This window comes from Lonchura striata, chromosome 7, assembly GCF_046129695.1.
Source record: "Lonchura striata isolate bLonStr1 chromosome 7, bLonStr1.mat, whole genome shotgun sequence".
NCBI lineage: Eukaryota > Metazoa > Chordata > Aves > Passeriformes > Estrildidae > Lonchura > Lonchura striata.
Window position 1 is genome coordinate 15520222 of NC_134609.1, and position 72089 is coordinate 15592310.

The 72089-nt window shown below is 42.6% G+C and overlaps 1 long non-coding RNA gene across 1 annotated transcript; it reads left to right on the plus strand.

The window, feature by feature from the left end:
• Positions 1-3788: 3788 nt before the first annotated feature.
• LOC116183786 (uncharacterized) lies at positions 3789-57899 on the plus strand. Its single transcript, XR_004148479.2, has 2 exons — positions 3789-3886; positions 57625-57899. It is a non-coding gene; the product is annotated as an uncharacterized LOC116183786 (long non-coding RNA).
• The last annotated feature ends 14190 nt before the right edge of the window (positions 57900-72089 follow it).

The window sequence follows — 72089 nt, forward strand, 5'->3', positions numbered from 1 at the left end:
AGAGTAACTCACTGACTGCAGGTTAACAAAACTTTGCCTGTAGCAGCAGCTTGTGGACATGTGCTCTGTTTGCCACGTTAGAAGGTAATTTGAGTGAAATTTCTGTTTTAGGAGTGAAACTAATTTCAGTTGCCTGTATCTGCAGGGGAATCTGAGGTTTGTGACAGCTCTGCACATGGAAACACATTGGCACAGAGGACAAACTGTTCTGCACCAGCCTCTGGGGACATCCTGCAGCTCAATTTTCTGTGTCGCAGTGCCAGGCATTTGCCATAACCCATTTCTTCTGCAGGGAACAATGAGCAGGCAAATATTAAAACAAGTTATTTCCTGATCATGCAAATTGATGCAGCCTGTTTTTCTATGGGATCTCTGGATGTCATAAGCATAATGACAACCAATGCAAGCATTTCCCATGACCTCACTTTTCCATGCACTGCCTGAAATACGTCACAGACTCTCATCTCTTCTCCAGTGATCCTCTGACTCCGGGGAAACCAAAAGCAACATGTGCCACTGCCTGTTTTGAGTCATGTGGTACTGCCTGGCTCTCAAATATGTTTGCTCCTTCCCAGCAGGCAATCAAATAGGATAGGTTCAAATTTCTCTCACCTTGCAGTCCTTCCCTCACTCACAATGCTCACTGGGGTCTCCATCCTCTATCCAAATCCTGGTTTTCACTGCTTTTTAGGAACATCTTATCTTTGATAGCTCTTCTGTTTTGTCCAGTGTGCCTGAAAGTGGCCACTGGATTCAGAAACTGTTGGGAAGTTTGCAAGTGAGGCAGGAAGGAACTAACAGCACATACACTGTGACAGCTGTGCGACACAATTGGCTGCAGAATTTAACTTCTTCAGAAAAATACTACCCAAACATGTTGGCTTTGTGTGCACGACTTTCACCAGAAAGAGGATGTGAAGGAAGATAACCTCACATGGAATGGATGTGCTGCACAAATTCATGGCCAACTGAAAGATGCTAGGTTCCAATACCATGAAGATAAGAGGAATTTGTGGAAAAATTTGGGCTTGTCATATGGCACTTGTCATCAGCCCTAAATGAACTTGAAAGTAAGCACATCCATTCAAGAAATGAACAAGATATCAAAGTTGCATGTGACATTTGAGTGAAACCTTTTGTTTCTGAGCTTTTAATGCACAGAATGTGCAGCAGGATCTGCTTGGAATTGCTTAGCTCTCAAATGCTGTTTATTGGATATTGACAGACACAAAAAGGTAAATCAGTACCATTACCATCTGTAAGACAATAAGAACATGTATAAGGCTTGGACAATCATCAGAGCTTTGAGAATAGTCCCAGGACCCTGTGGAAAATTCTAACTAAAAAAAAAAAAAAAAAAAAAGAAAAAAAATATAATTGTTTTCTTCCTTCTGATTCCTGTTGGTTGTAGTCTCCTGACCATCTTTTGTTAAGACATGAGGATCACAGCCTGGCTGCTGGCATTTTTGCCTGCAAGTGTCCAAGGCATGGGTCAGCCACCATAATGTGTCTCTACATTTGCATAGAATTCACCTCAGTAAGAGAAACTTGCTTAAGAAACTCTACAAATATGGAAAAAAAAGGATGTTGGAAAAAATGGAAAAGAATTTTTTTTCTTCTGTCTAGAAGAACCTGTAGTATTCAAACCATGTGCTGATGGTATAAATTCCTGGAGGGCTTTATGTTGTCTGTATTGTGCTGGTTAAAGAACTACTACTTTCTTTTCAGTGTTTCTGTTCAGCACATCCGTTTAAGAACAGGATTGAATATCTGAGCTTTGGAATAATTAAAATTAACAAATGATGGCACTGCTATTTTTATTGCTGTAATTTCTAGGAGCCAAGTTCATACTAAAGCCCATTGTGACTATCTCTTTTCATGACAGTCAGGCAGAACAGAGCCAAGTTCTGCTTTCACTTACAGCCATATAAATCTAAACTACCTACATATTCCTTGCCAGTAATACTTGTGTATGCTGGAGTGACTGTTCTATAGTATTATTTTCCCATAGAAAGCAAAGCAATAATTCATCCATCTGACTTAAGAGGGCAGGTTCCAAGTAAATTGCAAGCACAGCTAAAAATGGAACATTAAATGAGTGGGGGAAAATACAAGGAAATAAAACAATTTTAATATTTCCAGTCTTGAACATAAGTATGCATTCACATGTATGCATACCAAAAATATCTGTTTGCAATCAACTTCTTTGTCACTTACTGCTGGAGTGCTAGATTCAGAGAGCCTGCTACTATGAGATGATGTGTGAGAAGCAGCACAAAATGAGAAAGTGGACACAGCAGCCAAGGCAGCCCCAGGGAGGAGACTTTTCAGGAAATTTTTGGTTTGTGAGGTGCTTGGGCAGCTTAACTGGGGAAACCAGAGCAGGGCCGATAAAGAAAGAGGGAGAGATAGACAAGATGAGTCTGTTTTGAGTGCTGAAGCAGCATCCCAACACAGGCAGAGCTGTTCTGGGCTTGGATGTGAGAATACCTTGCAGATGGGAGGTGATGGGGGTTTGGGAGCTCAGCTGTGGTGAAAAGGAGCCTGTGGCACAGGAAGGCTTTGCCAATGGGCTGCACACATGGCTCTGCTTTCACAGCACAGGGAGGTTCAAGGGACAAGGATACAAAAGTCAGTGCTCCCTCCCTGCTATGCAGCTGCCAAGTGTGCTTTGACAGGGTCCTGAGGGTCTCTTGCTGTTGTTAACACAGGTGCCACAGAAGCTTTCAAGGAAAAGTAGTTATTTGAAGTGGAAGCAATCCCTGCAGCCTGGAGGGATGCCATGTGAGAAGTCTCCAGGCCCTGGCTTAGCCAAGAGTTCATATGCCAATTTGGCATTTTACACATATAAATATATGCTTATATTAGTAACAAATATTATAGAGTTGAAAATATATGGCTTGATACCAAAATGGAGGATAGCTTTATGTAACTGCATTGGAATTATCTGCACCCAGAAATACAAGCCAGACAACAAGAATGAATATAGCAAACTAATGGCGATATTTGAGAGGAGAAGTTTCCCACGGATTTGCAAGAGCTGCAGCTGGAAAAGACATGATGTTCCTGGCTCTGCTGCCAATGCTGAGCAGCTCTGCAGTGTTACACACCTTCAGCCCGTGCTCTGGGCTGTGCAGGGCTGCCTGACAGGGCCACACTGCTCAGTGAGAGCTCTGACCAAGCACTCACAGTGTTTCTATCATCAGGTGTGTGGCCACAGATGGAAGTGGCAGCACAGTCTGAGGCCTGGCATTTGGTATAAATGTGACCATTTCCTTTCTGTCCTTTTGCTGTTTGTGAGCTGACCCTGCTTGCTGCCAGCACACTGCAATTCTCATGGAGCTGTGCTGGACTAACCCATAAAGTCCTCCTTGACTACTGAGGATGGTGGTTGTCTGAGTCACACACTGCTGTTTCTATCTAGATTGGAGGGCTGTAGCATACCAGGTCTCCAGAGGACTACTGATTTCTTCCTGAAATTCTAGTCATGGCTTTTACCACTTTTCCCCCTTACACACGGTACAGGTATTTGAGAAGGTCACCTGCAACATCTCCCTCCAAAAATATCTAAAAGAAGTGACACAAAGTGTGGGGATTTAGGTTAAATTCTAGTTCTCCCAGTCCCCTGGCTCAGACCAGGAATACATGGAGGCAGGAAAGGGGGTGAAGTAATAAGCATTAATTTTATTTCTCCCATTGTTTTCACCAAGAGAATGAATTTTTTCCTGTTTCTACTGTTAAAAAAAAAAAAAAATCTAAGCAGACCTCCCTCTTTTTTGTGTCATGTAGGTTGAGTAGGACCAGCACTGCCATACAGACTCTCCTGAGAGGCTCCTGATGGAAGGAGTCTGGCACAGGCCTGCTGGTCTCTGAAATGACCTTCTAGGTAAATGAAGAAGATAGCCGTATCTTTTGGAAACTGGATTTTAGGAAAGGTAAATGGGGTGGTAAAGTGCATTAGAGTGCCTTAGTTGCTAGTCCTTGCAACACCTTGGTAACCTGGGTGCTCAGCATCTGAATAAGCAGGAACAGAGAGCAATTTCTGCTCCACAGAAGCTGGCACCACTGCCAGAGAGCTACAGGGAGGCAGTGCCTCTCCTCAGCACACAGGTCACGGGGGGATACTTTTTCCATAGCTTCTGTGTTTCCACCACAGAGCCTTGACCCCCATGGGAGCATCCAAGGTGACACATCAGCAGAAATGGGGAGTGCTGCAGAGGTGTCTCAGGCTTGGGCTGCAAGTCATGCACTCTTGGGATAAAGAAGTTGTCTGTACATGACAGAATCTCCTGCTTTCAGCACACAGGAAGGCATATCCTTTACTCAGTGGCACTTTCCATGCAGCACAGATACTCACTGAGAGTCCACAAATCCCAGATCATGTCCCCAGGCTGCCACCCTGGGCTTGGCTTCCCCAGTTCCCTGTGAATACAGCTCCTCAGAGACACAGCTGATTCCTGGTACATGAGTCCTTTGAAAGGAAACCATGAAATCTCTCTGGTTTGTTTCAAGTCCTCTAGTGGTGCTTGATTATGAAGACCTCCCAAAACGAAACAGCTCAGTCCAAACTGGCAGTAAAAGACTCCTTTGGGAAGTGGACAGAAAGCCACTGTGCTTGGTCCAACATGAGGGAGAGAATGGCAGGAAATTGGGGAGCAGTGGTGAATAAAGTCTGGCTCCTTTCCTATTGCCCCAGAGTGACTGACAGGTGCTCAGTGCAGGCAAAACCTCTGGGGAAAGGATGTAACATTAGGGAAGTTAAAATTAGCTTGCCCAATATAGGCAAAAGCCTCCTGAGAGCACCCAAAGGTGTTTCGCAGTATCTTCAGTGAGCAGACAGCCCAGTTTCAAGACCTTGCCTCCAAACAGGGTGATGCTGAGTGACAAAATTGTCGTCTGGTATGAGTGTATAAACCATCCATTTTCCCCCTTTCCTCATATTTTAATAATTAGATAGTGTCAGATTTTAGTCCCTCTATTAGTTAAAAAAAAAAAACAACAAAAAAAAGAAACTCCATCCTGATCTGATATTTATCTCCTCATCATGAAGAATATCAGCTGCATGGTTCAAGCACAGAAGAGTAATTTTAGTCAGACTAAGGTCATATGAAAGGACAGCCCAGACTTCTTTAAGTATGTAGAGCATTTCTGGCACGGTGTGTGTGACAGAGACTCTCAGTCACACAGTGATGGAGGCTCAGCATAGAACAGACCATCAGCATGCCTGGGTGGGGGCTGAGATTTGTAGGCGAGGCCTGTGAAACAAAGCTCTGAAGGTGAGACGTTGGGAAATGTACTTGGAAACATATTTTGAAGGCTCCCTTGACTGTAGCAAAAGCAACAGTGGCAATAACTGTATGTTGGTTTATTTTATTCCAAGGATTGTGGTTTTCACTACTTGGCTGTGGATGGCTGAGTCTCTCATGCAGTGATAAAGCTCATCCATAAGTCATGGTTGCAACAAGTGACACAGCAGGGCTGGAGACAGGGAGCAGCTTTTCCATGACCAGAGCAGTCCCATATGGGGACAGTCTGGGGAAATTTCGCACCAGACATATGGGAGCGGGGGGCAGATACTGTGAGATACTGAAGATGTTACACTTCAGTGGAAATGACAAGGTGCTAAGAAAACTCAGTGCCTTGAAGGTTGAGACTGACTGGTGTTTCTACAATGTCCTCCATATTATGGGAAATATCACAGATTCCAGAATCATGACCTGAAATAATTTGTTTCTGCATTTTATGTTTATTGCCTGTTTATTCTCTATTTGTACCCTTCCTTTATCAGTTATATTCTCCTACTATTGGAATATTAACTTTATGATGCAACTTTTTGTGAGTATTTAATTCCAGTAAAACATTTCAGTAAATCAAAATTCAACTTTTTAATTCAGTGTTGCTCAACAAGTCTTTGATTGGATTTAACTTTTCAGTATTTGAATTGGTGAATTTTCAGTATCATTTCATCAATCTCTTAACTACTTGTAATAAAAAGAGGGAAAACAAAACAAACAAGAATAAATAAAAGAAAGAAACCTTTGCTCCTTCCTAATTTCATATATTGCCTCCACTTTTTCTCTTACTATAGTCCCCAGCCAGAAAAGTGGGAGAAATAAAGTATCTGAGGAGATATGGAGAAAGACTGAACACAAGCATTTTTCTTCCATTCTCTCCTCTCCCTTTCCTTTGTCTGTGGAAAAAAAGGATAGAAATATGAGCCTTAGTCCCTCCACCTCCCCTTCACAAAGATCAGAGAAGTTTAAAAACAAAGTGAAAATCAAAACCTGGGATTAAAAATCAACAGAATTACTTGGATTATTTTGTTCCAAATATATTTGGCACAAAAATGTGTTACTTGGCAGGAGAAAACTCTGCCCTGTTTCATTTATTTGTCAGGTCTGTTCATTAGCCATATGTCAGGAGTTAGTCACTGCTTGTGTAGACCACATTATGTCCATGCTGCCTAATTAGTCCCATCCCACTGAACCCCAAGGGATTTTCTGATTTTAACCTAAACCAATAGGTTTTTATATTAAAAAAAGGAGAAACAGGGATTCAAAGATCTGTCAAGGCTGAAGCCTGTGGTCAAGCTGGAGGCATTAGCTGTCAGGAGGAGTGCCTGCAGTGCTTGCACAAGGACTGGGCTCTTCTTCCTCACAAAGTTCCTGCCAGAAGAAATTTAGAAGCTTCCTCTCTGCTGGGAGCAAGCTATTCATTATTATTCAAATTTCTTGCTGGATGCTATTCAGAGGCTCACATGGCAGACAAATATTTATTTTGCACTGAGGACTGGAGGGGTTCCCACTGCCCTCACTGCCATGAGCTCCACAGGGCTATGGGCACCTCTGCCCAAGGCTAATGCTCTTATTCATTGTCACAGAAGAGCCCAAAATTCAGGCACTAGAATCTCACAGCAACATGTCATTTTTTTTCTCCTTGCTTCTCACACATTAGAAAAGATAATTTCTAAATCTTTGAGTAATAGTATATTTATAATTTTATTAAATTAGAGTAAGAATTTATAAATCTTTCTCACTGCATCTATTCTCACTTCTGCATCCATCTTTGCACACAGAAATACCCAGAGGCACATGGAGAAGAATTTCATTGTGCTATGACCCCTTCTGTCCAAGGACTCCTGTAAGTGTTAAAACTGATGTTCAGAGGCAGAAGAGATCACAGAAGATCCCTTCCACCTCTCTGCTGCAGAGAACACCAAATGCAGAGTTCCTGGCTCCCAGGAGCATGTGCCATAGCCATGGGACCACATCAGCTCCAGTTTCTAACTCTTATTATAGCATCACGAACCTCTAGGCCCTGGGCAGCTCATTGACCTCCCTCTTCCAGTTCCTTGCAGTCTAAAAGGGTGACAAAAATTCTTGCCAGGCCCACAGTTGGCTCAGGATTAAACGTGTGCAAAGTTTGATGAAAAGACAAGGTGTGAATGCTAGCTGCTGTCAGCGAAGGAAATGGGGCGGTTTAGCAGGTTAGGATACCACCTACAACTACTGTATTTATTGCACCAGAGAACAGGGAATTGGGCTTTCAGGTTTTGGCTATTTTCTATTCATTGGAGTACATTAAGTATAAGAGTAATTTTGAAATACAACAGAGAGATATTACTGGTAATGATGGACACAACAAATATTGAAGACAGTAACAGTGTGGTGCTAGCCATGTCAAATTCCATCTTGCTTCAGCTGCTTTCCAGGAAAATAGATTTCTGGCTTTAAATATGAGGATTAGCAGCAGCAGATTTAGGGCTTAAAATAAAGTATGTATTTTAGATTTATTTAAGGGCCTTTGACTCCAAACACTTTGCTTTTAATATATCGCTTACTGGGCTGACATGGTTTTCATTTTTCATCACTACTTTACATTCCAGTGTTTGAATGGTTTGTGAAGGGGAAGCCTGAGTTTTTCAAAAGTTGGAATTCTGCGGCTGCTATTTAAGCAGTGGTTGCTTTTATTTTCTGCCTGTAGCAGGTTCTTAGCAGAGAGAACTGTAATTCAGAACAATTCAATTTTCCATCATTTAAGAAGCAAGACATGTAATGGCTTAATCCTGATTATACACAACCATTTTTGAGGGACGACTTCCAGATGTTCATGTTATTTTATTTATTTTTCTTTCTTTTTTTTTTAATGTGAGTGCTATCCATTTCTTTGGACTTGGTGCTAGGAAAGAAATCTCTGAAATCCCCAGGATAGAAACCTTGATCAAACTTCAGTCAAACTGAAGTCAGAAAGCTTCCTTGAATTCTTAAATATTCACTGATCAAGTCCAACTCAGGCTGCAGCAATGGAAAATTTTCTCTTAAATCCTACCCTGGAGGGAATTTCTATTTGGAGAAGAGCATGTTTGCTCTTCAATTTTTCTTGGACTGTCTTTAGAGATTGTTAAATATGACGAGGTCAGAGCTCTAGGATCTGGTTTTTATCCAACCAACTTTGACCTTGTGGAGGCATTGTCTGTACTACCAGCCAATATTTCATGGTTAAAGGTCAATTACGATGACTCCTTTAGTTCCAAAGAATTTCAGGGGGGAAGTGTGGAAGAAGGCAATGAAAGTGTTGGAAAATCAAAAACTAGTTTGGTAGCAAATGTTCTGTGTATACCAGATTTTAGAGCCCATATCTCCCAGTGTCAAATGTCCAAGTCATGCACTGTCCTTAACATGCCTTTCCTGTAAACCATGCTTTCTGGCTCAGTGATACAAGCTGGCTTTTGAGATGTGAAATGATCTCCCAAGTCTGTTTCCAACAAAAATTGCCAGTTTTAATTGAATTTTGGTGCTGTCTTTGCACACATTATTCTAATCATCCTGCTGGGAGGGTTCTCTATGTAGAAAAACTAAGAGGTTCATGCTGAGGCTCTGCTGTACAGATCCAAGGGACAAATTGGAGTTCGTGTAGCTGACTTGCAGGCAAGCTTGTTAATAAAATTTAACTCTTAAAGAAGACAGCTTAGTCCTGACAACTCTGATTGCCTTGGCACACTGTGGTGGAAACACAATTACAAGACTGGACTGCTCTCAATTTGCTCCATATAGGGATAAGGAAGGAAAAAAAGAGCATCCTGATTATTGCTTAGCTCAGCATTATCTTTTCATCTGCATCTTGGTAATCCTGCACAGGTAGATCAATAAATTTCCTCCTCTTCAGCGAGTACAGCGACCTCAGGCATGAGCTGGCTGGTTGGATTCCCACGAGTCCAGCCCTGAGGCTGTTCCGTGGGCAGCCAAAGCTCCCCGAGCGCTGTGCGCTGGTGCTCAGCAGTGGGTTTTGGCACGGTAGTTTATAAGAGCATTATGAGAACCCACTGCTGATTATAACCTAGTTACACAGTAAAAACAGGGGCCTTTGATCCTGCCTGATGTAAGCCCCTGCGTGTCAGTGTTCCCCTGCGGGGCAGCTCCTGTGCTCAGGAATGGCAGGAGGGCAGTGCCGGGCAGCACAGGCACAGCTCCCAGCTCTGCCCAAAGCAGCCCCGGCCTCCATCCTATGGCCCAGTCCCCTCACAGCCTTACCCACTGTCCTGCACCACCCTCAAGGATCACTTCCTGCCCTGTGGAAACATTTCTTCAGCCCCTGTGCCTGTGACTGGCCTGACTTCCCCAGCAAAGCCAGGGAACTCCAGGCAGAGGTTGTGATTGTGGGGAGGTTATGATTGTAGGGAGCAAAATAAAACAAAGCTGAGTAAAACAGGAGGTGCATTAAGGCAGATGAATAAAAACACACAACAAACCTCCCTGATAAAGTACTGTTGAACTAAAGCAACCCGATCCCTGAGTTAGCTATGGTGATGCATCTTATTCATCACCCAGGAGAAAGGGGCCGGCAGGGAGCTGGGGGAACAGCATGGGCAGTGTGGATAATTGTGGAGGCCTGCTGGTAGATGGAAAACATCTGGTTTGTGTTTGAGTTAAGAAGGGATATTTAACTCTATTACCCAGATTTGTATCTGTCTATTACTTATTCAGATTTATTAGAACAGGCTCACAACATCAAGGTTACGTGAGGCTGAGACATCTTTGTGTGTCAGGAGCCACAGAAAACTGATGTTTAAGGCAGCAAAGTTACAACAAACACCTGCACCTTGGTGCCTGTGGATGGAATCATGGGTGATGTGTGCAGGGCATGTGTGGGATGCCTCAATAGGGAGGTACCTGTGCACGTGCCTAGTGGTGGGCACAGATAAGGTGATGTGAAAGGACAAAGAAATGTAAATTTGAGACACTAACATTCTCCAGCCTGAATACAAGACCAGCAGCTCACAAAATCAGTGAAAAGGTGGATCTTCAGTGACTTTCTTCAACACCAAGCTATCCTCTACCTTTCTGCTGCAATGTTTTACCCCCACACACCACCTACCTTCAGTAGCATCCTCCATGTCCCCCACCTTTTCCTGCCACACAGCCCATACTGCCCTATCTAGGTCCTCTAGTGCTTTTCCTTTGCTTTTCCATGTCTCTTTTCCTCTTTCTTAATGTGAAATCCTTTCTCAAGGTATTCGATCTCTCCTTTTGCCCTTCTCAGTCTGTGAAACTGATGTGTGTAGGGACTCAGTCCCCTTGAAAGCAGTCTCCAAAGTGTCTTAAACCAAGTGTCTGAGCTGAAGGGAATTTCAGAAATGGGGTGACCCAAGTTAATGGCCTTGGGACCCATATTGCAAATTCAGGGCACCAAACTGCGCTGCTCTGAGACTGACAGCAACTATGGTTCTCCTCTCCCACCTCCCTCCAGCTCCTAGCCTGAAAGTATTCACTTTGGGAGCAAGGTCTCTGCCAGGTTTCTTAGGCAATCATCCACACTGTAGGAATAGCAAGGAGTGAAAGCAAATAAGTCACAAGGCACCCCTAGGCTGAAATTGTTACCCAGCACTGTCCCATGGATCCCCGTGAACACACAAACATGAGTGCCACTGTTTTGTGGGACAGTGTCCACTCTGATTAGTCAGTGATGGTTTCAGAGATTTTTAGTCAGCCAGTTGCTGGCAGGTGTAAGCCTATATTTAACATTACCCAGTCCCAATTGTTATTTAAATGAAAATAGGGACTTTCTTTCCTTTAATTTCCATTTAATCCCTCCAAGATATTGGCTATAATTTGTCACATTTATAACTTCTGAAATTAACTTCCCTCCCATAGAGTTCAATAAATAACACTTTTCCTGAATAGCTCATTCACAGTGCAAAAACACCTTTTTCCTCATATTTTTCACTTCATAGAATGAAACCATATGAGGTGGTTAAATTTTACATGGTCAGCTCTGGCAGGCTTTTTATATTTATTTGAATTGCAAGATATAAATCAGTACTGGCTTTCTTCCAAGAACAAGGTATTTGTTATCTTGCTACATGTGTGTTTCTGGGTCAAAATTTGATAAGGTGTTTTTAGCATTATTTCATGGGGTAGGTAGGGTTTACATTGTTCTCTGCCAGGTTCCATGTTTTGACTGCAGAACATTACCTTATACTGCATTTTATTACAACTGATCAATGGAAGTTTGAACATTTTCCCAACTCAGAAATAACGTACGCAGTTGAGAATAAGTTTTCTTCAGGGACAGTCCCTTTTAACTGAATATCCCAAAAGCTTATGTGTGATCACAATTAGAATTTTTTAATGATTTAGAGCCATGACTTGAGCACAAGGCACAGTTCAGTAACAGGACTTTGGTGGCTTTGTATATTGAAACATCAGAAAAGTATGTGACTGAGATTTAGGAACCTGGCAATGAATCAGCAGCTGGGCAACTGAATTGAAATTGTGGCAGATAAATGTGCCAGTAACTTTAAGGGCTTAGCCAAGAGTACTCAAGATCTAAGGCCTGATCTTATGTAAATGCACAAATATGGAAAAATTCCATGGATTTTAGTGACTCCTCATTCACCTCATGATTCTTGGATTTTGTTGCTGTAATTAATTATTTACTGAATGAGTCAAAAGCAAAGGCCTTTCAGATAAATCTGTGCATAAGATCAGCACTCAGAGATTAGTGTCCTGACACCTCCCACAGAGGTATCAGTGTTCAAGGAAACAGCAAGTGAATGCTTATTATTCAGGACTTCTAGATCCTGAATCCTTTTGTTAACGATGAAATAAACCAAGTTTTCCAGGGAGTTATCTGGGGGCATGAATTTATGTCCTGGCTTTGAAAATTCAGGGAGAGCCCATGAGGTACCATTTGAGCCCCAGGTAGCTCAACAGGACAGACAGACAGATGGACCTTGGAAAGCCTCACTTTCAGATCTGTTGTGTCTACACGATTATTTCACTTTGTAAGAGAGATTTCAGTTCTCTGCTAACAAAACGGTCTGGACAGCTCTTCACACAATTCGCCAGAACACTGAATTAGACTTGCAATTTAGGTTTTCCTTAACTTCACTTTTTTAGACTAGATGATGGCAAAGTCCTAGATCTCTTTTCCATTGTGCCTGTTATCTTTTAATGCAAGTAAATAAAGGAATAAAAACTTTACAAAGTCTTGTTTACATTCATACAGATCTAAGCCTTCCCTTTAGCCTTGTATCCATATTTACCTCCTAAATGATCATTTTTTCTTCAGCTGTATCTGTCTTATGTGAATGACGTGAAAAATATTACTTACACACAGATGATTTTAGCTTAGCCCTTGTTCTCTGCACCAGGACAATGATGGGGTGATTTGTGCAAATTAGGAAGGGGATCTCACTTGTTATGTGCAGAGCTCTTCAAAATTTTCATTTTGAAAAATCCTCTAATTTAAACAAGGGCAGGTTCTGGGTTTCCAAAGGGAATTACTACTGTCAATAGGATTTATGATGGCATAACAAAGAAAAAGTAATCCATACTTTCTTCAGAACTTAACATTTCTTACCCTGTTTTCTGAGTTTTTAATTCTAAATCTGAATTATTTTTCTCTCCATGCTGTCATCAGCACATCGGCTCATTTTGTGGAACACAACTTCTCTACTGCATAAACCCCCTGGACATCTTTCTGTCAGAATTTAACTCAAACTCTCATCCAAGCTCCAAGCCTGCATCAGAAGTGAATAGAAGAAAATGGCATCTGATCCTAGGTTTTTGGAAGTTTTGTTATTTGATCCTTTTTTCATTCAACAAAACTCATTTCCTCCCCTGACAAAATATTCTCAGATCTCTTTCTCATGTTCTTTCCTCATCTTCAGTTTCACTTTGAATTAGTCTGCTCATTATCTCTGGAAGGAAACCCTTGATGTTCTCCCCGTCCTTGAGTTTGCTTTTGAATGCCATATTTCTGCTCCTGCTCTGGACAGTTTTGTTACTTAACTTCCTGATAGCTAGCAGCCATCTCTGTATATGTCACTGATCAAAAGTGGTGAGAGGAGAAGAATACAAGAAAGAAAGCAAAATACCTAGAAGTTTTGTTTGGCAAAGATCCAAAGCCTCCTATCTGATCAGTCATAACCTCCCTTCTGTCACTAACATGTTTCACTACAATTTACATTTAAATGGTGTTAAATGAAGGCTTTTCTCTTGGCTGCCCACCCCACCCCCCTGTCATGAGGGCATCCTTTCCTTCCACTTTCACCTCACAGTTGCTTGCATGGAAACCCAAGTAGAGATTCAACAACCCCCTCCTGATGGCTCTGTTTTAACTCCATGTATAAAACTCCTTCTTTGTAGGCACCACTGTTAACTGACAGGCAGTTCAGGCAAAGCCATGACAGACACAATAAAGGGAGAAATTTCACTATGAGGAAAATCACAAATAACTGCAAAGGAAGCTGTGAAGCATTTGCTATACTTTATGGAAAGTGTCTGAAGTTGTGAGATATTTATTGATGTGAAACTATGGAAAACTATCCTTAACAATAATTTAGAGATTACATGATGGGGTTGGTTAGGAAGGGGGTTCCTAGGGCCCTAATCTTCCATTTACTGAGCATGTCACCATCTCCTCCCAGTAAATTATCCCCTACAGTGTAAGGTAACAGCTGAAACCTCCTGATCCCAATAGGACCTACATCAGGTCTCATTCTTATAAAATTCTGTATTTCACACAGCACGGTGATTTCAACAGCACGTGGTAATTAATGGTCATAGAATGATAATTATATTCTACTGTAGAATAGAACTTCCTAAGATGGAAGTGACCCACAGGAATCATCAAAATCCTGGACTGGCAGAGAGGTCAGGTACTGATCTCTTCTCTCCGGGGACCAGTGGCAGGACCTGAGGGAATGACACAAAACAATGTCAGGGGAACATAGTTTAGAAATGAGGAAAAGGTTTTTTGTCTAGAGGGTGACTGAGCACTGAAACAGGCTCTCCAGAGAAATGGGCACAGCACTAAGAGCTGTGATGAGTACACATGCATACTCATGATGTATGCAAACTAGAAGGACTAGGTGTTTCTAGAAGGGGGAGAAGTTACTGTGGAAATTAAGTTCCAAACATTAATGTGGTTTTTTTCTTGCTTTCACGTGCCTCCAGACCCAGTTGTTTAAGCTAAACGTCTCCCCAGGAAAGTGCAGATATGAAATTCAAGAAAGACTTTGCTTTCTGATGAAGATATTCCTCTCCTTTGCAATATTTGGTGATTTCTCACACTTGAATACTGTCTTGTGCACAGTGTTCATATGCGCCAAATTATCAGTTGCATCTTCCTTTCGTGGTATTTATCGGCTCTGTATTTTACAGGTTATTAGGGCATTTCATTGAAAATAGTGTGGATCTGTAGGCCCCTGGTCCTTGTCCTCATTCTTGTGACATCAAAATACACCAGACTTGCAAAGTTTTTGATTATTCTATTCTTTGGAGGCAGGAGGAAACATTATCCACCCTGCACAGATGGGGAACTGAAGCACGCGCCGGCTGAAGTGATTTAGCTGAAGGAAGGAAGTTTGTGACTGCTCCATAAGGAATTGAATACAGTTTTTCCTATTCCCAGTGTGGTCCCCTTCCCCAGACAATGCTTCTCATGCCAAGTGCTCCAGCATTATAGCTCTCATTAGGCAGCAAGACGTCTGTGCTAATGATGCTTTAGTGACCCAGGCATGAGCACTGCACAGTGAAACACTTGAGTAAAAGCCTGACCTGCAAAACCTGCAGCAGAGGAGCAAGGTAAGAGGAAAAAACACTGAACACTTTGAGTTCACAGATTAATCTGGCCAGGTTCCAGCTCTAGAAAATATCACACAGTATGATTTTGAGCAAAGGTTGTTAATGAGGCCACATGTAAACTGAGTGTGTGTACAAGAAAGCAGACCAAGGGCTATATACACTTAATATGCTTTTCAGATTATTCTCCATCACCCAGAGAATTCCTTTTCTCAACCCTACACAAATGGAGCACTGAAATAAAAAATAAAAGCCATTGTCTATCCAATCAGTGTCTGGGTCACAAGAGTTTTAGTGTGGGCGGGTAACTGAAAAATTTCTAGCTATCACTGCCAAGAAAACTTTAAAATCTCACCAGAAACAAAAATTGCACTAAGGATAAACAAAACCAAAAAGAGGGTCAAAAGACCCTCAAATGTAAACTCTTAACAACAGAACATTGATAACTTAAATGAGAGAGAATGCAGGCCTTTTTGGCCTAGAAATATTTTAAAGATTCTCAGCACTTTAGAATGGGCTTGGCAGATCAGTTGATTGCAGTAAAAATTTGGGATCAGATCAGAAATACAGGAGGTGGAGGTAAGTGTAGGTACCATATAGGAGTGCTGAAACAGTGATAAAGGCTTGTAAGAGCCCAGTGCAGGGAGCAGGATGATGATGCTTTCTGAGGACACAGAGAACTGAGACTTGTTGACAGCCTTCTCTCGACTGTGGATTTTTAATAATGCATCTATTGCAGCACCTGAGTGTGGGAGTCAGCTGGGGAAAACAAGGGTTAAATGAGATATAAATATGAAGCTATGAATCAAAATATTAATGTCTTGAGTGCAACAAATGATGTTCTGTCTAGAAAAAAGCTATAGGAAATGTGTGGAAATGAGCACAATTGTTTTCTGAACTGTTATAGTGCAGTGAGATGCTGCTATTGAACACTTGAGGGCTGGAGTGGCTGTTCTAATGTGAGAGCTGTCAATCTTGGAACACCTTATTTTTTCTGCAATATCCATTTAAGTCTTAGTGCAGAGTGCTCAGTTTTCTCAGTACTTTCAGCAAATGAATGATCTGTTTATGAAATATGCACAGATTAGTCCTGTAGTGGGAATTTTTTTGGCTCATTTCTGCATGAGGCAAAACACATATGCTCAGAAGTACCAAAATATTTCAAGAAGATTTTCGCTTAATTGGTCAGTTCTAAAAGGTGACTCATAACAATTGTTTTCATTTTCAAAACAGGAAGTAATCTGAAAGGATTTTTCATGTTGAAATGGTCTGATTTCTTTCAAAAAATGATTGAAATTATCCTTTAAAACAGACTTTATTATCTTCTTCAGTTTTTGAAAAATATTTTGGGCACCATTTCATTAAAAATCAGGCCAAACCTACTCACCACTACTAGAAAAATTAAAGCACGCAAACATCTAAAACCTCAAACGGAAAGCCAGCATCCCACTGCACCCTCCCACATCCCTGTAAAGCAGTGCCACCCTGCAATATCAGGAACCATACTAATGTCCACTGGCAAAACTTCTCCCTCTCCCTTTGCTGTTCCACTGGTTGTCACCTTTCAAATCAGGACTCCACTTCTGGTTCTGCATTTTTCACAGGTTTGGTGAGACCAGTCAGTGAGTTCCACCTTCAATCTGAAAGTGTGTTGGATGTGTGAGGAAACCATCCCTCCAGCATTCCCCTCACTGAACAAAACAGGACTTTCCCTAGTGTTTCTAAGCAGAAAAGACTTAGACTTGCATGGTCATAGACTTACTCATAGTCCTGAGGGACCCAGAACTTGGTTTTTATACCTTATATGTTCTTGCTGAGGTTTTACACCTGTGTATTAGATAACTGGCCTAGACATTGTCGTTCAAAGAAAGCCTCTGTTTGAAACAAAAGACTTAAAGCCCCCAGAAGGATTGCCAGGCAGCTTTGTGTTCCAACATATTCCCCAGGGTTTCTTTCTCCTTTCCTGTTCTTTGTGTGCATTTATCTGCTTTTCTGTGCACCCACAGAATTGTGCAGGGAGGTACATCACTCACTGCTGGTGCAAGGAGAGGCAGTGGAGGGGGGGAGCAAGCTCTGGGGCTGACCCCCCAGGACAGGCAGCCTCATTTAGTTTGTGCTGGAGCCACATGGGATGATCTAATACAGCCTCAACATGTGCAACATGCATTGTCTGTAGTTTAATGTGCTTTATTTAGGTCCAGGCAGCAAGAGAAGGGAAATGAGGCTCGATAAACAATAGAAAAACATAGACATCTAAAAACAGATTATTTCCTACTCCTGGGCTGTACTGTGCCATTCCAGGTTCCAGTAAAAGTTGACGATTTTCATGGGAAGGCAAAACAATGGGTGTAGCATCACCATTGCTTGTGACCAACCTGCCTTTCCTTTGACACCCTGCATTTTTTTGCCCCTTCAATCTTCAGAAATTAACCCAAGTGTGACTGCTCATGTTCAGTTGTGCAGCTTCCATGGTGAGGTTGGGAGCTAATGTACCTTGGACTCGGAGGGATGTGATCTACCACATGTCTTAGTCCATGAAGAAGAGGAGATAAGCAGCCTGAAGCATTTTAGCAGCTGCTCCTATGAGGCTGAATGATAGCTTTTCAGATGAGCAGTGGTCTTGCTTATGGGCAATTAATTTACCTATTTATCATTAAATAAATATTTCCCATGCAAGCTGAATTAATGAGCTCCTCCCATGGCTTCAGTAAAAACTATGGGTTTTTTTTGGCCTTTAAAGAAAAGATGCTCTGCTCAGAACCTAGACAGCACTTAATAAGGATGGACTTGGCATGGGGGTTGAGCAGGGGGTGTGAGGAGCATGAGGTGTAGCAGACCTTTGGTTGTACAGCTCTCTAATTGTCAGATCCAAGTCAGACCATTGACTTCAGTCTCCAAGTCTTTCCCCACATGGAGAGCTGGTCCTGGAATGCTGCACTTGGTTGGCTTTTCTCATCTTCTCCAGTCAACCCCTTGAGAACTTTCATTAAGGAGATTTAGGAAACTCAAATTTTTGGAATGAAAGAACAAAAGAGAAGCAGTGTAGTTTTAGAGTGCAAGTCATTTTGGGTAAGTCAGACCAAGACTGTAATATAAATAACAGGAAAGGCCTCTGAGAATGGAGTCTCATTATAATAAAGCTCTCTTTAGGAAATGCTTTGGCACAAAGTTGATCTGTTTGCTGCACTGCACTGTTTTGATCTTAAAGAAGACCAGTAATTGTACAAAATCTGTTTTTCTCTGCACGTTTTTGGTGCTTGGAAGAGGCCAACACAAGTACATGAGCACTTGTGTTGCAAAACAGTGCTGTGCTGTCAGTAATCCCAACAAAAAGGCATGGAGAGATTTACAGAGAAAAGTTTCCTGGCTGGTGCAATCCTACATGTGCCTGCTTCTCATTTCTGAGTAAGTCAAAGGAGGGATCATTTGCCTTTTATTCATGTCATAGTCTACTGAAATCCAACATTCTTGCACCGCTCAGGGAGCCAGGGACAAATGTTCGAGCCTGGGAGGCTCATAAAGGAAACTGCATGCAGAAAACCCCACCAGCAAACCAGGGAGAAGGCTACTGTGAAAGATATTTTAGGGCTTTCTTGTTTGTCCCTATCTTGTGATTTGCCAGTGCGATGACTGGATCTTCCAGGTTTCTGTTCAGCAGCTCTGATACTAATTTTCTATATATTCTGTAGGGTTGGTGCTAGACATGTATGAGCATTGAAAGTTTCTGGAGAAGACTGGGATTTTTTATTCCAAGAAAATGGCAGACTTGCAACATCAATTTCTTGAGTTTGTATCTGGAAGTCAGAAAATTACACTATCCACTTCAAAGGAAAGTCTCTAGACACAGAAAAAAACATCTTAAGAGGTGCCATACGGGTTCCTCTGGACTGGACCAGGTCTTCCAGGCACATGAGCTGGGGCACAATATAAACATGTTCACAAATCTCTGTGCATTTGATTATATCTTGCTTTTATTTCTCGTATTATTTGGCAAGCTTCACGTCTGAAATAGAAACACTGCAGCATGAAATCCTATAGGTGGAAAAGCTGTCTATTGTCATTGATGTATTGTCATACATCAGGAAAGTATGGGAACACTACTGTTGCAGGGAGAGATTCACCCTAGGAAGTTTGGTGTGTCTTTTTAATTCTGCGTGCTCTCAGAGAAAGAGGCACTGAAAGACAAGGAGCTCTGCTTTATTGTTTTGTAGGCAGCAAACGCTTGACTTGGTAGGTTGGTGTTACTGGTGCTCACTCAGTGTGCTGCAGAGAACTCAGTGCTGAGCAGACAGCCCTTCATCAGCAAGCTACCACATTGAAAGGGCTCTTTAGAGCTGCTGCAGAGTAAATACTTGAGCTTCAGCTAAGTATTTACCATCAAAAGAAATATAAAATGATGAAAGTGATAGATTTAAGTCCAGGGGCAGGGACTCATTGCAAAAGCTGAAACAGGCTGTGAGTAACCAGAGGGCTGTAGGAATGTGGTCCTTGAAAGGTAAGCACTGGGCCATGCTAGATGAGTAACTGGATTTTGTCAGTGCTACCACAAGGAAAGAGGTACACTGCTTTTCTCCTGTAAGTACTGGAGGCTTCTGACTCTTCAGTTCCTGTCAAAATTCAGTGCCTGTTAATAAGCAAGTGCTGTCTATCAAAGGTGACCAGAGTAGCCATGGAACGTGCACAAAGTGCCAGAGCAGGGGCCCATTGCTGGTGTTTATTAACTTGAGGAGGGACCCCTCTCTCTCCTGTTCAATTCCAGTCCTCACTGCAAACAGCTCCTTGCATATAACAAGAGCTTTGTGGTTGCCAAGGAGAGCCCACCCCCCCCAGAGAGGAGTAGAATGTGTGGAGAAGAAGTAGCAAAGACCATTATCATCATTTATACAGCAATGGGAGACTGGCAGCCAAGTGCTGTTGGCAGTAAAGCTTTCAGCTGCTCTGGGAAGATTGAGAATGTTCTCCTAATGATTCCCAGACAGCTATTTTGCAGCAGTTTCTTGGACTGATTCACTCTTTGGAATGCTTTTCCCCTCTGTTTTATGCCCTCCTGAAGACAGTGGCCAGTGGAGTGAGCAGAGGGTGCGCTATCAGAAATAGGGGTCTGGAGGGAACCCCATGGCCCGGGCATCCCATTTCTGGTGGAACTAGGGAGGGCACTGATTCCCCGGCCTGTCTCCAACCTTTGTGATGGGATCTTGAGTCATCCATCCATCTATCCTCACTGATTTTTAAAAGTTAAGTTTTCTTTTATAGTTCTTTTGAAAGTTTTAAGGTTCTCATAAAACTTCTTAAGCCTTCTGATAATGTTTACATATTTCTACTGGAGTTCTCACCCACTGTTCATGTAAATAATGATTGTTTTTTATTCTTCTTTGTGGGAGGAGAGAATTGATGTATTGTTGGTTTGACCAGTGTGGTTGGAGAGGTGGCAATTTCATCCTCCAATCCACTGTCACTATGGAATTCTATATATTGCAAGGTCAGAAATAAAATTGTCTCTTTTTCTTTTTTGAACTTACCAAGTTTCTGTGTACTCATTTCGTGTCCAATAGTGACACCTCACCCTGGCTTTTCTGGATGTGTTTTACCTTTTGCAATGTCACAGCTCCCTGGGAATGACACAGCTGCCCATGGCCACAGAGAGCCAGGATGGTGCCAAATCCTCAAGCACAGCTAACTATCCTTACTAGCTTCTCGTTTTTGAGGAACTGGGGAAAAGTTGAGAACTCTACTCCCACACTTCCCATAAATCTACAACTGGGAAACAAGCACAGGAATCATCATCCAAAAATGTGTAGCTCAGGCTCTTCACCAGCTGAGACAGGAGTGATGTGAAATTCCCCAAGCTGCAGCAGGCTGGACAGAGCAGATGAACTCCAGTTTCAATGAAGGCAAGGAGATGGGGGAGGTGTAGAGCTCCCAACACACAATGGAAAGGGCTCTGGGGGAAACTTTGTGGCTGTAGACTCTAAGCAGACTTTTTTTTTGCTGTTGCATAACTGCTTAAGTGCAGCTTGGCTGCAAGCTGGGATATACTCGGGATTTTTGCTTTCTGTTAGCCACCTGGATAGTGACATTAATTCCTTTGTCTCTTATATTCCTGGGTGGGAAAGCAAAGCCAAAAATTTCTCTGTGATATGAACACAAGTCCAGGCATATAAACCCTGCTTCTCAGGCATACAGGAACGAACTCCTGTGCCCTTAGTGCAGTCGCTCTGGCTTTTTGCCAACACCACCAACAGCCAGTTTATCCCAGTGTCACATTTCCCCTGTAAGGTGATAAGTGGCCACTGATGGTTCAGCCAGGACAAGAGCCCCTGGGACCATCGGGCTGCCACATCGGCTGGGTACAACTCCCACCAAGCAGGGTTGGGAACACACAGAATCCTGGAGGAGATGCTGCCTCATGGGTGGTTCTGTGGCCCTCTCAGCCCCTGACCTTGCAGCCAACACCAGATGGAAGGACAGTCATGGGAACCAGCCTGAGGCACTGCCCACCTTGGCAGACAATGGCAGTTCCTCTTTAGGGGTAGGGACAGGGATCAGGGGTCACAGAGAGCTCTGCCTCTGCGTGGTCTGACAGCCAGATATTCCTGACTGGAGATGCCACTGGGGTGACTGCCAAAACTCCGTGGGGGAGGGTATGTCATTTGGGAAATAGTCTTCCTTCCAGCTGACACATTTGGGCTGGCAGTCAAGAATGTGAGTTGTCCCCAGGGCTCTTTTTAGCAGCTACTGTGGCCAAGAGAGGTGTGAAGACAGAGATGTGTAGGCTCAATAGATCAGAGACCCAGTCAGCTCCAATTACACCAGCTAGATGACATTAGAGATAACATAAAATAATCTAAGGCCTTTCAGAATAGCATTGCTGCCAGAAGGGTCATGCAGCATTCGGGGAGAATGGGCTGGAACATCCTGCAGGTCATTTTGATTTTATTGGGTCAAAACCCATGGAAAGAAATCAATCTTTCCTTCAGTTTTTCTGATGCTTGAGATACATTGTGCAAAAAAATTAAATCCTCTTTCGGGTTTACATCTTAATCTCAAACTGTTCTTGCTGCAATTGCTTTCCCTATATATTGGAAAGATAGACTATCACATGGCTCTGCAAACTCACAGACCATCCTTGAGCTTCTTAAGGAGTCTTGTACTCTAGAAAATATATACACACAAAGATCCTAGTTTATCTAGTGCAGAATCACAGCCCTGAGAAGAGAGGTCTTAGCTTTACCCTCAGTGAGGTTCAGAATATTTTTGTTATCTACAGGTTTTCCACTGCTTCTTAAATACTGCCAAATGTTTTATCTCAATGTCTATTCATTTTAGAGAGTATGAACAAGGCAGCACAAGAAGAAAGTTCATAGAACGTGGCTCTTTATTTTCTGACAATAGCTAGTAGGCACCAGTCCTTTTGGGAAAGACATCCTCCAAAGCAGGACACGATGAAACCATCTGCTCTAAGATCTCCTTACATGTTCTATTAAAGATTAGTCTCAGTGTTGAAACAGAGGTTTTAATAAACCCTTAAATATTTCATTATTTACAACATTGGATATGCTTGTTATCTATAGAGAAATCCATTCCTTTTAGGATCTTGCCAAGTTTCTTCTTTTTATTTATGTCTAACAATATTATGGGAAATTAGTTTTGTAGCTTGATCACACATTGTCTAAAAAAAGTGTTTCCTCTAATCCATTTTGAATTTTTATTTCCTTATTTTATCTTATGGATTAGCTTCTTATTCAAAAGCCTTTAAAAATCCTTTCACAAGCAACATCTGCTCAACCCCAGGGGCCTGCAGGACAAGATGACAGACTCTGGTGAAACGATCTTTTTTGTGAAGAGCACTGTGAAAATTCAAAAGTGAAGGATCAGATAGGACCGAGTTTTACAGAGTGTGTAAGAGGGAACTGGCAGGAAAACAAGCTGTTCTATACTCATTGTCCTGGAAAGCTGAACATTTTAGCTAACCTGAAAGGAATTAAAACCAGTAACTGCAAATATTTAGGGTAACAATAACATCCCAAGAGAGGGCAAGTAGCTGTTGGGTTTTTTTTTTTTTTTTCTTTTAAAACATTGCACAGATTAAATAACACCAACTTAACCTAAAACACTAATATGAAATTAATCTAGAATTTTAATGTAATAAAAAAGCTGATATGAATCAGAACAAGAGCTAAAAGAAACTCTGACACCATTGCAAACAAGTTTCTGTTTAAACTGACATGTTTTCACAACCCCTTGTTCACTGCCTCCCTTCTTCCTCCCCTTCCTCCTTTCTCTGAACCAACCAGAAAATTTTCTGCTAAGCATTTTGTAGACAGCCATATTCTCTAGAGAAGGAAAACCTTTTAGTGACAGCCAGCTTCATTTACAAACAAGATTTGGGTAGCCAGTCCTCATCTATATCTGCTGTCCCTGGCTCCTGAAATGAGGCAATATTCCCTAATTTGAGCAGCCTTCCCAGGTATTTTCTGCCCTGGGCAGCAGTATGTAGGTGCTTACTGTGGTGTGAAATAACAGGGAGATAACATGGCATGTGGTCATTCAAGCAGCTGAGAAACCACTCTGAATAGGTTTGGCAGCCCCTCTGTTCCCATCAGCACAAGACTAAAGTCTTACCCATTCTCAAAATCCCTGTATAAATTTAATTTAAACCAAATGTATTCCTATTGTCATCCAACTGTCACTCCAGATTCTGCACCATCCCCTGTAGGTGCTATTCTAGTCTAAGCAAATGACTCAAGGCCTGGTCTCTATTTTACTCTTCTGTTGGTGTTGAAAAGTGTTATTGAAATCCACATTATGATTCTTGCCTTCCTCCTCTGCCTATTGCTGCCTCTGACAAAAGCTGCTCTGGGACCTGTTTCTGAAAATCTCTTGGCAATTCATGAAGAGTGAGGGAACATGGTCTATGGAGAAATCTGTACTTGTCAGAGAAAGGGCTTGGTGCCTACATAATCTTGAGCTAAAGATGCCTCACTTGGGTGACAGCCATAGGAAGGAAAAAAAATGCTCTGGCCATGGTACACTGTGTTCTTCTCAGTGATGATTTTCCCTGCAGGACATCCAGACAATAAGCACACAGCCCCTAATTCACAGAGCAATAATCTGCTCCATGGTCCCTGTGCCACATCCACAGACCAAGACTGCAGCACTGAGACTGGCTAGCAAAGCTGTGGGAGTGAAATGGACAGCCCTGAAATGAGAATGGGCTCTCAGGAAAGGTGCCACCATTGCCTTCACTTGGTCCATCTCCCTGCCCTCGGGCAGCACAAGGTATGTTTATGTAATGTCATTTAAAAAAAATATTCCTCTAAACTCTTGAGACTCTTCAGCAAAGGAGATCCTGCAATGACCCCAGAAAAATCCTTCTTGCTGTGTCAGTAACCATGCCCCCCAAAGATTTCCAAATACCAAACCTAAAATCCCTTTACTGCATGCTAAGAATATTACAAGCCCCCAGCTTTTGGCTGCTGTTGGGCCCTTACTGACCCACAAGGTGCTGACAGAAGGGCCAGGCAAGGGACCCTAATCAGAGCTGCTCCTTACTGACGCCACTGGGAGAGGGTTTTCTCTTTGTTGTTTCTGGCACAGAGCAGCAGGGCAGGCAGGGGCCATGCAATGCCCTTGAGCTTTGGGCGATTCCTTACCCAGACCACTGGGAGAGGCACAGGGATCAGGAGTCAGGCACAAGCCTTTGTCTCTTACCTGCCCCAGAGGGTCAAGTTTCCTTCCACTTCATAAGTATTTATTGTTTCAGATGAAGGATGGTAGGGGGTCACAGGGGAGGGGGAACGGTGAGATAATAAAGGATAATATTGCTTCCAAAAGTGTGTCTGGTTTTTCCTACAGTTTTAGCTACTCTAATAAAAGATGTTATCTCTCCCTACAAACCTTGACTGGCCTATATCCTTTCATCACTGCTTCAACAATGTTACTACTGCAATAAAAATATTTGCAGGCAGAAAAGTGCCTCTGATTCCTTAGTAATGGGTTGCATCAGCAACTGGAAAGCAAACCTCCTCAGGGAAATATTCTTCCACAGCACTTTCAGGCAACCCTATTCCCAAAGGAAACACAGCCAGTCTGCTGTGCACTGGGTTAGTGAAGAAACATTAGTGATGTTGTGGTTCTGCGTCCTGTTGTTGCAACTCTCGTGGTGTCATAAGAAATGAAGCAAGAGCTGAGAGGCAGAGAAGAGCTTGGGGAGCTTTCAGTAGTAGCCCCAGCCATTCAGGGGATGAATGAATTTGGTTCTGCAAAGGGTACAGCAATCCCTTGGGAAGGGCATATCCTCAGTGCCTTGCTGCTGGGCATCCTGCAGAGTTGCCCTTCCCCTCAGTCAGAAGTGGCCATGGGACCATTGCAGCTTGCAGCTGCACAGGATTGGAGCTCTGAGCAGCCTTGGCAGGTTAGCCATGGTGGGGATTGTGTTGTGTGGTTTAACCAGCAAACAGGAACTTCAGGCCTGACATTAGATCCTTTCAAACACCTCTGGAGTTAGATGGGGAACAGTTCCTCTGTGCTTTCTGCTGCACCACAGCACTTTCTTTGCTAGTTTAAAAGGGCCTGAGCCAGACTTTGCCCATCCATGCGGCAGGTTTGTATTCATCTCTCCTCTGAAAAAGCAAGCAATTAGGAAATACAAACAGCACAAACTCAAGCTGGAGTACATTGTGAATGTCTCAAAGGTTCAGCTGCAACCATAATTTCCTGGAAAATGCTGTGCTAGGGCAGGCACTGCAAGTGGCAAGACTGTATTGGGTTTGGCTTAAAGAAATGAGAAGGTTTCAAAATATTAAGAGCAAATATGTTTTTATTCTCCATTCTAAAGTAAACTTGGAACCATGGAGAATAATGTTTCATTTTTTTAAGGAAAGAAAAGTTCCAGAAACTTAATGAATCATCGCTTCTGGGCAGAGAAAGTGCAATATGACTGGGGGTCAGCACATTTATAAACAGAAAGCATATTTTTCAATTTGGGATGACACCAAGTCCTTTAGCAGCTGTAGCAGAAAGTCAGTTATTCACAAAGATCCTCTTCCTTCTTCTTTGCCTTCAGTTCCCAGTGCTTTTCCAATGGACAGACCAAATCTCATTCCAAGAAAAGACAACAGTTAATGTGTGCTCAACATCCTGGGTGCTGGAGGCAAGGAGCCAATCACACAGAGCAGCTGTGAACACAGAATCAGAAACCCATATACCAAACTTTTGAGGACAAAACTCTTTCCCACAAGATCATGGTGAAAAGATTTCAAGTCTTAACCCAGCTGCCACTGTTCTGACTTAACAAATGTCCTTACACAGACCATTTAAGTCAAGATTTTTTTCCCAGTAGAGAGGTTTCACCCCTCGGATATAAGGCCATTGACCAACCCTTTCCAGTCAGGAAGCTTCAGTCATCTGTTTGCAGCTATCTAATGATAGAGAGGAAGGGGACATTTTAATTAAAACATTTGAACTCAGTTTGAACTCCACAAAGTCTGGTGAGGTTCATGATGCCGACTCAGGTGCTGTTCAGTTTACAGAGCAAGTGCCAAAAGGAAGTGAGAGAGAGAGAGGGAGAGGGAGAGAAAGATCCTAATAAGGACTGTGTAGACAGTAGTCTGAATCCCTTGAAGGCACCCTGGTGGGCCATCACAGGTTTGGGTGACTTATCTCTTCCTGACACATGCTGGAAGCTGCTCATATGCTACATTTTATTTTTAAAATTGAATCATCCTTAAAAATTAAATAGATCTAAGTGATTGGTGCAAGGGGACTGGAAGATGGAAACAATTTATGAATGGGTTTAAGTGCCAAGTTACTCCAAATTTCAGAACAAATGTTCCTGCAAATGTTCCCCAAAATATGTTTACAGAACCAGGTTCTCACCTGGAAGGATGCAAGGACTTGTTGGAGTCCCTGACCTTTGCCAAAAGTTTTGTAAAACACTTTGGTGCTGTCAGGCTTTGAAGCAGGGGAATTCATCAGGGCAGGACAGGACACAGTGACATAAACAGACTTCATGTTTTGCTGATGGGTCCTCTCCCACAACACTGCACTGATTTACACCCAGAAGAAAATTGCACAGCTCCTTCCTAAGAGCAGCCGGGATACCTGATGCCATCTCCAGCCCTAAAACTTGGCTTACTTAAAATCCTGGTACAAGTGAATGGAGAAATTACAAAGCTAAAAACCAGCACCAGTGCAAGAAAACTCAGGCCTGGAATTATGCAATAGTCCTCATTTTGCAAAGTATTATTGGAACTGAGTCATTGTCCTCCCAAGTACTGCAGCTTGTGGTGAAAAATCCACATACCTTCACCTGTCTGTCTGTAACAACCTATTAAGCTATTTCATTTGGACCCAGAAGGGGAACCTGTTCCTCAAGCCTGACAGAGGATCAGACTATGGTTTTTCACATAAGGAATTTATTATTTCAGAGATACAATTAGCCAAATAAAGGGTTTCCTAAGGAAGTGTCTGTCCCCTGTATTAACATATGTAAAAATGTATATTGCATTGGAAGCCTGATGCAATATTTAAAGAGAAATCTAAGCAGGGACCTCCCTTCTCTGTTCTACAGAAACACTGTTGTTTCTATAGGATTTCTCACAATTTATGCCATGTAAGGTGGATAGGAAATCAGGACCACAGTGTTAATTTAAATGGGTCTTTACCAACATGTAAGATACTGTATGCACTGCTCCCTAACTCATTCCCACCAGCGTGGAAGAGCCTGTCTGGACTCAACTGATTGCAATGGAAATTAATTAGTTTTAATCAGTGGAAACCCCATGAAAAACATCACTGTGGCCAAAACAAGCCAGGAACACAAGCAGCTAATTTTATTCTGTGAATGAAACTCGGCTCAAGAGGGAAACCAGCAGATTTCTGTACATGTCTGAGCTACTGACTGCCAAAGCTGCGTCATTTTACTGAACCACATCTGCTGTACGTGAGGTCTGCCTTCCTGATGGTATGACTGCAAAACTGAGGTAAAGGGATTCTGAGCCTCTTTTCATCTTTGCCAGGGGTGCTTAGCTAGGGCCACCCCACTCTTGTATCAGTAAAATGGCCCAAGTTGCCGAAAGAAATCAGGTGTTACCTTGGCTGCAGCAAAACCTGCCCACGAGCAGTGGCAGGGGAGTGAAGCAGGCCTGCCCAAAACAGGAGCTTCTCAGGCACATTTTGCCAGCAGACAAAACATTAACACCTCACTCCTGAAGAGCATACAACAGGCAAGTCTGTGCAGCTGGCCTCAGAGGAGGCTCTGATCTCCTGCTGGATGTTCCCTGGCCTGCAGATGAAGGAGAACTTCTTACTGAGCAAAAGAGTGTGATCCAGATGCACAGTACAGACTTGCCAAAAAATGGCTTATCATCAAATGGCCTGTGACCCTGTGCAGAAAGCAGAGTCAGGCCTCTGTGGGCAGTCCCAGCTCAGATCTTGTGACTGACTAGGCTGGACAGGACTGTGCTTTGCCATGTCTGTTTATAGATGGAGTAGTTGTGTTTCTGGTCTTAGAGCTAGAACATGTCCCTCATCTTGGAGGTGTGATTTGGAAGAACTGAACTGCATCTGCAGTATATTTAATTGCAGAAATGCTGGATTCACAGCAGTATAAATGGTCACTCAACCTGTCCCACTGCAATCTCTGTGAGAGTAGGATCCATGGGTGTATTTGAAACCATAGGAGCATCCTGAAATAAGCTTTATTTGAAAGACAGTAAAGTTCTATAACCTACTGCCTGAAGTCTGGAGAGTGGCAGTAATAGTTTATGCATGGTGACAATCTCCTGCAGCCACATCTGCCCTCTCTCTTTGTCCAGTCTTACCTGCTCCTTTCCTTAAGCTTTGGGCTTTTATTGATGTTTAAGACTAGATACTGCCTTCTGCCTAACTTCACTTGTCCTTCCAGCAGGCCTTTGGCCATGTAGGGTTTTCTGGTTTATTTGTTAAAAAGTTTATCAAGAGAAGCATCAGAATGAGATCTGGGTGCAACTGAAGTCAGTGATTAAACTGCAAGTGACTTAACAGGGACAAGGCTGCAGCCTGTGGGCTTCGTTTGCAGTACCAGTAATGAATACCAGGCACTGACTTTGAAGCCACTTTGTGCACTGTTATAAAACCCCAGAAAAAGCTGTCACTAGTAAGTAAAAGCCCTCAAATTCCTGAGAAAGGTTGTGATCATTAATCAAAAGCTTTTTTACTTCCACATAAGAATGGAGATATATTGAATCCATGAGCTAATCTGGTATCTGAAGTTAATTAATTACATCTCCCTATAAATGTCAGTGGATCCAGGACTTGTGCCAATATCCTGGGGAAGGAGGGAATATGGCTGCATTGCTTTCTTCCCCTTCTGTTGAAAGAAAACAACAGATTTTTAAATTAGATGTCACATATTTGTTAGATATATTGTGCAGTTTGCTTTTCTCCCTCTCCCAGCTATTAACTACCTCTCCCAGAAGTTTAAAATTTCATTCAAGACACAAATATCCTGAAAGCAATAAGTGAGTAACAATGAAGAAATCACATACCTGAGACCCATGGAACAAATTAGGCTTTTGTTATGCTGGGGCAATCCCAGTAAGGCAGGGGGCAGAACTTGGCCATATATCTGAAATCAAGTAGTTGAATCTACAGTATTAGAAGTTGGCTCAGCATGAACATGTTTCTTAAAGCAATTATAGACATGCCAAAGGAAATGTCCAAGGCTAGCCAAGATAATCAGCAAAGTTCCTTGAGCCAACATCCCATATTCTCCTAAGATAAACTTAAACAACATTTCTATTTATTGTTTCCTGAGTCTCTTGATAGTCCCTATTGAAAGGCAAGAAAAATTGGAGAAAAGGACTAGAAAACAACTGCATAACATTTGCAATGGTAGCATTTTGAAACTGTTCAGTACAGTCTGTACCAGCCTGAAGTGGAAAAGTTTTGAAATATATCAGAAAAACCACATCCACCAAGAGGCATTGGGCAGTGGACTTTGGGCATCAAGACAGAACTTTTTGAAGACTCCTATAAGCCATTACAAAGGCCTACTGAAGAGAAGGAACAGCACTTATTTTCTGCACTGTTCACAGAAAGCTGAGCAGAACAGATGCTTTTGCTGAAGGGAAGTCAATGCCTCTGGCTCCATTGAGCTGAATGACAAACAGAAGGGCAGAGAAGGATTTGTCTGCATCCTGCAAGTGTACAAGTGTACCAAATTAGCTTTCTCTCTGCATCTGTCCTGGTCCACTGCTATAAGTGAGAAACATTGCAAGCTGGAGACACAGCACATCTGTAACCAGGGAACAGAGAAGGACAGACCTGGCAACACAGGTGAACATGCTGGTATACAAGGAGGCACAGAACAGGTTCCCCTTGGTTTCTGAAAGAAAACTGCCTCACTACAAAACTGTAAGCAGTGATGTGTGGCACAAACCCAGCTGTAACAGTGCTGCTGTCTTCCAGATGAGCCATTAAATCACCTGCAGTTATTAAAATACCATGGCAACTTCTGCAAGTGTAGAAATGCTCAGTCTAACCCTGTGGCCAGATTCCAGCTTACAGTGCTTCACCCTCCCTGCTCCTTCACTTTCCTGCTCTCAGTATCACGTCTCCCCTCCAGCAGAGCTCCTGAGGCTGCACATTAAGCCCCAGCCATGCCCAGGACCCTAGGGGCCTTGCAAAGCCAGGCTTTACCAGCCTTTTGCAAGGATCACTTACATTTCCATTCTCTTTGTAGGTTCCTGAGTCCAGTGAGCCCAAAAACCCATAAAATTTGAGGCATTCCAGAGGAAGTGTCCCTGCATGGACAGGAAGCCCTCGTATGCCAACTGCATCTTCCTTAAGGTGGTTTTGATCCCTTAAAGGGAAGCACTTCTGGCCTGAGCCTGCAGTACCATGTGAAACAAAAAAGCAAACAGCAGAGCTCACTTGCAGGGACTGAGAGCAGAGCTGTCTCAGGCAGGTCCATCCCCTGCTCCCTGCCTGGCCATCACACTGCTGGGCCACTGTCCCCTTCCCAGTACTCTATGTCTGCTGGGAAGGTCAGCCACCAAAAGGTTCCCACTGTGAGCATGAGGATTTTGCTGCATGTTAGGTTTGATGAAATCTTGGTGCTGCAGAAGCAAGAATAATTTTATGCCCATGTTGAGTAATTCTTCTCTTGAGTGGTGTCTGAGCAACCCCAGGGTGCCATGTACTATTTGAGTGTCTACAACTGTTTGTACAAAATGTCTACAAAGGTTTGTGGTTCCCCTTGTTTCTGAATCAAACAGATGAGGTTTTTCAGCCTTGGCAACAACCCTGCCTGAATTCCAAGAATTCCCATCCCAGACTTATTGCTAGCTGTGGCTTGATGCCTCTGGGCAGACCCAAGGGACAGGACAGGCTGTGGCTGCCTCACAGAGAGTGACCAAGCTGCCTCCTGGGGACACTATAATCAGTCAGGAACTCCAAGAACCCAACTGACGTTTCCTTTGCCTCCCCCATCCTCTATTCCTGGTTCTTTCTGTCCTCTCACTGCATTCACACTGGTGCTGTGGTGCAATAAGGAAGTGATACCATAAAACCTCCAAGAGCAATTTTGGAAGCAAAATATCCATAAAGAATTTAGAGCACCAGATGCAAAATATTGGTTCAGTGAAAACCCAGTTCACTGACAAGAACCAACAAAGCCAGGATTAATGCCCTCTGTGCATCAACTCCAGACAAGGGAAAAGTCATTGTAAAAGTCATTCATGTGACCCATGTACCCCTGTGTGTCTGTAGCAACTGCTAAGCAGGTGATGAACAATTCAAATTTTTTTTTTTTTTTTGGCTAAAGGCAGCTGTTGCCCACTGCAGGAGACATGTTCTACAATAGACCTACAGGATTCCAGGAAGTCAATGGAAGTGGATTTGTCCCAAACAATATGTCAATACTATCAATCTTCTTGCTTATCAAGCATTGTTTGTTGATTCAACATGCAGTGTAATGAGCCTAAACTAAGACTCTCTGAACATCACATAGTGAAAAATTAAAACCAAGGCCATGCACAGCTCCTGGGGTGACATTTGGCAGCCCCAGCTCAGGTGCTCCTCTCTGATGGGAACTTCTTATTGCTAGAGTGGAAAGTTTTTGCTTCTGTCCTGCATATTGTAGTCTCCAAGTGATGCTGCTACATGCAAACTGGGGCCCTGAAGGCATTTCTTTTCTCTACTGAATAGTAAATTGTAAAATAAAATAAACTGACCCATAATATGCTTTCCTCTCTCCAAATTAAATAACACAGAAAACAGTGCTCCTCAATCAGACCACACACACAAAACTCTTGGCTTTTTTGTTTTGTCTTGCAAATTAAGTGCATTTGGCCTATATAATATCTGGAAGCCTACCAGCAATCTCCATGCTCAGACTGCAGCAGGGTTATAACAGGTATACTCAGTAAATTCCATAGTTTGTCCTTCTTAAATAGCTGATATGGTTTTCTGTGGTAGCATTAGCTTTGGTTTTTACTCAATAAATCCCATTTACTGACTGATCATGGATCCTCTGCCTCAAAGGAATAATAGGAATAATGAAGCAGAAATACCACACACACACATTTGTAGGCAACAGTGGGATGAGGCTGCAAGATGATAAGACTGAGAGTGGCTGTGCAGGACTGTACCATGAACAGAAATATTTTCTTGACTCATTAGAAGATATCAGCACCCAGTACAAAAAGCCTAACAAAAACAAGGAAAGGGTCACTGTGTTCTGGTATCTTCCTCCTGTCAAAAAAAAAAACCTTTCAATTAGCTGAAAACTACAAAAGACTCTTGGTTGTGTTGAATATGTAAGTTGTCTAAGGGATAGGAGCAGAGTGGAATGTGTGCAATGCTGGATCTGATCAAAAGTGCGAAACTGAAAAATTCTCTTGACAGAAAACACAGCCTTATCAAAACCAGAAGCTTTCTGAACATATCAAATGTTAGGAAAGTTAAATTTTCCAGATGGAAACTGAGAAGAGAAACTGTATTTTGGAAAACCAAGTTAGTGCTAATTTTTGACTGAGACATATGTGCTTCTGGCCCCATATCTGGAACTTGAGCTTTAACTGGAGGAAAAGTTTAGAGCAGGAAGAGTTTCACTTTTCCTCCTTCCCCACACGTTTGGTCTCTTCCCTGCCTTCTCCATCACCCAAAGAGCACAAAGAGCACAAAAGAGTGAAGATGGGGAAAACTCATGAGTAAATACCTACTGTTTCCTAGAAAGAGAGACTTAGAAGACAGGCAAGTGTCTGAACAAAGAGCATTACTAGACAGCAAGCAGAGAGAGCTAAGCAGCTGAAATGTTATAGAAAGGCTGGAGGCCCCTAAAGTCACAGAAAAAAAGAGAATTTCATGAGTGATCTGATCACAAAATTGGGTAAATAAACAAATGCTGATTAGGAGGACCTAGAAATTATTTTCAGACCACCTTCTAAAGTAAAAAGCAAGTACACATTTCTGTGAGAAAACTGTAAAAATTTGAAAGATGGAGTATTTCAAGAGGGGATTTTTGCTCAGTATTTTAATGGGGTAGCAGTGAGGGAGGAAGGACACAGACTTTCAGCCTGGCTCTGCTGCCCAAGCCTCACTGTCCAGATCAAAACCTCTGGTATAGGACTAGCTGGGGCTGGCACATGCACAAGCTCCATTATTTACAGATTTCACTGAAAGAAACACAAATTAAACATGGCAGGTCAATGTAAGACCATGTATTGCTGAGCTGTGATGAATCCTGTAAGCATCACTCACTCAATTGGACCCTGCACGATATCCCACCTTTCACTGCAGTCCTCAGGCCAAAACAGACTGTGCTGGGCCCAAGCACATGAAATAAAATATGTGGGTTTATTTTTTTTAAACAGTACCAGAATGAACTTTTGGTTTTAATAAAACAAACAATTGCTAATGGTCCTTCCCCACTTTCAGTCCCTTTGGCCTTTTTTATCCCCTTTCCTTCTAGGTCCTAGACATTTTACAAACACTTGTAAAAAACCATACCCTGGCCAAATAGAGTCATTCTTCATTCTAAACAGGATGTCAGGGATAGTGAAAAAACAATGTTTGTGGCTGGAATGCATTGTACAAAGGTGGAGGGAATAGAGGACATTTCTATGTCTGGAAACAGAAGATGAGTTGTTGTTTATAATGCAACATGTTAGAGACCAGATTAGATAGCATAATTCTAAACAGAAGAACTCATACTCCACCAAATCTGAAACAAACTTTGAAAAGATGTCTCAGTGAGCTCCGCCTCCTTTTGGGCCCCTCACAGTACCATGAGGTCAGAGCTGCAGCAATGGATCATTTCACATCATTTGCTCCATCAGTCACTGGGCGAGTATGAGTGACCCACACACTGTGGCCTGTTGTGATCAGGAATAGCAGATCTCGTTTTGGTCTTTCAGGAGAAGTTAAAGTGCCATTGCTGAGCTGTGTGTGCTCTGATCATGCATTTCTAACAGAGTGTGAACAATCCTCAGCCTGCCTTGCAGGAAATATATGTAGAAATGTAAGATTTTTGGAATTATCCAAGAGAGTTGGGAATCTTGTTTCCAGGTGTGACTTCAGATATTTCATTCCACAGGGTGTGAAGTCTCATTAAAATTGATAAGCTCTGTTTCCTTAAGTACATTACAAATTGCAATAAATTACAATCATTAGAGCTATACTAACAGGGCTTGGCCAAAAAACATTTCGGGATTTTTCAGAAAAGCAAGACATAGTGAAAGAATTACTGTGGATTAACCTTAAACACTTTGATCACCTTGAAGCATTTAAGAAGCTGAGTTCTTCTGATGCAGGTCATTTCACTTCCTGGCAACATACAATTTTGAAACAAAACAAAGAAAAATTAGAGCTTTCCAGCATTATAGCTCATTGTTTTAAAACTTACTTGCTGTTTTTGGATGAAAAACAAAAGCAAGCTGAGTTTTGTTCCAGCTTCATTATTGGGTATTTTTCCCTGGAACTCTATTTAACAACAAATATAGTGAATCTGTTGTTTTTAGACAAACAGATGAGTAGTTATTCTGTTAAGTAGAGTTAACTGAAGTATTTTGAGCAGAGCATCCCTCCACCCCCACACTTTCTCTTATCAAAAATGGGTCTGTTTCAATATGATAAACATTTTCCATTTGAATGGATCTCTTCCAGTGGAATTTTCCACAGAAGTCACTAAAGGAGGAGCAGAGGACCTGCAGGTCTCTGTGCAAGGCTGACACGATGCCTGGTGACTGCACGGTGCCACAGAGCCCATGCAGGGTGGGCTCTGCAACCCTGCCCTGCATGGCCCGACCTGTGGTGGCACTGGGGTGGCACTGGAGTGGCACGGGGTGGCACTGGGGTGGCACTGGGGCCTCATGGACCATGGGGCACCACAGGCACTTGTGGGAAAAGGGCATGCCAAGAGTAAGGCCAAACCAAAAACTGAAGGCAGCTTTTCAGCATTTCTAAACCCATGGTTTTCTTTGAAAAACAAACTCAGTTAAATTTTATTTCAACTGCTTGCCCCAAATGTTTGTTTGTCCTGAGTGATGAAATTACATTTTTCCCATGGGAAGGACATTATATTTTTATGTAGTATTTAATGGCAGTCACTTCACTGCCCTAAACTTCATTGAACCACTGTAAGCATAGCTTTAAACACCTTCCAAAGCCTCTATTCAAAATGCTCTTTTTTTCTCTTTTAGTGTGCTTTCATTTTTCTACACATCTGCTGCATTCCTGCCTGCACCACAGCAGTGCATATCAAACCGAAATAAGAAGATGATTCAGTTGGACAAATACAAACTGAAGACACCAAATAAAAAAGTATGGGAACTGAGGGAAATTTTAGACATCAAAGAATGACCATTTCCTGACTTTTAGGGCTACCTTTAAGAGCTTTGCAAGCAGAAAATCTCTGCTCACTTTGACAGTCTTACTTTAAGCTGTTATAGCTCAGATTCACATGGCCCATATTCCATCTGATTTCTCAGGTTTTAGTAGTTTTCCTACCAGCTTTCTCCGGTCCTTCTGAAGTACTTTGTCTATAGAAACCTGAGGGCTGAGAAGCTTTGTGGAATTTGGGGAGAAATCTTTGATTAATTAAAGATTTCTTTAGAATATCTGCTTTCCTCTGGTGATTTTTGATTCCTTCTGCTAGGCTAGAAATCTGAAACACCCTACTTCCTGCTTGGAAGATACTTGCAGTTCTTTTTAATAAATAATTGTTATTTTTTAGTGAAATTTCAAATTAATTTATGGAAGATTGTCACAAAAACTCCGATCCTTCTTTCTCTTTCCGTTTACTGCTTTCCCTGGAAAAGGGAGGATGACCTGATGGGAGCAGTAGTACTCAACATCCCAAAAGTTGTGTGCCACTGGTCATGGGGAAGGGAGAGACAGCAGCCTTTGCCAGGACCAGGAGCTAATCAAGGGTGGGCCACACTGCACGTGGTTCATGGAGTGACCCCTTCCCATGATGAAACACAGATTACCTCCCTGCTGTGCTTGTGATTCACCTCCCCTGATATCCCTGCAAGCAGTCAAAGGGGGAAGGGAAGGAGCAGAAGTTGAGCCCTTCATTTAGCACCCTGAATTCCTCAATGGAAGGACAGGGATAGGGAATTACTAAGTGGAACAGAATGCTATTATTTTTGGCCTTCTCAGAAATTTCCACAAAGAGAACAACTTTCAGCTGAGTAAGCGTCAGGAGCTCAAATAGGAGGCCTGACTCCATTTCAGACTTCTCAAAACGTTCACTTCTCAGGTTATTAAGTTTGGTCTTTGCCCTCTTGAGACCCGTGAAATGAATCAATGTCTCCTGCCAACCACCAAGGGATTTGCCGTCTTCATGCCTCATTGAGACATCAAAAACTAACCAGTGAGGTGAGAGTTCCTCAGTCATGGATTGCACAATGCTCCAAACACTAATGCTCTGTGTACAGAAATAATATCCTGAAGGCAGATCTCTTCACACTGATGTTGTTACATTTGCTAGCCACTATTGCTCTTTAATATCCCAGTTTATACTTAAAGGCCAATGCATGTAAATTCTGTTGTGCCTGCAAAATATCATATGCAGGCAGCTGCATTTTGGCAGCAGCTGTGTGAAAATGCCAAAATCCTTAGCTGGCACAGATAGTGTACAGATTAAATCCTCAAAAAATGCCAAAATCACACATAAGAATGGACTACTGCCAGTGGTGTAACTGTGGGACAGTTTGGTTAAAAATGAAGTCCCAAACTTTCCCTCGGATATTCTCATTTTTTTTCCTGTGGGAAAAAGTTATTTAGCCCTCATACCATGAGAACTGTGGAGGAAAAATCAAATTAGTGTTAATTTGCCTCTAAAAAATTAATGATGAAGTGGTTCTGTCAACAATTTCTCTTTCTGCAATTTGTGAATCTGAAGTAAGCTGGTACCACTGTTCACATCTAAAACAGCCTACACAGGCTGCACAAAGCCAAGGTTACCTTCCAGCATGCATAACAATGTGCTAAAAGATGTTCTGAACACATCATTAGATCAGAAAATTAGTGATAGAATTGTGATTAAGAGCAGCTGGAAATAGACCAGAGGTTAACTGGGAACTTCCTGCTCCACATTAAGAATTGCAAGTTTAGGAGAATTTGATTTAGTCTTTTTCATGAGCTTAGCAGAGCCAGGCAACCTTTCAGAGAGGGTGATGTACTATGCACAATTAAACCACTGGGTCCTTTCCACTAACTTTAAAAGCCATTGGAAAACACTCCATGTGGAGTCCATGGCAACTCCATATGTCCATGGCAACTCTGCAGTGCTCCCTCATCAGTGTGTGTAGAACAGATATATTTTCCTCAGGAAACTTGTTGGCATGGAACTCTGGCCCAGGATAGCTCCAGGAACTAAATCTAGAAGCCTTTGAGAGTTATTAGCAGCCCATAATTTCAGTCTCATATCTCACACTTATCACTTATTACTTCCTTCAGAACAGAGACTTTATTTTGAACTTGGACTTGCTTCAGAACAGTCCTGCTCCCCCCCGTGTAGCACACATCCTCCAGCACCACTAGAATCTCAGAGCAGACACTCCTGAGCCACCATCCTAATTTACAGCCTCCTACCGCAGCGATCAATGACTCCACATTCAAGTACAAACATTTAAGTATTACAAGTTGCTGTCTTGAGTATCAGTAAGTGAACATTAGCAATGAAGGAAATGACTTCACACTACTTGGTCTCTCATTACTTTCACTCATCACCACAAAGATGCTGAGGAAAACTGGGAAACGGTTAGGCTGCTTTTTGCTTGCACTGTCATGGCAAACTTTTCTGTTAATTTTCAGAAAATCATCTACATTTTTTTCTGGTCATTCCCCCTTCTACACTAAAGTGTCTGATAAACTCAGGTACTGGGTCAGACTTAAATGTATCTGACGGATCCCACAGTGGGATTCACCAACTCATCAGACTGTGTGGCAGTAGTTATCTGGCAGTTTGGGATGGTGCCTAAGTCTATGGCAGACAACAGCAGGAAAAGCTCCCAAGCATAGCCACGTCTGAAAAGTCTCATTCATCTGCCAATGACAAGGAAACAAATAAGCTGTAGATACTGCTGACCCCTTACTGAAAATGTGCAGGGAACTATTACAAAGTGTATGATGGAATCAGGGTTTTGTCCAAGCAAGCCTACAGGTAGGACAGGGTTTTTTTTTTTTTTCATTGAAATATAAACTCCACTTTCTGCAGTATTGAAGAAACATATGTTTTTCTTAAAATTCTCTGTGAAAAAGTGGTTTGTTTGGTTATTTTTTGGTAATTTACTTTTATGAAAACAGAACACTGCCAATTCTCATTCCATCTCTGCTGCATCTCATGCAGAAGACAAGGGTGTATGGAATAGGGCTTACATCCCACATTTTCTATGGCAAGATCATGATGCATTCCTGTGTTACTGCACAAAGGGCTGGCTGACCCTTCATGGGAGCCCCCTCCTGAGGCCATGGCCAAGGGACACAGCCCTCAGAAGCCCAGCATTTGGAAGGCATTTGGAAAAAGGAGATAACATAACTATGGCTCCTGAAAATCTTTGCAACACACACTACACATATGTATTTTCTTTTCTTCTGGAATGTTTCAAGGTTTCGTATAAGCAAAGCTTGAAGCCTATCTCTCTTCTCTACATGTTTGCAGGAACTACAAAAAGCTTTCCATTTCTACTAATGCAACATCTTCAACAATAAAATTCTGATCTTAATACAATCAGTTTTATACACAGGTTTTGACATCCAAATTTGAAATATTTTAGTTTCCTTCCTTACAGAGTACTTTACTCAATATAAATCAACATCTGGAAACAGAAGTACTGCGGGTCCTTAAACCCGAGCATTGGCCTGGAAAGGCGGAGGAGATGTCTTAAGCTGTTTGATGCAGACAAAAAAATGATTGCTGACCTCAGAAAGGTTGTGTGAAATGCCCTTTCCCCCCATGTCCCATTTCTGTTCTGGGGAGTAAAGAGTGGACATAGATTTCAGTCTATTGGATTTGAAACCCATCTTTCCCTTCAGCATTTTTTGTGTGCTTGCTGAGCCTCTCCTCCCCCAGCACGCTGGCTTGAGGCCGACTCCCGACACGCCTGTTCCAGAGCAGGCAGAGCTCCCACTGAACCCGGGCTGGCAGCTCCAGCCTGCAAACACCATCACGTTGTTACAATATGAGGCTTTTTGTGGCTGGATGCCAAAGTCTACTGGCTTACCCCTCACTGTAGTGAGGATAAGAAAAGCTAACATTTCACTCAACCATCAGAAACATGAATTGACCTTGATAAGTGGATGAATGGAATTTTTCAGGTTTGGGGTAATAATAGTCAGTGACTCCATGATCACTGGTGGTATTGGAAGTTTTAAGTAATCAATCTTCATAAAACTCCTAATCTTTGCCTGACAGGCACTATATACAGTGTGTGGAATATTAATATTGCATTCAGTTTTGGACAGCTCAGTAACAGTAGTGAGAACAAATTGGAAGGAATTCAGAGAAGCACAGCAAAATGATGGAGTGGCTAGAGAGACTGATTTATGTGGGGTTATATCAAAAGAATTTTGAGTTCTGTTTTGGCCAAAATCAAAAAGAGAAAGGATGATCTGTGGAGTCATAAGACCATCATTGGGTGTGTGGAGGAGAGATACTGCAGGAGGAAAGTAAATTATTTGGGTTCTCTCACTGTGTCAAGTTAGGATCAGTAGAAAGAATTAAGTAATTGACAGTTAAGGCAGAAAATCAGGGAAGTTATTTCTCTGTTATTTCCCTGAGATCAGCTAGTGAAAATATATCTCACAAAACTAAAAATAAGTAGTGGGTAAAATGTTAAGACTAATGAAAAGAAAATGAGAAATTAAGAGAAATAAGGAGAAATTGACAATGAATAATGTCCCAGAGTCTCTGAATGTCCTCTGGAGGACTCAAGAGATCCTTCACTGTAGGAAGGAAAGGGAATATCAAGAACCAGTAGGGAGGTGATGAAAAGTGATGAGTGATTTGGAAGAGACCCACACGTCATGTCCCAGCCATTGACCCAGAGACAGTGAAGTTTGGCCAGGGCTGGGCTGCAAACTCCTTGGGTGTCCTGACTCCAGGTCAAGCCTGGCTAGCAAACCAGCCTGAACTAATGGTCCGAACTCCAGAGGACAGCAAAAATCTGGGTCTTAAGCATCCATCTCTGACTCATGCCTAGCTTAAGGTGACTATTTTGCATATTTTAAAGGGCAGAGAAATGATCTATCCAAGATGGGGACTTCTGTTCTCTGTCAGTCCCTCCTCCCTCCCCACCAATGACAGGAACTTGCAGTGCAGCTGTCAAAGCCCCCAGCACAGCACACAGAGGAAGGGACATGCACTTCTCTTTGGCAAACTTGCTATCTAGAAACATGTGTGCAGAGGATCACCCACCAAGGGTCTGTGCTGTATCTCAGGAGGGAGGGCTTTCTTCCACAGGACAGCGAGTTCCTCTGGAAGGGGATGAGTAGAAATCATGTACAAACAAGAGATCAAACAGGCCTCTTGCAAACTGGCCAGAAGGCAAAGGTTTAGTAACCCCACTTCTGGAGGAGGACTGGGATATCAATGACCTCTACACAGCCACCCTTTGTGAGGAAAATGCACATCTTCAGGCAGCTGTCTGAGCCAGAAATTCTCTATCCCAGGTGTGAGCTTCTTCTCACTGCTGTCTGATTACAGATCTCCTAGCAGGGAGAGAGGGATACACAGTGGAGCTGTGATGTGAGCTGGTGTCCTGTCTGTTTAGTGTCCTTATTTCCTTCTAGATTTAGGAAATTTTAAACAAATAAAGGTCTCTGAAGAACAAATATTTTGAAAATAAACCTAATATTTCCATTTCATATTCTCAAGTTCTCAAGCATTAATGCTGACTGTGGACTCAGATCTATCATTCTTCATGCGTGATGTTCCACCCATTTTCTGTTTAATGTTACAGAGATTTTTCTCAGCCCTTCACCATCACTGGATTAAGAAATTGTATTTTAACCTCTGAAATATGCAGCCTGAGTCCTTCCAGATTGAGATCTCATGGTGCCAGGGTGATGCTTTACTCTTTGACACAACCATCTCCTTAGCATGATCCTCCTCAGAAAGAGATTATGGCATCTCTTCCTCCCTGGAACAACTACTGTATTTTTTATGAAAACCTGCTTTTGCTTTCATAAAGGGGGCTGGTAGTAACTCAGCTTCCTCCCCTGACCTTCCACACATCAGAGCATGTCGTTCTGGACAGTTACCTCCCAAATTCTCCTTGACATATCCCCAAAAGCAATAGGGCTGTGATGTCCTGCCACTGTAAGCACTGCAGTGATCAGCAAATATTGCTGATGAAAGCAGTCCATGGCCCACACACATTCCTCTTCAGTGACACTCAGGCCAGCAGAGCCAGGCACATACTGTACTGAGGAGACTTAACATGCATCCTGACACAACTGGGCACTTTTCCCACTCCCGGCATCAAAATTTAGTCAAGAAGCAGTTTTAACTCCAAGTAAAAAGAATACTAATGCATGGAAATTTCACCAGAGTAACTCTTCTGTGTGCAATTTACACAACTTCTGAAGTCATACTGATGAAAAGTCTGGTGAGTCCTCACTGGATATGGTTGATTTACATAATTTACATCAATATGTAGAAAAAAACCCTGTATTTAAATGACAGCCATCTTACCCTGGTTGGTGACATGGTCCTTTTCACTTTCTCTCTAGCACATGGAGTTGAACCTGAGGACATAATGTTGGGATTAATTAGAACAGAGGTCCTCCTCATGAATTTCCATGCTTTGGGGACCACTTGTAAGTAATATTAAAAAAGACTATTTAGAGTAGTCCCTTGACTAGACTGCAACACAATGGCCAACACAATTTTGTTTTGGCCATCAGATTTTCTTTGCACCCCCAGGATAAAGAATAAAAAGAAAGAGAGCTTGGCATGCAATCTCTTCCTATTAGAATTAAAGCAAATACTTTGAGAAAACTGATCTGGATACAGACAGTAATTTAATTAATCGAATGTTACAGAAGAGATGTTTATAACATCTTCCTCTCCTTCTTCACTTGTATTACCAGTCTAGTGCTTTTTGAATGTTGGTCCCAGGGACTCCTTCTGGAGGCAGCAGCTGTAGACTCTGCAGCAAAGTTTCCCACCACCTCACAGCAGAGCAGCCCCTGCACTCACACGCGTGGAGCCAAGTAATGCTGATTTCCAGATGCAGTTGAAGCAGGATCAAAGCTTAGGTGATCAAAATGCAATAGGAGTTTGCCTGTGACACCATCTGTGTTGGCTGAAACATAAAACTTATCACCAGCCATATATCACTCGTTATCTTGATCCAGCAGTGTACCAAAGGGACATTCCTGCTGGATGAGCAGTCCCAGTGATTTTAGCAGGACTGCTTACACATGTATATAAAGAGGTCTGCCTAGGTATTTCTCTGAAGCAAACCTAAGGCCTTTAGTTCTTATTTTGACATGGTGATAGTGTTTAAATGAATCAATGCTAACTCTCACTAACTAGCAGACTAAAACTCAATTTAAACATTTCTTTAATTACGATTGAGATTATGAGTGAGACTAATTTTTGCTCAAAGATTTAAGGTTTGACTTTTAGCTCCACCTCCATGCATGATACACACAAAACCCCACAGGGTTGCTCCAGTTTCCGAAAGAAACCAGCTGGCAGGCTGGCACTCACTGCTCCTGGGGTGTCACACACTTACCTGGGACCAGTGGCTGCTGACTTTAATGCCACAAGTGTGACCAGTTTGCTCTGTGGCAATGACACTTCTGCAGAAAGGATTACCTGTGTCAGGAATCCCATTTTGTGCACTATGCTGACCAGTTTGTTAGTTGGTATATCTTGAGCAAAACAGTCTTGGTCTTCATTTTTCTTCAAATGTAAGCTAATTATGTAGAGGCAATATCTACCAGAACCTTCTATGTTTTCCTTTGAGACAGATCAGAAGCATTGCCTTGCAGGACAAATGGTCCTGACCTTGGGGAAAGTCTGGTCAAGCTCAGAACCATTTCACTCCTTAATCTTTTTATTAGTTGCCTTAATCACTAGAAGTCACCAGCATAACTATGCTGCAGTTCCACCCCAGCTTCACCTGATCACCACAGACAGAGGTTGAGGCAGTGTGGACCTCTAAATCCACTGAACTGTGTAACATGTCACTTTTGGCCTCCCATATTAAAACCTTTTAAACTCTTCAGCAAGCTTTAAAACAATCACATTTCCTCAGGGCTGCCAGAAGCAAACGTAAATACAGGAGTTCAAAAGAAAAATACAGTTTTCACAGCTGCATCTTAGTTAAATTAAAAAGGAAAAAAAAAAAAAAGACTAAAAAGAAGAAAGACAAACTGACCTAAAAGCTTTTGAAAATGCACACCAGGGCAGACAAAAGTAATTTTTCTAAAGCTGTTCTGGATGTTTTGGGAACTCTATAATTTCCAGATTTGAAAAACTTTTTTTTTCTAAGAAACCATCATTTTCAAGTAATATAGGACTTAAAAATATCTTGGTTAGAACTGTTATCAGGGCTTCAAGAGGAAATAAAATATACCACAGTTAGGAAAACATGTCATTTTGGCTATAGTGTATAACTAATTGATTTTTGAGCATTGCCTAATTGTCTGACACTGGTTAACCAAACAACAATGCATTTTTTCACAGGCTCCAATATTAGCTGAAACCATTCTGTGACCTCCCCCTGTTGAGAGACACATTGTATTTTTGATCATAAATCTAACAGGATAAGGACTGGAAAAGGGATTCCTGCTTCGTTTTTGCATTTTAACTGAAGTTAAAAAATTCTAACTGTTGCCATTTATATAGGGAGTAATATATTTTAGTGAGGCCTGTGGCTGAGAGAAATGTGGATACCAAAATTGTGCTGCTGAGCTTTGTGTTTATTTTGACACAGCAATGGATTTGATTTGTGAGTAGAGTCATTCTTAAATCATGGTTAAATTAATCTTTGATGGCTGCACTGAACTGCCTCCTGAAATTAATCTGAGGAGCTAAAATACACTATTAGAAAAACTTTAAGTGAAACAAGTTTTTTGATATGAAAATCTTTAAGTGCTCAGAATAGTCTCTCTGCTTTCTCCACATCATGGATGCTGAGCAATGTATGTCATCTCAGGCAAACCAATTTCCACTGAAAAATACGTGCTTGAGATGACAAAAACTGAACAAATTAATATATTAAGTACATTTTAAGAAAGAAAAACTTGAGAAAGAGTAACATTTTGCAGTAACATAGTTTAAAATACAGATATTTACTTTTTAAAATAGTTACTGGTCCCTAACCAATAAAATTGGTTAATATTTTTTTTTATCAATTATTATCAACTATTATAAAAGAAAAATTCAGGGAAAAAAAAAGAAAGAAAATAAAGGGAAAAAAAAAGAAAGAAAATAAATTATTTTACATCTTATAGTAGCAAAGCTAAAAATAATCATAAGCTCTTCAGTGAGATTTGAAAACATATTGTTTTTCTTCGGCCAGCCAGCTAAGAAACTGATATTCTTAGTTTCATAAGGGGGATGCTGAAAGGATTTAAAGCACCATTTGGTTTTGAGTGAGTGCCAAGGAACAAACCTGTTGAATTTTGGATCAGTTTTACAGTCTGCTGTGCAGTTTGTGTTGACATTCCACTGAGAAGGAGAGATGGGCAAGTTACCATTTGTGACTAGACTATGAAGGGAATTTTGGTCTAATTTTAGAGAGTAATTCCTAATCAAATAAACACTCAAAATGCATTTTTCAATATAAATTTGAAATATTTTCTTTGATTCTCTTGGAGCTGTGCATTTTCAGCCAGCAGCTATTTACCTGGGCACCAGAATAGTGCTACAGTTATAGAGGCTGCTTTGGTGAAAGATTTCTCATTTGTTGAAATGTTATTTTTATTGCCCTGTGCACAAGTCTGGGAGCAAAAATAGTGTTTGCACATTCAGTGGCTCTCTCACTGTGCTTAATTCCATGGAATTGTTTTGGTTTGCTGATAAGGGGAACTGGAGAACTGAAGGGAGTAATTGATGAGCTCCAGTGGAAATGTGGAAATTCCCATCTCACTAGCTGTTAGGTAAATAAAAACCCATCCTAGTGGTGGGAAAAGACAAAAAAAGCAAAAAAAAAAAAAAAAAAAAAGAAGGAAAAGGCAGACAGCAATATGTTGACCACAGGCTGAGTCTGTCCAGGATAGTAACTCAACAACTGCATACATCTGATCAAGTGAATTCTCTAAAGGGAAGAGTCCAAAACACTGAGGTAAAATGAAATTCAAGAATGCCAGTATTTTATATTTGATTGCTTTGCCATGTGTTCTTCTACTTTGTTCTTTGTGTGTGAATCCTCAGTATTTATGATGAAACTGGACTGTGAAGATGGAGGGTGCGTTCTTGAAATGCTTTGTGGGAAACTGGCGCCCTGTTATGTTATTGAAAACTACCTGGCCACATCCCAGGTTCTGACTTGGAAATGTGCCTTAAGGAGTCTTCCTGGCTTTTCCTCAATTATTTCCCTCAGTGATAATGAAGAAGAAAAAGGAAGAGCGATGTGCTGAACGTAAGGTGCATTCACCCCATCAGCACTGGCTGCAGCACACCCAGCACGAATTTCGGCTGAGAGCGATGTAATGGTCTGATCCAACTGGGAAAAGAGCATAAAACTCCACTGCAAACACTTGTATAAACAGGACTCTTTTTTTGATGAAATTTAAACCATATTTTGGCTTGTTGCTAGAAAAACAAATCTGAAGAGATAGTTATATATTGAATCACCCTAGAATTTTCAGAGCCAAGAAATCAGCTGCTGGCTTGAAGAGTTGGATGGCAATATGAAACATGCTGACCCAGGCCAGTTTCTTGGTGTTCTATGGCTCAGCAGCACATTCATATTGTTAGTTTGCTCTCCACCACAACCACTGAGGAATTCTTGGGACCAGCAGGTATAAAACTGCTACTCTTTCCTCAGAAGTTTTTATCAAACAAAAGTAGAATTCCCAGGAACTGTTAACAGCACATGCCAAGTGACACACAGGCAAGCATTCCAATAGTGGCAGGAGACTGATGGCATAGGCGCAGCAGATAAGCATGACCCTGTAGTGCACACATTTTATAGAAACCAGGAGCATAGCTGGTGGTGTCAGCTGTGCACTTTTCTCCAAGGATGTCAATTTTGCTTCCAAGTCACTGGTGGGCAAAAACTAATTCTGAGTACAATGCTAGGGATGTAACTTTAACATTAACCCAAACCCTAACCCTAACACTAATCCTAATCCTAACCCTAACCCTAAACCTAAAACTAACCCTAACCCTAACCCCTAAACTCTAAATCTAACCCTAACCCTAAGGCTTGTGCTTGAGGGTCACACAGGACCGGACTGGGGCTTCCTCTGTCACTGAGCACCTGTTTGTGAGAACGCTGAGCAGGTGTGTTCCTTGTGCTTGAGGGTCACGAGGTTTGGGGCAGGGCTTCCTCCATCTCTGGGCAGCAGGCTGATTAAAAGAGGCCTCAGGGAGCGTGGTGACCTGGAGTGTGGCATGGCATGGCTCTGAGGGCGTGGCACAGCAGTTTGTGAGGCAGGGCAAGCAGGCAGGGTTGTAGGGTTTCTTGCTAGTTAGGTTTACTCTGTGTTGTTTGCAGTGTTTCTGTTGGTTGGTAGGGTTTAGCATTTCTGGTATTTATGGTTTGTATGCAGTCAAAAACTGTAGTCAGTATGAGTGTATGTAACCAGATGGAACTCCCCAAAAAGGATGTGTCTGTCCTGATCCATTCCTGTGTGGACTGTTTGAGCTTATCAGTGGTTTCAGGGGGCGTTGTGGACAAAACCTGCCTGAGCTGTGAACAGGTGAATGATCTCCTTTCACTGGTGCCTGAGCTTAGAGAAGATGTTGAAGGACTAAGGAGTATCAGGGAAAGGGAAAGGGAACTAGATTGCTGGAGCTCAGCCCTTCCATCCTTTGAAGGAGACCCACCAAGAGTCAGAGGACTTCCGTGCCTCTCACTCCCAGGCAATAGAAGGACACCTGGTAGATGAAGAGGAATGGAAGTGGGTACCTCAGGATGACTGTCCTCTTGGGTTGCTGGGTTGTATCAGGGAGAGGAGGCAGTCAGAGAACTGCTGAGCTGCTTGGATGTTCATAAATCTATGGGACCAGATGGGATCCATTCCAGGGTGATGGGAGAGCTGGCAGATGATGCGAAGAGGCTCTCCATCATTAACCAGCAGTCCTGGCTCACTGGTGATGTTCCAGATGATTGGAAGCTGGCCAATGTGACACCCATTCATAAAAAGGGTGGGAAGGAGGATCCTGGCAATTATAGGCTGGTTAGCCTGACCTCAGTACCTGGTAAGGTAATGGAACAGTTTGTATTGAGTGTCATCACACGGCACTCACAGGATGGCCAGGGTATCAGATCCTGCCAGCAGGGGTTTAGAAGGGGTAGGTCATGTTTGACCAACCTTGATCTCCTTTCATGACCAGGTGACCCTCCAGGTGGATGCAGGAAAGGCTGTGGATGTTGTGTACCTGGTCTTCAGCAAGGCCTTTGACACTGTCTCCCACAGCACACTCCTGGAAAAGCTGCAGCCCACAGCTTGGACAGGAGCACTCTGTGCTGGGCTCAGAACTGGCTGGATGGCCAGCCCAGAGAGTGCTGGTGAGCAGTGCTGCATCCAGCTGGGGCCAGCCACCAGTGGTGTCCCTCAGGGGTCTGTGCTGGGACCAGTTCTGTTTAATATCTTTATTGATGACATGGATGAGATTGAGTCTTTCCTTAGCAAGTTTGCAGATGATGCTAAACTGGGAGCATGTGTCGATCTGTTGGAGGGTAGGAGGGCTCTGCAGGTAGACCTGGAATGGTTGAGTGGATGAGCAGAGTCTAACAGGATGAAGTTTAATAAATCCAAGTGCTAGGTCCTGCATTTTGGCCACAATAACCCCCTGCAGCGTTATAGGCTGGGAACGGTGGGGCTGGACAGTGCCCAGGCAAAGAGGGACCTGGAGGTAGTGGTCAACAGCTGGCTGAACATGAGCCAGCAGTGTATTGAAGGCCAAGGCCATCCTGGCCTGTATCAGGAGCAGTGTGGCCAGCAGGAGCAGGGAGGTCATCCTTCCCCTGTTCTCAGCACTGGTGAGGGCACACCTCGAGTGCTGTGTCCAGTTCTGGGCCCCTCAGTTTGGGGGGATGTTGAGATGCTTGAGTGCATCCAGAGAAAGGCAACGAGGGTGGTGAGGGGCTTGGAGCACAAGTCCTGTGAGGAATGACTGAGAAAGCTGGGGGTGTTTAGCCTGGAGAAAAGGAGACTCAGAGGTGACCTTGTCACTCTGCAACTTCCTGAGAGGTGGCTGGGGTCAGGTGCGGATTGGTCTTTTTTTCCAGGCAGCAGCTGACAGAACCAGAGGACACAGCCTTAAGCTGTGTCAAGGGAAATATAGGTTGGATAGTAGGGAAAAGTATTTTACGGATAGAGTGATAAAGTTCTGGAACGGTCTGACTGGGAAGGTGGTGAAGTCACCATCCCTGGATGTGTTTAAAAAAAGATTGGATATGGCATTTGGTGCCATGGTTTAATTGAGGTTCATGGATTGGACTCAATGATCTTTAAGATCTCTTCCAACCTAGTAATTCTGTCAATTCTGTACATAAGAGGGGGGATCTGATGGAGCAGCTGTCCCTCATTAGAACATGGATCATTTCACCACTTGTTTCTATGGTCATCTCCTACCAGGAGCTGAAGCTAAGGCAGCCCTGAGGAAGCTTTCCTTATTTAAGAAGTTAGGGAATGCAAAAGACACCTTTGTCCAGAGCCGTGAAGCTTGTGTACAGTAAATTAACATCTCTTTAAATAAATGTACTGTGCCTCTTAAACACCCTTAAACAAAAGGAAGTATGTAAGATATGTCACATTATCCAAACCTTATCCACACCGCTATGATGAGGTGTGACTGCCTTGTTCTGCAAAGAACAAGGTCTCAGAGGAGTTTTTGTATTGCTATATTTTCGTATTTCAGTAGCACCTAAAGACCCTGAATAAGGTCCATAGCTGGGAAAACTTAACATCTTAGGGAAGATAAAGGGAAACTGGGAAATGGACAAATAAGTGGTTTGCCACAGATTATAGAGCCCATAACAGTAAAGGCAGAAAGAGAATAGAGACCTCGGGAGTTCCACCCCATGTTCTGGTAACTAATTGCAATTAGCAGAATGCTAACACCTGAAGCCTGCTGCTCCCTGCTGTTGTCACTGCCCTTCCCTCACTGCAGTCAGATGTTTACTTTCACAACAGCTGATTGTGAGCCAAGCTCAAAAACTCCATGGCAACAAGAAGTGTTCAGTGATCAGTGAGGCAATCAAATGTCCTTTGTAATGGTGTTTTTGGTGCCTGGGATTCTGGATGTTCATCTGCATTTTGTGCAGGCTGCTTCTGCTGAGATCCAAAACTTTTAGCCAAGTCAGGTCCTTCCGAGGATACAGCTGGCATGGCAGATGAAGTTACTGGCCCACCTGTTCCTTCTTTCCACTGAGGAAATACTACAGGGAGTTGTTTTCATTGCTGTTGAGATACCATAACAGATTTTGCAAGTGTTTCCATTGTGTTCCATTGCAAAGACAAATGTGTGCACGAGGTGATTTTGTGCTGTAAAAGATTAGGAAGATGTGGGATTGTGAAGGCTTGGGCTGTAAGTCTGCTAACTGCTGGAAAGTCATCCTGGAATGAGAAGAGGACCATCTCCTCAGCTGATCCTTCCCATGCTGCCTAGCTGTAAATCCTCTCTAGTCCTGCAAAGCACCTGACATGATGGAAAGAGGATGATGTTTACAGATGTCCTTGAAATACGATCCAGTACAGATTGTCCAGCGGAGGCCAGTGCTTGCAGCAGTGCTGTCCCTTTTGCACAATTCTCCTTCAGCATTTATCCACAGATGGAGCAGTTGCCAAAAGGGGATTTCCACCACTGGCTTCCCAATCTCCTATTTCTGGTCAATCCAGTTATTTATTCCCCTGCTGTGAATATCTGTGGTTGGAGTAGGAATTAGGAAAGCGATTTTTAGTGGGTGATGGCCAAAATCATTGAGAAGAAACCAACAATGCTGGCAGGGCTGACGTTTTAGTAACCTGAACTGACCACAAAGGGGAGAATGAAGAATCCCAGGGCAGGGTATTTCTGAAACTTTTGCAGGTCCCATCATGTTGGACATTGTATGCCTCTTCTGGGCAAGCTCGTGAAACAGGTCTGTGGCCTGGAACTGCACTGGGGAATATCAGCCAAGCCAGGCAACACAGAGGCCAGTGTAGCTTCTCTTCCCCACCAGCTCTCTGACTCTCAAAAAGTGGTTGAGGCCTGCATAGTTCTTATGGGGAAGATCACAGCCAGGACCAGTCCTTTGCTGGAGACCTGTACAGCAGCACAGCCCATGCCATCTCATAGGAAGAGAAACAAAACAACAACTGTAGGTGAAAGGATTTATCTCTTGCCTCCTGTTTACTGATTCTGATTTGTAAAATTAAGTTACCTGCATGTGGGGTTCAGCCCAGAATCTGCAGCTGTAAACATTCACACAGATAATGCCAGCAGCAGCAGATCTTATGCTCTTGCACGGGACCTGTTGGGACTGCCATAGAGCCTTTTGGGCTATTCAGACAGTATTCATTCAGATAGTAGAAAATCTAGTTGATTATCATTAGGACATAAAGCTAAGATGGTCCAGACTCTTAGGATGTCTGTGCTCTACCTCTAGGAGTTCCTTCAACCCATCTGTGCATCAGATCCTCTGGCAGTGCTGGGGTCAAACCTGGAGCTGCAGCTCCAGCTGTCTTCAGAGGCTGCTCAATAAATGTTACAGTGCATGCACTCATGCTGGAGTGCAGGTAGCTGCTTCATTGTAGAAGGCAATCAAGTTGGTCAGACACAATTTACCTTTAGTGCATTCATACTGACTGTTCCTCATCTTCTTGTCATCCATATGGATGGAGATCTTCTACAGAATGAGGCACTCCATCATCTTTTCAGAGACTGACCTGAAGCTGACTGGCTCATAGCTCCCTATGTCCTCCTTCCTGCCCTTTTTGAAAACCAGGGTGACATTGGCTTTGTTTTTCCCATACTGAGCTGCAGTTCACAAGCTGAACCTGGAGCAAAATGCATGAAGGATTGGGTGGATCATGGCACCATGAACTCAGGATAAGAGGTCTGTCCATTGCCTTCTCTGCAGCACTTAGAGCAAGAGATCACCAGGGCTCAGCAATGAAAGGATTGTCTCCTTTCATGAGTTTCCTTCCCTTGAGTGCTCCTGTGGGATACTTCTGGCTATATACCAAAGTTTTTAAGCCTCCACAAGTCTGGCAAATGTTCTTGTCTCCTATACCTTGAGTTGATAGGGTCTAAAAATGATGACTTCCTAGGCATGCTGCTGAATAAAAACAACTTTCAGCAAAGAGGTTTTGGAGTAATTGGGCTGTGAATGGTCAAAAGGTTACCAGTCATGGCTTCCTGGTTGAGTTCTTCTTTGGTTTCTTTTTTAAATAAAAACAGGTTTTGAACTTTTAGGAATATTTTTCCATGTGTGAGGCACCTAAAAATTCTTTTCATTGTTCTGTCTATTATTTAAATAAAAGTAAAATTATCAGTCAATCAAAATTGCTTGCCCAGCCCTGAGGTTTGATTCTGAAGGATTCAACTCTCCATGTGGTCTCTTAAACCACAGCAAGTTACCAGAGTTAGAGCTGACTGCTCACAGTACCACAGCAATCAGTCCCCACTGCATCTAACCATGGTTTTTTTGTAACACACCATGACATGAGCACATTCCTTCCTTACAAAATAATTTACTTCTCTATATCTCCAGTGAGGTTTCATCTTCCCAGCCTGACCCAGCCTGACAAATGCACTGAATCTATTTAAAACAGCAGGTCCAGGGTAGCTACACAAAGCACTGCAATTAAGTGGGAGCAGCTTGATTAAAATGTTGTCCTTAATTATGTGTGATGACAGAGAAAAACCTTTTTTATAGATTCTCTTTGTGACAGGGCCTAGGCTGCCTTGCCAAAGCCCTAATGCTAGACAGCAGGAAACTTGGCCCAGGACCAAAAACTCAGCAGACACTTCCCTTAGACAGCACTTGGTGCAGAAAGCAAGCTGTCCTTCCCCATGTATATTTTAGGCAGACAGGCTGAAAGTCAACACAAGCTTTAATAAATCTAGGGACTGGTACAGAAACTCATGTTATCTTCAGACGAGCCTAACCCCCAGGTCAGCAGGAGTCTAGAGTATGGGGTCAGAGTGGGACTAATGCCTGTAAGTATAGACCCCATTAAAATTACAACATTGTTTACATCAATCTGCTTCATTCATGAAATGATGATGCTGCCAAACTTTCCTGGGTTTTTTTATGAGAAATGGGCAAGGCAAATTGGGCAGTAGTCCAAAGGCCCCTGAAGCACAAGTTAAGTTTTGATAGATTAGAAACAAGATGAATCTCCATGGGATGGTATTAAAGCATCTTTTATTATGTGCAAAGCAGCCTTTTAACTTCCCAGGAGACAGCCCTATCTCTCCATGCTAGTCCAAGCAAAAAGCTTTCAGCATTAATAACACCTGGAGAACCCCACTGGTCTGACAGCTCAAGGGGAATAGCTTGGCAAAGGCTGTATGACCTCCTAAAATAGCCCATTTTGGTCAAATTTCGCTGTGCTCCGGATAAAACTCCTTCCAAAAGCAGTAGAAGTTTTGAACACAAGATGCTTCACAGCTTTAGGGCCTTGATTTTTTGATGTATTTCCTGATACCTTTATCCACACATCAATTGAGATGTCTGACAGACCAAGATCTCTCATTTTTTTCCCAAAAAGTTAATAGCATTTAGTTGCTGTAAGGTAGACAATCTCAATAGCATGGTGTTTGCTAGACTTGCTGAGATGAATGTGATATGGACAAGCAATTTTAGTGTATAACCTTTATCCCAAAAGTATTGTCCAGAAATATCTGCATGTAAATTCCCAAAACTATTTTTGGTCATCCTGGAATGTTTAATTATTTTGCAAACATGGATATAAGAAAAGTATTTTTCAACTTTTTTTTCAAGTGAAAAAGTGTTGCTCTATTGATTTTTTTTAGGTTTTACAAATTTAAAATAAATGTATGTGCGTCTTTCACCAAAAGTTGTTCCACCATAAATACTTCTTGTTCTGATGAAAACACAGCAAATTTCCATCTAGTTCTAGTATGCATTTCCAATTACTTGTCACAAAAAGCATCCCCTCTACACAGACTTTGGAGAACGGCAATGAACATAACAAAGAATGTAGAGGACAAATATCTGAGAAGAGATTGCTAAATGCCAAGCAGGATAGAAGTAGAATATACATGATAAACTGTATAAATGATAAAAGTGTCAGGGAACAGAGACAGGGAAATATAGCTCTCCTTGACCTATAATAGAAAAATCCTCAGCCAAAGAAATGACAATTCAGTGAAACAAATTCAAAGCCAGCAAAAGGAAATATTACTCAATTTAATTGCATTTTTCATAGTGCAATTTGCTGCCAGACAATGTCACTGAGGGAGAGAACTCAGAAAAAGAATGGACATTTATAGAGATAACACTAATACTTAAATCCATCATAACTATTGATAACATATTTTTTGAAAGGAACATCCAGCCTGAAAGAAAGAAGGCTAAAGAACTCTAACTGCTAAGGAAAAGAAGTAGGAGAAGTAGGAGAAGTAGGAGAAGTAGGTCCTGGCTGTTGCTGGGGACACAAAGTTTGGGTACAATAGGTCTGCTTCAGTCAGGGAGCTGCAATACCCTTGCATGGATAAAGAGGACAACGGCCAAAAAGCAGCAACAAAACATTGCACTTCTCTATGAACATGGAATTTCTATGTATGGGTATTGCTATTACTGTAAAATTTGAAAATCTCCTTTCATTCTGAGCCAGAATGAAAAAAACTCACTGAATATTTTATTCCAAACACTCAGAAAAAAATGTCCTTTTTGGGAAAAAAAAGATCTCATATATATTTATTCTTCTGTTACTTTTATTAGTTTTACATCATTTTTTGAGACATAGCCATTCCAGTCTTCACTGGGAATCATGTTAAAATATTTTAAACAATAGCTGCTCATCCAATTTATGAGTTCTTCTTTGTTCTGAATGCTAGGATACACTAACACTGGTAGGAGACATAATCCAGAAAAGACAGGATGTTTCTGTCATTGTGAAGTAGCAGCTGCCCCTATTTATTACAGAAAAAAAATAAATAATGGTTATTACAGCAGGTATTATAACATAACTATCATATCCTGTGCTGTCTCTTATGTCCTATATCAACTCACTTGATAAACACATTGTGTGCCTGTGGCCACTTTCCCCTTTGCTACACACATCCTTCTTTTTCATCCCAAAATATAACTGCCACAACTCATCTACAATAGGTTATGGCATGCTAGTTGGAAGACTGAATGACACAGAAATGTAAACAAATAACTAAAACCAGAGAAAAGTAAATAAACATTTTTTTTAATGTTAAAAAAGTTATAAATATTGATGAGAACTATCATTATCACTACAGATTACTGTGGAAAAAATATTTACTCAATCACTTCAGCAAAAATGTCCTGAGCAGCTCTAGTCAATATATGTTTGGGCAATCAATCCAGCTAATTGTAGCATATATTTACAAAGGCTAATAACTCTGAAGAACCCAGAAGACTACTGGAAGAAATTTAGAACCAATTTGGCTTTTAGCCTCGCTCTAAGATTTCTCTTTGTATTGAAGAGTGCCTTGTCTTCCCTAACCAGGAAATCCCTGGTTCATCTGCTTTGCAGACACGAGAGGGAATGCAGGTTTTAATCTATCAGGAATGAGACTTGTATAAGACCAGCCCTCATGCACCAGTCAGGAGACTTCTACCCCTGCCCCCACCAGTATTGCCTGAACTGCTCCAGTCTAATGCATTGCAGGTTAGAGGAGCTCCAGCCCACAGTGTTTGTAATTCAGCTTGTACTTGGCAGGGATCTTGCATATTTTCCCTATATAGATTGGGTCCTTGCCTGTCTCCAGTTTAAAACTTTGCTAAACCAATTTCTCAGGAAATCTATTTCTCTCTGTGCCCTGGGATTACACGAAGAGCAGGCTCTCACAACACTTCCTGGTGTTTCAGCTTCACCTCAGATCTTCTCTGGAGCCCAGCTCTTGGGACTGATCTCTGGCCAGCTGCTGGAGGAGCTGTGCAGTGTTAGCTGCCAGCTGGGATCCTTTGACACTGCTGTTCCAGATGTGGCCTGCACATCGCAGGGCAGAGAAGGGCGTGCCCTGCATCCGTGCCTGTCCCTGGCAGTGCCCAGGTGGGGCTGTGGCTGGGACTCCCTCCAGCTCCCCTTGGTCAGTGTTTTCGTGTTTCCAGCATGGACACAGAGGGGAAAGTTTCTGGGAGCAGCTCAGGGAATCTCTTCTCCATGCTGAATAATTTGTTGTCATGAACTAGGAATTTCCTAAGTTATCAGCCTTCGCATTTCTTTCTCCATGAACTTGCAACATGTTTAATAGATATTGTATCTTCTTCTTCCTCATCTTAAATTCCAATGGTTGATCAATTGTTTCCTTCCAATGAATGCTAGAAATTGAACTGGGTATTTAATGTCCATTCTCCTCACTTTGTTAATTGCAAATTTCCTGTTTATTCCTAGTTTGTGTCTTGCTTTTCAGTTCTCCATGATCTTTGGACAACACTTCACCTCTTGAAACAATTTGGGTTATTGCAAACTGGTCACCAATTGCAATTAGGAACAGGGAAGTGCTTCCAAACTTTTCTACCTAAGGCTCTCTCTGCAAATATGATCCCACTGACATTCCTACTTCCATGCTCACAACAGATAAATTAGGATCTGAAGAGAAAAGGGAATGAGAAAAGGGGGTTACAAGAGAAAATCCATCAAGTCACAGACATTCAGAGAATAGAGGCTCAGGATCTTGCAGACTCACCCTCTGAGAAACAAGAAAATCTCTAGTCATTCCTACTATACCTTGTATTTGGCTGGAGCATACCATTCAGGAAATCATTCCATTTGCATTTGAGGATATGAAGAGAAGGAGAATTCCCTGCTTCTTTACCATTTTTTATAGTGCTTTACCATTGTCTCCATCAAAACTCAGCAGGTGAGGAACAGAGGGATCTGAGTGCTCATTTTGGAACATACAAGATCCTGTGAGCTGTCATGTCGTGTGTTTTCAGCTGTGACTGTGTGAGTTCAGCCCCCAGAGTGTGGCTCCAAGTTACTCATTCTCAGCCCTCTGGCTTGGATGTTAACTCTCTGCCATCAATCATGTTCAGAGATATTTGGGCTTTTTGTTTTCCATTAGATCAGACAAGTGTCACTGACTACACTCTGGCAGACAAAGCTCTCCAGAAAAGAGCTTTGAAAAGCTTCGCAGTGTGCTATCCAAATTATCCTAATTACCTAATTATCCTTATCACAGCAACTAATTAGACTGGCTATAAAGTTAAACCTATAAACAGACCACAGGCTATAAAAGCCTGCAGGCAAGAGAGCTGTTGAAAAGGGACTCAGGAGAACAAGTGGGTGTAGGAATGCTTTTATTTAAAGGTTTGGTCAAGGACAAGTGCCTGCAGAAAATAACCAGTACTCAGCCTGCTAAGAGCACTGACAGGCTACAAAATCTGTATGAGTGTCAGCAAGGCCACCGCTTAAAATTGCCCAATTTTAACAGCTTGCAGAAAAATAGAAATGTATTTTCCCCCAAAACAGTCTCTTCAAAGCAGGCACAAAATGAATCACAACCCCTTCCTGAGAGTCTCCTTTTCCAAAAGGCAAAAGAAAAAGCTGACTGAGCACTGTAATAAAGGAACATGTTCCTCAAGTCTCTTTGACAGAGCAAGGATGCAAATAAATTATCAGTGGCCTGGGTTCCATTGTGCATCACACCTTTCTTGAAGGTCATTCCAACTTCCCTGTACTAATGCAAAGCCTTTTTTTTTTTTTCAAGGTGTGAAGAGTGTCCAAAAGGGTTTCCTGTCTTCCAAGATGAAAATTTTTGCAGCAAGGTGAAAGTCAGTGGCATCATTTATTGCTCATTCCTGGCTCTCAGCAACACCCAGTTTGGCTGTCGGGGAAGCCACATGTAAACACTTTGTCAAAGTGCACTGTCTGTCCCTTTTAGCAGTCACTTGGGAAGGGAAAGGGAGTCTGACACTGTGTCTGCTGCTCTCCCTTGTTTGGAAGAATTAGTTCTTTGTAAATAAAAGCCTATGCTTTTTCCTGCTGAGGTATTTCCCTATTGTCTGCTATTTGATTTCCTGTAAATGGATTTCCACTGCTGTTGGAACGTTTAAATAGAAACCAGAAATAGCTCTGAGCAGAGCTGCATACACACAGTTTAATGGCAGACCAACAAATCATCTTTTTTTCATGAAGATACCAGACTTTATTTCTCTCAAAGACCTTTGCCGAGTTGTTATAGTATATATACTCTTTTACATTTCCTACCAGAGAAAAATCTGAGCATGTAACCAGAACCATGCAGAAGCAGCAGGCAGCATCACAGGCAGCAAACAGCTTGCAAGTAAGGCAGGATGCTCATTTGGAAGTGATGGAAAGAAGTCTGCTCCTTCCTGAATGACAGCCCCGGGATGCTGCCTTGACCTTCCTCACCTCAGTGCTGGAGCTGCCCAGGAGCCCTCCTAAGCAGGGTCTGGTAGGAGCTTAGCCCTGCAACTTTATTACAGTAGAATGGTTTCCTTCTGACATAATCAGAAATCCTGGTTGAAGCATCTTGCTGCTTCTTAGCAGAATTTATGATGTCTCTTTATTCCTGATTCTCGTGTTTTTCCACATGTGCAGGTTTCCCAGCTGGCACACACATTTCAAACAGCAATTACCCAGTAGCATTTTTGACAGTCCTAGCTGCAGCCTCAGAAGTGAGGTGTATCTGCTCTTGTAACCTTAATAGCCAAATATTGAGTAATACCTCCAGAACTTGTAAGAATCAGAAAATACGGTCTGTTTGGAAGTAATAAAATGCACATTGCCATGGGCCTCCCAGTTCATGCACCTGCTGGCACAGACACAGCCAGTAAAAGGAAGCTTGTAATAACATAAAAGCTTGGAATTCAGAGGACTTAAAGCCGAACAAATCATTGGAGAGAGAGGTTTGCATTGCAAAGAAATGAGCTTAAAAGGCCTAGAAAGCCACAAATGCTGATTGTTTCTAGATTCTGCTCCATTTTACTAACTTAATGTGAATTGACTGAGGTTACAAGGTTAAGCTCTGCAATGTTTACCACTTTTCTAACTAAATAGAGGGGAACATAAGCAGAATGCATTGGGTTTCAGGGCTGCAGCACCATTTCCGTGCCTCTTCTTGGGAGGTACTTGAAGTTCAAAATATCCTGTGTGAGTGCAAGGACCTCAGCCTCCTCCAAAGTGCAGAACAAGATTGTTCTTAGGAGATTTTGGCTGCTGGTGGCTTGGAGGTTTTTCTTGCCCCAACACAGATAGTTGAACAGGTACATTTTCTACGGCTGCTGTCAATTGAAACTCTGGCACCTGCTACAGATAAAGCACATTATGGTCAGCATCTTTCCTGAAAGTATTAGGACAGATTAAATTTTTCCAGGTTTCTATTTTTGACCAAGATCAACAGGGTTGAGGGATGTTTTGGGAGGATAGAGGATTTGGCTGGATATAAGTCAGATAGAAATTGAGCAAAGTGTAGCTGTCTTACCATCATAGCATCATAAAATTGTTTTGGTTGGAAATGAGTTTCAAGATATCGAGTCTGGTACCACTAAACCATGTCCTTAAGTGCCACATCTACACATCTTTCCAGCACCTCCAGAGATAGTGACTCAGCCACTTTGCTGGGCATCTTCAGTCTCTGCTGGACTCCAGGTGCTGAGCAGGGACTGGTGAAGATTTTCTCTGGTTGTACTCCCTGATAGTTCACAGAGCAGGGAAAGGGAAGTGATGCTCAGCCCTCTCAGGATGTTCAGTGGAGGTAAGTAATCATCCAAGCTGTCTTTCCTTGTGCTGAGCAACAAAGAGAGGCCCTGCCTCGAAATATTGTTCACATAATGGCTGTGGGCCTGTACTTCTGCAAGATTTATTCTAGCTCATTTCCCAGTATAATTGCTTTTGAAGCAGCCTACTTAGGTCTAAGAATTTTATCTCTTTTTTTAACATGAAACCCCAGTTTGTTTGAGGGATTGCTGTATCCCTGCAAGCCCTTAATCACATTATCCTCAGTTTCCATTCCCAGGTCTGCCCCAGGCCCTACCAGCTTTGAAGACAATTTCCCCAGCCACATGCCTAGAGAGAAGTTTAATTATTAAAATCAGCTTCTTGCTATAAGAGAGGCCTGAGGAATCTCCTGAGCAAACAACCCCAGGAAGCAGGACTAAGGATGTCATTGGGGCTAAGGTGGAGCAGCAGTGTTATGAGCAGCAGTGTTAGTTCCCCTCTGATTAAATCTCTATCAATGTTGTGATTTTCATAAAATAAAATTATCTGTCAAATTCGATCAAAAAATAAAAATAGGAAAAAAAATTGTAAGATCCAGCAGCTTCATTTTATAATTTTCCAGAAAAAAATTAATTTTTTTTCAAGAGCACTATAGTTTGTTTCCATTGGAAATGGGGGAAACAGAACCTTGAATTTAAACTCGATTTCAGGGAACATTTCAAATGCCACACAGTGAAATCAACAAAATAAAGAATTTTTGATATTTCTTTTATACTATATTTAAAGTTTTCACTTGTGAAGTAAAAAAATAAAAGTGGTTGTTACAGTTCTGTCACTGAGTACGTTATTCCATAGCTACATTTACCAGTCTTTCTGTCTATCCCTTATTTTTATAGTGGTTTCAAATGTGTTAAAACCATTTAACTACTTTTGGTTTTCCTCTGAACATATTTGTAAAATACACAGGTGGATTTAGAGCACTTAAAACCACAAGCAATTACAGCTTTGCTCCAGGGCCAGACTGCTCCAAGGACACTCAATGAAAGCAGTTGGAGAGCAATAAATACACACAGCACACATTTTTAGCAAGGGACTGAGGGATGATTCAGGGTCAGTAGTTATGGCACAGCATCTGGATCCAACCCTTTCCTCCTGACACAGACTGCCTGCAAACACCCTGCCTTGCAGAGCAAGTGTGGCTCTGCTGAACACTTCCCATTCCCTTCTGGGGACTGATCTATTTTTAAATTTCAACCTTCACCCGGAGTAACTTTGGAAATACAGCCTTACTCTTTGAGGAACTGAGGTGAACTAAAAAGAATATGAACCAAAATATTTCAATATGACATCATAGTTTGAAGCAGTTAGGTGCATATCTCACTGATATTTTCCAAAATAGTTCTATTTTTGGAATAAAATTCTTCTCTCTGTAAGATCCAACAATTACCCAGACTATCCATACAAACTTGGTGATTTGCAGCATTTTGGAAAAAATAATTATTCAAAGAGTGAGGCTGTCTGAATGTTAATTTCAGCACAGCTCCCACCCTTTAATGAAATGTGCATTTGCAGATCAAAATGTCAGATGTGATGAGGAGATATCTGAGCATAAACAGGAAGGGCTTCTGTCCAAAAAGCTGCCAGCTGAACTCAGAGCTTTCCCAGCTCTGCCTCTGTTTTAACCTGGATCATTCAGCCCTTTCCCGTGGTTTGAAATCCCATCAGGAAGATGTTGGGCCACCACTGGAAATGGCTCTGACCTTCAGTTTGTTTTTATGGGATTTTCAGCCCGGGCAAAAGGAGCAGGGTGGGTTTTCTGGAGAGCTGACTGCCTGCTCGGGGTCAATGCAGGTGACACAGGTGACCCTGTACTTCTGCTGCCAGCTGGGGCTGTGCCAGCCAGAGCCTGTCCTGTCACACACTGGGCATTTGTCACTTCACTATAACCAACTTCTGTCCTGAAAAGAGCAACGTTTTGCAACTAGCAGCAGAGCAGCAAAGAAAGCTTCAGAAAGGAAATGCTTCAAAAACTCCAATGGCCAATTAGGTCTGTGTGAGTATGAAACTCCAGCCTTGGTTCACCACAAATCTGATTTGTATTTTCACAGGATCTGGGCCATTTCACGCAGTCCTGACCTCTGTGTGTCAATATTGCTGAGCAGGGATATACAACGTGACTTAAGTGTGTTGCAATAAAATGTTTATTAATGTCAGACAGAAATTACCCAGGGTATGGCAAACTTTTACCCTGGACAGATATAACTGTAATGCAACAAGTAGTTTGGCTTTGTTGTTTGTTTTTTTTTTTACCATTATACTTATTTATAATTTTTCAAAGCTAAGTTAGCTTTGATGACTAGGTGGGCATATTATATTAGCAGCATAATGTCCAAATGTATTACTACCCCATGTTGCTTTAATAAGGGTCCAAGTCAGAAACTAGGAAACTCATTTTTAGGTTGCCACTTTTCAAAACTTTTGGCCTCTGTCAAAAAATAACATGCCAAGCAATATGGTTCAACAACAACTTTGGGAACAGCTTGAACAGAGTCTCTCAGAGAAGTCAGTGGGACTCCACACCAAGTAGGTTAAATACATAAATAAATGAATATTGAAGGGTGAGACCAGGTTGCACAGCCAAAATTAAGTGCCTTGGAAATCTTGTGTCTGTAAAATGCTCAAAGCCATTTTCCACCTGGGGGTGTGCAGAGGGAAGTTGATCTGTGCTGACTGGAGTCAGGGATGTTTTATACCGGACAGGCTGATGAAAGCCCAGACAAGAAATAAGCATCTTGTTTCACATATGTTTTCCTTTAATTATTTCAGTGCAAGATTTGGCTTTTCAAGGCAATTTCTAGGGTAAAGATTAGGAGATATTGTACATAATAGGACGTATTCCTTGAATGGAATCCAATAGTCCCAAACTAATTTCCAGTCCTTAGAGTGAGGTATTTCTCCTGGGGATGACAATATCTGTGGTTTCAATCTCTCACATCCTACCCAACTGTTTCCTCATTACTGTCTCAGGTTTCTTTGTCACCACACAGTTTATACAGGCTCAGATTTAATCAGTAGCAAAACATTCATCAACATGAATCCATGCCATTTCTTTTTCTTAAAAATACCTCCAAGCTCGCTAAATATTTGTCAAGTAAACATTTCCTAGACACAGAGAGCACCGCTCCTCACTTCCTTCTCCTTTAGGTATATTGCAGTCTTGGGATTCTTCCCTAGGATTACAGTCATTGGTATTTTACTCCAACACATAGATTTCATAGAAAGTCATCATGACTCTAGGCTATAAGTTCACAAGTCCGGACATGGAAAGCCCTTTTGTGGTTAACTAATATTTTGTTTCAATACTAGGGTATTTTCTGTTCAAAATTAAAATGAAAGTTTTCACTTGACAAAATATTTATCTTGTTCTGTAATTTATCAAAGAGAAAAAATGATTATATAATGATTATATAATGATTATATAATGATTATATAATTTTCAGCTCCACAGTAAATGGATACTCCTACTTTAACTCTCACAGTGATTCATGAACATAAATTAATTAAGACTTACAAGAGTTCTGTGAGATAAGGAAATATTATTCTCCATCTCATAGTATGGGAAACCAAGGCACAGCTTCTGCCAAGATCACACACACAGTTGGTGCCACACATTCTGTGACTGCTGTCACCTATCCTGTTTGCCTTTCAGCTCATTCTAGTGTTGACTATAGTGTTTGTGCCATCAAATTGCTTTTAAGTGAGCTGCTTGTAATCAAAAAGTGACGTTTCCAAGCAATTGCAGTGATGTCCGTTCCACTCCTTCCTCTCCACTGCTGTTATGCTCATTCTTCTCCCCAGGTTTCTGAGGATTGCTGGGACTAACAGTGTCATCAGTGTCATACAGCCACAGTACCTTATGCCTGTTCAGGGTGAAAGCACACAGGAAATCCCACCCCAAGTTGTCAGTCTCCTTATGGAGTTCAAACATCTGGGGCTTTGGGGAAACATGGAAGATTAAACTGAGTTTTCTGTACAGAAAAACAGCTGTGGTCTCTATATTGCACATTGTGGTTACACTCTTAAAAGTATCTCCAGTGTTTTCATCCAGCACTGATGCCCTTCTGCTCGGGGAAGAGTCTGTTCAGTTAAAGACTCTGATGAATGAACTCTAGAAAGTCTCAGTGAATTGGTTTAAGATGCTCCTGCCCGTGGCTTTCTGCACTGCCTCTGCACAGGGGTCTGTGGAACAAAGCCAGCAGCACAAGGGTGTGCCTGTGCCACAGCTGCTCCAGGGGCTGGGCTGCTGCCTCAGTTTAAGCCCTAAAAGAAATGGATTTATGCTACAGCTGAGAATCAGAAGCACTAAGGCGTGGGCTTCCTGCCTTTGGCTGATTTCCAAAAACCAATATCCTAAACTTCTTCTGCTCCTTGGCTTTATAGACCCTCAGTGCCAAAATTTCCCCTTCTCAACAAAGCCAAAATTCCCAAAACCTGGTCCACTGGCAACAGTTTCTCACAGAGGTGGATCCTAAAATTAGAAGCCAGTCTCTTGAATCCCAGAAGAGTCAAGACATGCACGGAGAACATTTCACACCAAGAAGTTCATATTCCAAATATCAAGTTATATTTACTCTTCTTATAGAGAAGAAGTGTCTTCCTCATCGCTTTCACTTATATACTTGGAAGGGAATTGAGCAAGAGCTGAGAGCTCTGGATTTGAATTCCTCTCCAGCCTGGGAAGCCTCCAGCTTTAGCATCCTCTAGCCTGGGGTGCACTTGGTGCACCAGGCCAGGGATGGAGCAATTGTAGGAGCAGGCAGGGAGTGGCAGAAGCCGAGACCTGATCCAGGAGCAGTTTAGAAGACTTTTTTGTGCAGGTGGTCAGTGTTAGTGACTCTAATCAGAAACATTTTCCAGTCTCTGCGGTGAAGTGCACAGGAGATCAGTGTTGCCATCTGAATTCCTCCTGCTGCTTTACATTATTAGCTGAGCCGTGATGTTCACACCTGCCAGAGCTGCAGATCCAGCCGTGCATTAACAAAACCAGCAGGGGCCCTTCTGCTTCATTGCCACTCTGTCCTGCCCAGGAGTGCCCTGGGATGGGAGCAGAGCAGGCTGCTGGCAGGCAGAGCTGCAGCCCACTGCTGCCAGCTCGGGGAGCACAGAACACGAGGAGAGGAAAGGCAAAGCACCCAGAGGCCAACAGCCTCAGCAAGGGCAAAGAGCAAGGTAAGGCTGGCCTGACTCTGACTGCATCACTGTCTCCCTGTGGGTTGCACTGGAGCAGAGCAGGGTTTGGAGAGGAGAGCTCCTCCTTGTTGGGCTGGAGCAGCTGCTGGAAAAGCACTCCCCCCTGCCCACCCTGCAGCCTGCCTGCTGCCAGCCGGGCACTGCCCTGCTGCTCTTTGGAGGATGCTGATGGTTCTGTAGGACCACAGAGCTCAACACAAACTAAGGCACCAGAAACCCCACAGTATTCTCACTTGAAAATCTTTCCTAGAAGGAGAATTGGAAGTTCTCCTCTGGAGCAAGTGTTTTCTTTTTCGTTTTTTTGGAAATTACAAGTAAACTTAGAAAGACATTGAAACGTAACAAGGCATAAATGATACTGAAATGGCTGCTTTGTGAAATCCTTTAATGGGAAATTCTTTTACAAACCTTTTAAAATTGGCAAATGTTACTTATATTCCTCCAGGCAACGCTTGGGCTATTATTTATAATGGGATGTGTGGTGTCCCAGAGAGACTGTTCCCCTGAACTGCAAAACATTTTGTAGGACCTGTGAAATATGAAATGATTTAAGGAGGAAAGAGGGTTAGCAGTTCTGCTTTGTGTGGTTTCTACTACCTCTAGAGTAGTTTTAGAAGAGAATGTGTTCTGGGCTGTAATTCAAGTAGTGTTATAGATACTGTAACATTAAAAATGGACAAATTAGAGGTGCCTGATGAAAAACATGTTACTTTCTCTGTTTGGTGCCTCAAGCACACATACATGATGCTTAGTTTCTCCCAGGTGCTTACATTAAATGCAACTGAGCTTATTAAGGAGGTCTGAAGTGGGTTTTAAGCACAAGAGCTGGACGGCCTCACTTTATCTCGCTCTGCACAGCATCCTTGACACTCAGGATGGAGTAAAGCAGCAACAAATCCAGCATGCAGGGACCCCTGCAGAGATGAGACTTCCATCTGCCTGACTCCTATAAACAGTGCAAGGACAAGCCATAACTGACCCATCTGTGAAAGGCTCTTGGGGTTTTCTGCATATACCTGACCTTTCTGCTCCAGCACAGAAGTGGATTATTTGGGGATTTTCACACTGAAATGCAGTCTTAATGCTCCAGTTTTTCTCTGCAGTGGATATCTGGAAAATGGGACTCCTTTTTAAAGGCCTTAACCCCACTGCAGACTTTAGAAAATCAACAACAGGATGGGGGCAGGTTCCTGGGTGGTAGAGAGAAGCCTCAGCACGGTACTGTGTGAGGAACCCTGTGTAAAGCGACCTGAACCTCCCCAGAGCAGCTGCATGTGCTTGGTCCTGCTGAGGACCTGTCCCTTGCAGGGAGTGACCCCATGGAGGGGAAGGACACTGTCTGGGTAGGCCAAACAATGGGAACAAGGTTTGGAGCTTGATGCCTGTGGGGAGCACAGGCAGCACTGCTGTGACTGGGCTGCCTGGGGATGCACGTGCCCTCTCATGGCAGCCTGACCCTTCTGCCCATGCTCAGGGCATCTCTTGTAGGGTGCTTACACTCTTTGTTAGGTCTTGCACTCACCAAACCACTATGTTCAAAAACCAGTACAGTTATAAAAGACCTGAAGTTTGGGTTTTTTAATGCTGCAGTGGTCTGCTCATAGTGTGATGTGGCAGTGGGAATGCACCAGCACCAGCAGTCCTTTGCTTGTTCTCTTTCAGTGCAAAGGGACTGAGGAAATGGACTTCAAGGAATTTAGTGGATGAATCCAAGAACATACAGCCAAACAGATGAGCAAAGTGCAGGTGAGGATTTATCTTCAGCAGGGCTCAAGTTTAGAGAATAGACAGAGCCCAGATATGTGTTAGGTACTGACACCAGAATTTAGGAACACAGAGCAGGTAATCCAGACCTGAGGGAGAGGGGGCTTCAATAGGATGGTCACAAAAAACAAATCCACATTCCAGCATGGAAAGCATCCGTGGGGAAAGAGATCTCTGGGGCAAGAGGAGGCAGGAACAATCTACTAACAGGAAGAACAGAACTGCTGCAGGCTGAGCTCTCCTCTCCTAACTGCAGATGTGGACCAGGGATGATGTGAAAAACAGCAGACTGACACTGGCTCACAAAGCACTGAATGAAATCACATCCAGGCTGCCTGTATCCTGCTGGCCACCTCCCTGTGGCAGCACTGGGAGCAAAGCTGTCCTGGTGAACATTTCTGCTGCCCAGGCAAGGAAGGGGTGCACTGGGGCTCTGGGGTCCTCTGCTCCACTTCCCAGGCAAAAGGGGCAGCCCTTTGGGGCACCATCCCAGGAAGTCATACAAGTGCCCTTCATTCCTGTGCAATTCCCACAAGGGGGTTCTCCCCTCACCCTTCTTCCCTGTCTGCCACCTCTCACCACCACCACTCTGCTGGGGTATTGCGAAACATGAATAAGGTTCATGTGCCAGACCCCAGAGTGCTTTCAGGGCTTTTTGGGTAGCAAGCAAGAGCTTGTGGGGAAGTGGCAATTGCTGTCCCTCTGGATGTAGGCTGACCACTGCTGAGTGCCTCCAGGATCTGGTCTGTCCTCTTTCCCTGGGGTGAGACTTGGTCTTCTTTCTCTACTGAAGACTGAAGGAAATCCATGGAGGTAGCACAATCTGAAATTATTCCAATCTACTTATAGTTCCCTATACACTGGTTAACCTTCCTTTATGTTGAAGATTTGTAAGAGAAGGATGCTAAGCAAATGTTGAGTATTTTCCACTATCACAAGCAATGCCCTGGGTTCTGTAGTACTGCTGTGTCAGACACAGGGACATCTGCAGGAAACATTTTGCAGCATATTTTGCAGCCAAACCACAGTGGTGGTGTTGAAAGACACAAAAAATCTTTCCCTTACTCCAACTGGCCAAGAGACAAAAAGGAGTGAGATTTGCAAATTGCCAAATTAAGCTCAGCCAGAGTCTGTGGCCATTGTCATTAAGAAAACCCCTGCAATAAATGTTTACAAAAGCATTTCAGAAATAATGGCTCTCCGTAGAACTGGGTTGGGAAATTTCCAGCAGAACAGGTTTCAGGAGAAAAATGCTGATTTCTTGAGACTGTGGGGGTTGTGGAATTCTATGGGTTTTGACAAACTTTCGATGAACTACAGCAGCAATTGCCAAACTAGGGGATGGGAGCCTGGTAGAAGTTCAAACATAAGCAAGGCTTGTGTCTGGATCTGGGGTCATGAGTCTGGAAAATACTACATTGTGGGCAGATTTAGTCTTTAAAATCATTTATGCCAAGGCAGTCCCTCTGTGCTCAGTGCCCTTGGCCTGTGGGTCACAGGGCTCCAAGGCTCCCCAGCTACCAGGGCTGTAAGCCCTGGGTGCTTTCGGGTTTGCCAGAACTGCCTGCCCTTGCCCTCAGACAGTGCATAGGGACATACACCTTGCAGATATAGCAGCCAGGGAGCAGAACAAAATATTTTTAACTAACAGTAAAAGGAAAAAAAAACTAAATGAAGCCAGCTTTGCAGGGATAGAAGCTATTCTTAGACCTTGTTCTAATTCAGGGAGTAGTATTTATATGAAAATAAAACCACAGAAATAAAATATTCATAGAGGTTAAAATATTCATACAGGTTAGAAGTGTATTCATATGCTTCCACTTTTCCATTTGAAATAGTGGGAGTTTTCCCTGCAATGCTTCTTTTCTGACAAAATAATCTTTTTAAAGAGTTTTTAAAAGCAAAATTTAAAAATAAAATTAAATGGTTGATTTGGGGCTATGACAGACTTTTGGGACAGTTTCAAACACAAACAGCTGCTGGCTGGCAAGTCCATTTCTCCAAGTGCCTTTCTCTGACAGCAGCCCCAGCATAGCCTGCACACCTGGTCACAGAGCAGGAGATGTGGGGGCCCAAACAGCTCTGCTCTTCCCCCAGACCATCCCACCACCTCACTGGCATCCTGCTTCACTGCTGCCCACCCAGAAGAGACCCACCTGAGCTGTGGGTGCCCGTGCAGTTTAAACCACACCAGGAAATGTTCTTTCCATCACTCTGTCCCAGGGAAGAGATGGGGATGAGCTGATACTCCAGCTTGCAGGGTGATCAATGCTGTTAGCATTTCAAAGGAATCACTGAAAAACCAATATTCAGTCTTTAAAGAACTTTTGCTGGTTGCAGGCTTTAGCATGCCCAGAGACACTGGCAGAAATCTGTGAAGCATGTGTGTTCACACTCTGTAAGCCAGAACTGCTTTATCCTACCATGTAGCCCAGCCTCCTGGCACTCTCATTGGTGTATTAGAAAGTATTTGTATGAAAAAATAATAATCTAGATCTACAGGGAGAATTTTCATCCTGAAGTACAAAAACTGAGCTATAAAAGAATGACCTATTGCAATCTCACATTCCTCAGCATGGTAATTAGGTTTTTAGTGAGTCTGTGCTGTGTTAACCCCTAGTTAGCAGTTCTCTGACCCATGTGCGTTACCAGCTGATAAACCCCATGCTTGGTATCAAGCAGGAGCAGAAGGGGAAGGGAAGGAGGTTACCTCTGGAGGGTACCTGACCCCACCAGGTCATGCAGGAGCCCAGACCTGGCTCTGCTAGGTTTTGCTCATTTACTGACATTCTTCTATTGTTCTTTCTACCACTGCCTTTCCTAGCCACACTGACCCCTCCCAACAGGGTACTGCAGCGAGGTTTTCCATAAATCCAGCTCACCGTATCACATTTCTGTTGTCCAGAAAACTATTTGCTGAGGAAACAAACTACTCAGACACAAATTGTTCAGTTTGAAGCCAGGTCTCATCTAATTCTAAATCTTCCCTAAGCCTTCCTAAATGTCTTCTAAACTTTTACATCCTAACTTTTACATGCCTACCACACTTGGGGATGGTGTGACTCCCTTGCCCACTTCTTCCCTCTTGCCCAGGACCTGCATGTCATTCACAAACACCAACTTGTCAAGTCTCTGGAAGAACTGAACCCCAAATATCTCTGGATTTACCCTGCCTCAGGACCTGAGCCCTGCTCCTGCCCTCTGGAATATCTGCTGAGGCTCCTGGGCTGAAGCCAGGTGGGAGCTGTGGGATGGGGCAGGGAGGGATGAGGAGCACAGCTCACCTTGGGTGAAGGAAATGGCACAGAGCTGGAGCTGAAACAGCCCGTGACTGCATGGGTTTGCTGTGCCCAGTTTCCTCTGCTCTAATAATTCTTTCTGATTAAAAAGCAGCTATCAAAGGATGCAGCTGAGCTCTGCAATGGGAGATTTGTGTGTATTCCCTTCTCCCCCTCAGCTGACAATATGGGCTTTCATAAAAGGACTGTGCCCTTTAATTGTGAAATCTGAGACCCTGCTAATGCACAGAGGAATAAAATCTCTTTGGAAACAACCAATCACCTTCCGTGTCATGAAGTGCAAAGAGAACTTTTATACATGGGCTTTTCAATCACTTTATTAAATATTTTAAGAGAAAAAAAAATGTTTTATTGAAAGTAAAAGGGTTTCTCAACCCTTTTTGCTCAAATTATCTGAAGAATCAGCTGTTAGTGAAATTGTTTGATTTTTTTTCAGCTAAATAAGGAATAGCCCACAAAATTTTTCTTTAGTGGGCCCATAAATAATGCTCAGCTAGAAAAGGTAAAATGGTGGAGCTGATATTCTTTTTCTCTTCTCAAAGAGAAAAAGAAATATTAGTAAAATACTTTTGGTAGTCACGTTACTCTAAATAAATATCAGAGGAATGTGACTACCAAAAATATTTTACTAAGCTTTAGGTGATCTCATTGCACCTTTAAAAAAAAAGAAGCAAGAGGAGAAGTTATGCTCCTCATTTCTTAATCATGAACTAAATAAAAATTTAACAGATGTTACAGTTAATCCTTGAGAACAGGTACCATTATTTGGTATCCATTTAGTAGTTATTTATATTGGTGGTCTTACATTAAGCTTAACAAGGTCCCACTTCTCAATGTTCTCCAGAATGAAAGTGAAAGATTTTATTCTCAGGAATTTACAGTGCAGATCAAAAATATTTTATAAATTGAGATTTTGTGTTGTTCTGATTTACATGTTAAGTGAATGCAATGGTCTTTCCTTATTCACAGGTGATTTCATCAGCAGTTCTCAGCATGTCTTACATCTTTTTGCATGCAATCCTGGGTGATGGCAAAGGTAGAGTTAAATTTTCTCTACCTCTGACTTCTCATGATTTGAAACAAATCACTTTACTTCATGGTTTGTTATTAGGAAAAGGGGCAACAGCCCTGCCCACCTCAGAGAAGGTTTTGTGAGAAGTACAAGAAAGATACTGAGGTATCAATACAGCAATGCTGAGTCACAAAGTTCCAGATGTCACTCTTCACCCTTCTCCCAGGGCTGCCAGGTGGGGGAGAGCACAGCATGCAGTGCTTACATGCAAACCATCCAAGAGCCATGCTTTTAAAATGCCATTATCCAGGGCATATCCCATAGACACCTTCTGAAACTAGAGCCTGGTAGGCTTTTTATTTACAGGCTGCTTTTTCATCCATGAAGATTTGCCGATGTTAAACTGTTCTGCAGGCAGAAGTGCTGGTGGCTGGTTTCTGGTGACTGCCTTGGCTGCCTGTGCAGAAGCACCAGGGGCTAACAAAGAGTGTGACTGGCAACCCAATCTTTCCCTCGGGAAGACTCTAACAAGATTCCTCTCCTTCCCTTTCTTGTTCAATGTTCCAATGATTGTACAAACTTAATCACTTTGAGAGCTCGTCCCTTCTAGGCTGAAGTTTGAAAGGCTGCTGAGGAGTTGGACAGTCATGTGGGAGGGATCCAGAGGCAGATGTGCAGGTGTGGTGATCCTGTAAACCCAGCCTCCTTAGGAAACTGAGGTAAGAAATGCTAAGTGCTGTTCTCAGTGGTATGCTGATTCTGGCAGCTGGTGTTTAAGAAAAACAATGTTATCAGACTTCAGCACTGGCAGCTCTGCAGTAAGCAACCTATCCAAAAGCCTTATCCTTTTATTTTTCTTCTGTACCACAGGTGTTAGAGACACATCAGTCATCTGGGTGCCAACTTTGTGACAACTGAAATCTGGTCAAGCCTTGAATACTGAGCACAGGGATCACACAACTGGTTGTGTCCTCCCACCCCCAGAACACCAGCCTAGGTGTTTGCAGCACCAGCCCCAGCTCCTGCCTCCAGCCCTGACCCTGGCAGGCTCATGGGCCCCTGGATCTGCTGGGTACCAGGAGATGAAGGGGGAGCAGCAGCTGCACTGCCCAGCAGCACACATGCCTCTTCCAAATAGTGCTGATGCCATTCAAAACCTGCCTAGTG